Source organism: Plectropomus leopardus, chromosome 7 (assembly GCF_008729295.1).
Source record: "Plectropomus leopardus isolate mb chromosome 7, YSFRI_Pleo_2.0, whole genome shotgun sequence".
NCBI lineage: Eukaryota > Metazoa > Chordata > Actinopteri > Perciformes > Serranidae > Plectropomus > Plectropomus leopardus.
The window spans coordinates 35,073,925-35,143,938 of NC_056469.1; the positions used below are offsets into that span (position 1 = coordinate 35,073,925).

General features: G+C 40.7%; 6 protein-coding genes and 2 long non-coding RNA genes across 11 annotated transcripts in view; 6 read left to right on the forward strand and 2 right to left on the reverse strand.

Moving 5' to 3' along the window:
• Positions 1-305: 305 nt before the first annotated feature.
• dcst2 (DC-STAMP domain containing 2) lies at positions 306-13,821 on the forward strand. Its single transcript, XM_042489989.1, has 17 exons — positions 306-406; positions 1,191-1,447; positions 2,206-2,376; positions 2,466-2,567; positions 3,088-3,282; positions 3,542-3,607; positions 3,684-3,897; positions 4,135-4,292; positions 4,541-4,705; positions 4,778-4,945; positions 5,269-5,369; positions 7,994-8,097; positions 8,321-8,329; positions 9,011-9,135; positions 12,196-12,289; positions 13,369-13,506; positions 13,623-13,821. The coding sequence occupies exons 1-17, from the start codon at positions 306-308 to the stop codon at positions 13,819-13,821; spliced, it is 2,367 nt and encodes a 788-aa protein (XP_042345923.1).
• Positions 13,822-15,879: 2,058 nt separating this feature from the next.
• Positions 15,880-23,793, forward strand: LOC121945145 (protein S100-A10-like). Its single transcript, XM_042489170.1, has 3 exons — positions 15,880-15,963; positions 22,210-22,338; positions 23,540-23,793. The coding sequence occupies exons 1-3, from the start codon at positions 15,952-15,954 to the stop codon at positions 23,708-23,710; spliced, it is 312 nt and encodes a 103-aa protein (XP_042345104.1). The 5' UTR covers positions 15,880-15,951; the 3' UTR covers positions 23,711-23,793.
• Positions 23,794-25,241: 1,448 nt separating this feature from the next.
• On the forward strand, positions 25,242-27,655 carry LOC121946378. The gene is made up of 3 exons (XR_006106006.1): positions 25,242-25,459; positions 26,902-26,945; positions 27,551-27,655. It is a non-coding gene; the product is annotated as an uncharacterized LOC121946378 (long non-coding RNA).
• A 6-nt stretch (positions 27,656-27,661) lies between these two features.
• Positions 27,662-28,852, forward strand: LOC121946379. Its single transcript, XR_006106007.1, has 4 exons — positions 27,662-27,688; positions 27,773-27,899; positions 28,386-28,502; positions 28,792-28,852. It is a non-coding gene; the product is annotated as an uncharacterized LOC121946379 (long non-coding RNA).
• A 476-nt stretch (positions 28,853-29,328) lies between these two features.
• On the forward strand, positions 29,329-37,645 carry trim33l (tripartite motif containing 33, like). The gene is made up of 10 exons (XM_042489991.1): positions 29,329-29,530; positions 30,461-30,572; positions 30,905-31,454; positions 31,572-31,869; positions 31,990-32,529; positions 33,100-33,284; positions 33,676-33,781; positions 33,883-33,939; positions 35,576-35,683; positions 36,824-37,645. Exons 1-10 carry the CDS (start codon positions 29,363-29,365, stop codon positions 37,172-37,174), a joined length of 2,475 nt encoding a protein of 824 aa, XP_042345925.1. The 5' UTR covers positions 29,329-29,362; the 3' UTR covers positions 37,175-37,645.
• Positions 37,646-38,597: 952 nt separating this feature from the next.
• Positions 38,598-41,771, forward strand: zgc:171704 (uncharacterized protein LOC100124619 homolog). The gene is made up of 4 exons (XM_042490329.1): positions 38,598-39,375; positions 39,941-39,994; positions 40,094-40,170; positions 40,684-41,771. The coding sequence occupies exons 1-4, from the start codon at positions 39,273-39,275 to the stop codon at positions 41,092-41,094; spliced, it is 645 nt and encodes a 214-aa protein (XP_042346263.1). The 5' UTR covers positions 38,598-39,272; the 3' UTR covers positions 41,095-41,771.
• A 2,679-nt stretch (positions 41,772-44,450) lies between these two features.
• Positions 44,451-60,288, reverse strand: plin6 (perilipin 6). Of its 4 annotated transcripts, none has more exons than XM_042490008.1 (10): positions 60,211-60,288; positions 57,404-57,536; positions 56,811-56,942; positions 54,176-54,215; positions 53,305-53,503; positions 53,139-53,221; positions 52,107-52,344; positions 50,970-51,154; positions 45,867-46,133; positions 44,451-45,359 (listed from the first exon to the last, which is right to left on the reverse strand). In XM_042490008.1, the coding sequence occupies exons 1-10, from the start codon at positions 60,260-60,262 to the stop codon at positions 44,910-44,912; spliced, it is 1,779 nt and encodes a 592-aa protein (XP_042345942.1). In that variant the 5' UTR covers positions 60,263-60,288; the 3' UTR covers positions 44,451-44,909. The 4 variants fall into 4 exon arrangements, with proteins under 4 accessions (XP_042345942.1, XP_042345941.1, XP_042345943.1 ...); XM_042490007.1 differs by having other exon boundaries at positions 56,811-56,978; XM_042490009.1 differs by lacking the exon at positions 60,211-60,288 and adding an exon at positions 60,100-60,118 and having other exon boundaries at positions 56,811-56,978.
• A 3,792-nt stretch (positions 60,289-64,080) lies between these two features.
• Positions 64,081-70,014, reverse strand: part of syt11b (synaptotagmin XIb) — a 15,609-nt gene continuing 9,675 nt past the window's right edge. Inside the window, exons 3-4 of the mRNA XM_042490011.1 lie at positions 67,875-67,995; positions 64,081-64,526 (exon numbers count right to left, since the gene is read on the reverse strand). Of these exons, the coding sequence (XP_042345945.1) occupies positions 64,216-64,526; positions 67,875-67,995 (432 nt within the window). The 3' untranslated portion in view covers positions 64,081-64,215. The remainder of the gene's footprint in view (positions 64,527-67,874; positions 67,996-70,014) is intronic.

The following is a 70,014-nucleotide window of genomic DNA, read 5'->3' on the forward strand; positions in this document are numbered from 1 at the left end:
ACCGCAGGACACACTGCTGCTGCTGTTTGGGTTGCTCAGGTTGTCAGTTGGTCAGGTTGTCAGTTGCTCAGATTGTCAGTTGGTCAGGTTGTCAGTTGCTCAGGTTGTCAGTTGGTCAGGTTGTCAGTTGCTCAGGTTGTCAGTTGCTCAGGTTGTCAGTTGCTCAGGTTGTCAGTTGCTCAGATTGTCAGTTGCTCAGGTTGTCAGTTGCTCAGGTTGTCAGTTGCTCAGATTTCCAGAAGCCTCTCAGAGTGACATCAGGTCTGTTTGGTTTCCAGGAGACAGAGGTGAGACAGAAACACAAGATGGAGAGTGAAAAGAGGAAAAGACACCTGATGAAACGTGACATCACAGTCCAGGTGGAGAGGGGCGGAGTCAGACGGGTTGTCAGAGGAGTCCTGCACAGGTGAGTTTACACAGGTGAGAAATACTGCAGCTGTCAGCTAGCGGGGAGCTGAAGGCTAACGGGCTCTGTCTCAATCTGCAGTGATTCATTCGTTCATTCTCACATAAAAACAAGTTTACAGGTAGCCATTCACGTTTAAAGGGACAGTTCGCCCAAAAATCATGTATGAAGCCTCGCACAGTAACAACGAGAGCTCGCAGTCTCTGCACGCGAGTGTTTACGTGCTGCCTGGAAGCTTCCCGACACACAGAGAGAGACTTTAGCGGCCAGCAGGAAGCAGCAAGTCCGATTTAAACGTGTGTGTGGAGGCTGCAGGTAACATGTAAACACCGGCGTGCAGATACAGCGAGCTTTTGTTAGATTTTAAACATTTGTGAAAGCATCTGAACATAGTAAAAGAAAACTGATGTCAGTCCAGGTTTTACAGAGTTAGCAAAAGAAATGAGATTAGAATTACTATTAAAAGAAAGTACTTCTTCACAAATCACAGACTTTGGTTAAGTGTTAATGACGGTAACGAAAAAGGTGTTTGTATATTTGAAGTAGACCTACAGTGCTTGAATCTATAGCAAATCATCAGATTTCAGATGCTCTTATGTTTTGTTCGTATAAATCTTAAATAGAAAAAAACTACAGCAGTTACATAAATGAAGTACAGTACAAGTAGAAGGAAATACTGAAGTACCTCAGATTTCTCCTTCAGTGCAGTAAGCTGTAAGTTAGACCTGAGACCAAAGACTGCCTGGTTTCTAGCCTCGGTGATGACGCCATGTTTCCTCCTCAGGTCAGCGAGGCGCTCTGACGCCAGGTGGAGGAAGGTCAAAGGTCATCTGTTGGAGGGTGGGCGGAGCTTGGTGGCGTTCGTTTTGGGGCTGCTGCTGGCGTCTCTGTACGGACTCACAGCTCTCTTCCTGCAGAAACAGCCTCTGTGGTTGTGCGTCTACACCACGCTGACCGTGGCCGTCCTCGCCGCCTTTGGTATGGGACTGTCCGCCGGCGTCCGCGCCGACGTCTCCGTGCTGCTGCCTTCACTGTGCTCAGGTCAGTTCATCACCTGTGAAAAGTTATTCATTATATTTACTCCAGTACTTCAGTGCTGTATAATTGTTTAATTCATCCAAAAAAGGAAATAATAAGGACAAATCTATTGTGTTCAAAGTATTTTAACTTTTAATTACCTGTGTCACACTAAAAAGACACGCTATCCTTTTTTTTTTTTTTTTTTTTTTTTAATTTTTATTAAAAACAAGCTGACTATCTGGAAAATGTAATCTGCTTGAGTTTATAGAATTGTATTTTGGGTATTTACCTGTCTCACACTTTAAAGGAACTTTAACATTTTTTGTATTAATATTAAAAACAAGCTGACTGTCTCTTTAAACAGTAAAAATTCATTCAAACTACCTGACCTCATAGAATTGTATTATAGTTAATTATCATACTTTATCACAACTTTATTTTTTTTGTATAAATTTTAAAAACAAGATGACCGTCTTTTTAAACTGTAAAAATTCAAACTACTTGTATTTTAGGAAATGACCCGTGTCACACTTAAGACATTTTATCCTGTTTTTTTTTATGATTATATTATTTGAATTTACCTCGTTTTATTTTTCTAATTGATGATATTTCTTGCTTGCTTTTTTGTATTGTATTAAAGTTATCTAATCTGCAGATGATTATTTTAACTTTTGTATGCATTAAATTTTATTTGGGGCGGCTCCCAAATTAAGGCGGGGCTTTGGATGGAGGCGTGGCCGTGCTCAGCCTATCACAGTAACGCTCCTCTCGTGTTTCAGCTCACGGCAGGAAGTTCCTCCTCTTCCTGTTCATGTCGGTGCTGCTGACCGGCCCTCTCACCAACACGTTAGAAAACACAGAGCGAGCCGCCGCCAGTCTACTGTGTGGAGCCGAGCTGGCGGCCAATCAAACACAGGAACTGATGCAGAGAGCAGCCACGCCCCTTTTCTGTAAGACCCGCCCACCTCCACCCTCATAACAACGTAGTGAAAATACAGTTAGTAACAGTAGTTTTAAACGTGTCTTTGTGTGTTTGCAGCCGTGTTGGGCAGAATCAGAGAGATCAGCAGTAACGCTCACGCTGTAGCGGGAAGAGTTCAGGACTTCATCGACACTCTGACTGACAGCGTCCGCCATGTTGGTGAGATGTTTATAAAGTGTTTTGTAGTTAAACAAAAATGAGATGAATCACAAAATACATAAAGAGAAATTTTAGAGGTTCCTGAAAAGGATTTGCTGCCCTCGTGGAGGTTTCAGAAGTTTTAAGGGGTTTTTGAAAAGGTTTTTGTTTAAGTTTGATGAGGTTCAAGGAGACTTTAAGGATGTTAGGGAGTCTCTCTCACTAAAAAGATTATTGTCTCTAACCCTCCGAAACCTGAGAGAATCGGCTGATTTATTTCAAAAACACAGGAAGAAGTTATGAGCTCCAAGAAAATTATCTAAAATTTACAAAGAGGAAAAAGTTTTTTTAAAACATACATACATAGATAAAAAAAAAAAGTTAACAATAATTAAAATACTAAAATTATAAAGATAATTTTCTGGAAAGTCTTTTTTTTTTTAAAATTATTTTTAACTTCTAAAATTTTCTTAGTCCCTCCCTCTGTCTCTCTCTCTCTCTGACATAATACAGCCATAACCTCTGACCTCTGACCCTGCAGCGCGCACTCTGAGGAACGTCCTCCACTTCCTGGTGGACATCAGTGACGTGTGCAACGCCAAACTTGGTTCTCCGTACAGGAAGTGCCGGGCGGTGTTCGCTGAAGCTCGAGCCGACTGCTCAGACCTGCTGGGAGAGTTCAACTTCCTGTGTGATATCGTGGACAGCTTCCTGCCACTCTGTGGCCTCGCCCGCGGTGCGTATTATGTCGATGATGTCATTGTGATGTCACCAGAATATAAAGCCTTAAATCTGACTCTCTTCCTGTTGGTTCGAGTGAGGTATCAGATATCAAGTCTGCAGCTGGATCCTGTTCATGGACATTTTTTACTACATTTATAGATCAAAAATCATAAAAATAATCGACTGACTTTTCAATAATTACAACTATTTTTGGTTTCAGTTCAGATATTCATCTCTAAGATTGATTTAGTAAAAGTGCACGTCTGTTTTAGCTGCCGAGCTTTTCTGCGTCATCCCCGCCTACATCGCCAACCATCTGAAGAAACGTCTGGCAGCTCGTAAGTTCGTTTATTAAATTCTGTTTTTAACTTTATTGACTTTGTTAACTTTAATCCCGTCGCTGTCCTCCTTCAGCCACTGTCGCAGCGTTTGAGCGAATGAAGCGGGAGTTTGACTTCAACATCTCGGCCTCGGTGACCTTTGACCTGGACACCAACATCAGCCGCTCTCTGCAGCAGGTGTCTCACGACATCATGGACGAATTTTCATCTGAACTGCAGGTGTTTCAGAAGCTGAGCGAACCTCTGGTCTACGGCGGCCTCGTCCTGCTCGCATGCTCCTTCCTGAGGTCAGGACTCACACTTCAGTGTACTTCATTCACACGCTTCAGTTTACTTCATCCAAATACTTCAGTTTACTTCATCTACTCGCTTCAGTTTACTTCATCCAAATACTTCAGTTTACTTCATCTACTCGCTTCAGTTTGCTTCATGTACACGCATCAGTTTATTTCAGTTTACTTAACTGAACTGAACAATGTATAAAGACTACAGTTGTCATTATATTTGTGTGTGTGTGTGCGCAGGGCAGTGTGGTACAGACGCAGATTTCTCCGTGAGCTCGATTTTGATAACATCTACATCACCGCTCAGTTCGAAGAGCTCGACCAACAGGTGACCTCAGGGGGCGGAGCCTCAGTCCTGCCAATCACACGCAGAGAGGCCAGGACCTACATCACACCACGTCTGTACACCTGTGGGTCTGTGTGTGTGTGTGTGTTTGTGTGTGTGTGTGTTTGTGTTTAAGTAATCATAATAGGAATATGATCGTCTCTGATTAACGTCAGCAGGTGACTGTGTCCTGATTGGCTGATGATGAATGATGTCATCACTTTTGCCTAAATGTGTGTTCAGTTCTGTTGCATGAAAAAAAAAAGTCCTGTGACCTGAAGCTGAACAGAGCTGAAGTAAACTGAAGCATCTGTTGTGCAGTTTCATTTCACCTGACGTCCCGGGAGCGGCGGGCGGTGCTGGTGGGTGTGGCCTCGGTCCTCAGACACCTGGTGATGGGCGGCCTGCTGGTGGCGCTGGACTTCCTTGTGTTCTGGATGCTGGATCAGGTGCACCACCAGGTGAAGGGGGACATCGTGGCCAGAGGTGAGATAATACAAATATGACTGTGAGTGTCAGCCACAGCGTTGGTAACCATGGTGACATGTGCCCTATCAGCTCCGGTCACGGTGGCGGTGCAGGTGAACGGGTCGGGTTACGCCTCAGACATCTACAAAGACCTGGTGGCTTCGTTTGACGTCCTGCAGCGAGGAAACGTCACGGTGATCAGCAGGAAGTGTCTGATTGAGCCGTCCGAGCCGGACTACAACAAATGCTTCGTCCTGGGTGAGAAAACGTGATCGCTGTAATAAACAGACATGACGCCTAAATATGGAAGAAGCACAAAGCAAAACATAAATAAACTGTTATTAAGATTTAGAATAAAGAAAAAGAAAAGATAAAGAAAAATAAGAAAGAAAGAATAAGAAAATAACTGAAAAAAATCAGATGATTCTCAAGACAAAAAGCAAAGTTAAATGGGCAGAAATGAAACAGTCACCTCCTCCTGCTGAGAGGCCTTTCAGCAAGGCATTTAACCTCCAGCAGCAGGTGTCTCCACTGGTTCCACTGGTGTTACTGGTGTTTACTGGTCCGGGTTTGTGTTGCAGGGTTCCTGCTGGGTCTGGCTCTGCTCATCTCTCTGACCGGAGGGTTCGTGCAGCGCTGCAGACGACTCGTCTGTGCCTCCTATCATCCAGAGAGAGAGCTGGTAAACACACACACACACACACACACACACACACACACACACATGCACACACACATTATTGTACTTCTGTCTTTGTGAGGACTTCAATTAACCCTGTGAAACCTGAGCAAATTGGCTTGATTTCATTTAAAAACATGAAAATAAGGCAATGAGCAATTTATCAAGAAATGATCCAAAATAAGTAAGAAATTGATAAGAAGCTACAAAAAATGACCTAAGATTAGAATAAAAAGAAGGAAAAGAACAAAAACAGGAAATTATCAGAAAAAAAGTCTAAAATGAAAAATATAAATAATAACAATATTTTTTTCTACAGCCTAATTTTAAATATGTAATCATGAATATAGATTTCGGGATATTTTCTGCTACTTATTTGATAGTTTTTGAGGTCATTTGTTTGTCACCTTTCAATGACTGATTGCAGGATATTTCATACCACACTACTGATAACCTCTTTTTCCTGTTTCTGAAAGAAATCAAACTACTTTGCTCAGAGTTAAGGGTTAAATATGTGGAAGGCAGCTCGAGACAGCTGATGGTGATCCAGGTTTCAGAGGGGTGAAATAATGCATTACAAAATGCCCCTTATCCTATACCATCACAATGAAATGCCTAACCCCAACCCCCCGATTGTCCCACCAACATTACAACCAAGTGTTAACTCTCAAACAGGCATTTGAAGAAGTGAGAACCACCCACACTGTCCTCACTGTCCAACAATGTCCTCACTCTCCAACAATGTCCTCACTCTCCAACAATGTCCTCACTCTGGTCCTAAAATACATGTTTCAGTCCCCACAATGTGGAATGTGCAAGAACACACACACACACACACAAGTTTTCTGGAGGGATTTTGGATGAAAGTCAAAAAGACGGTGTAATCTGATCCTTCAACTCTGACCTCATCACCCTGAAGATCAGGTGACATGCAGCAGGAGGAGAAGAAGCCCCCTGTAAGCCCCGCCCCCTCCTGTTCTCACTGTACAGGTGTGTTTTTTAGACAGACAGACAGACAGGCTGTTATCAGACCCTCGGAGAAGGAGCAGCGGTTTTGGGTGAAAGGTCACAGCGCAGAGAGGCATGGGAAGAATCTGCAGAATGAAGCAGGAGGCAGGTCTGAACGAGTCCCCCTGAGACCTGCAGAGTCTCAAAGACCCCGAAAACACACTAAGAAACAGGCAGCACACGACACAGCAGAGACCACCGCTCTGCAGTCTCGGCAGCTCCCCAGAGACGCCTCACAGAGTCCTCAGAAACCACTTTCAAACATCAGGTCGCTCTATTAAAAAAATCAGAAATGTCTCAGCTCTTAAAGACTTTAGTGGTGTTTCAATCTGTTGCTAGGAAACATCTGTAGCATTGCCCAATCAGGAGCAATCAGGATATGTACGCCAAATATGAGCGGAAACGACATTAGAGACGTCTCATGGTGGAGTAATGAATGCTGAGTTCTGGGGCCAGATCCAAAGATATTAAATATTTGGCTATGCAGGTATTTGTTAACTGGGTAGGTATTCAGTGTTCAACTTTATTTTTTTTTTTTTTTTGCAGAGGACGAATGTCATTTCAGTGTTTGTGAACTTACGGCTGCACCTGTCACACACACAGTGACAGAAATGATCATCTTACCCAGCAGTTATTAACATTTCGTTAACATTTCGTTGTCGGTTTGAGCAGCACTGGAACAAAAACACGTGAGCTCCCCTCAGCTCGGCCCGAGAGAATTTCAATATCCTCCATAAAATGAGGACATTTATCTTTTCAGACGCACAACAAAATTTAGCAGACTAATTTAAAACAGATTAACTGTCAGAGCTTTGTGTAACTTTTCAAACTATAAAGTGTTACAATGTTCGTACATCGACTTAGTAAAAACTCCCCAAATAAAACCTATAATGGGAAAAAAAGGTAGAAACCTCAGGAAGAGCGACTGAGGAGGGATCCCTCTTCCAGGGCGCACAGATGTCGTAAATAATTAAATTACAGTAGATGACAAAATAACATGAGTGTAGTCTTTCACTGAAGCAGAGCTTTTAAATAAAGTTTTAACGTGAACCGATGGGTTTGAGTCGCTGATTTTTGACCTTTACGTCCGTAACAGTAGCAGCAGGAGCAGTGATGGATCATAACTAAGTACATTAATTCAAATACTGTAGTTTATAAAATTTATGACAGGATAGTTAAGTATTTCTATTTTCTGCTACTTTATACTTCTACTTCACCACATCTAAACACTTTTTGCAATCTACATTTACCTGATTTGTTGTCCTTTAAAAACACAGAAACCTGCAGCGCAGCTGCATCACGAAGACGTTCAGTTAAAAAGCGCCGCGGGCTCAACACACAAAGCTGCTCTGTTCAGGCTTCAGCGTCAGTCCATCAGTCAGCAGTCGGTCTGCTGTTACGACATGTCAGTTTATCTCTGCATCATTCCTCACGCTCCATGTTAACACACACACACACGCACACACACACACACGCACACACACAGAGTCTGTGCTGCTCAGAGGCTCCTCGGCAGCATTCAGAGTCTGTAAGACGAGGAGATAAAAACCTGAATGTGTTGAGGAGAGAAAGTGAAATGTAAAACTGAAGAGGTGTGTTGTTGTTTGTGTGTTTGTCAGGAGAGGATCCGGTTCCTCCGGCAGCAGATCCTGGATCAGAGGAGGGAGGAGGGACGAGCCCTGAGGAGGTCTACAGCCAGGAGCCGAGCTGACCGAGGAGGAGGAGGAGGAGGAGGAGGAGGAGGAGGGAGTCGTCTTCAGACTCTCCTGCTGCGGTACAAACACGTTTTCTGATTTAATCTCAGAGTCACTCTGCAGTTTACCATCAACATACCAGCAGAGGAATCGAACCAGCAAACCGTGACGTTTTGATCTGTGATTTGTTACGTTAACCCTTTGAAACCTGGTTTGACATCACTTGAGTTGTGCAACATTATTTAACCCTTTGAACCCTTGGCAAACTGGTGAAAAAAGGCAGGGAGGGAATTTGGGGAAGTTGGGGAGGATTTTTCCAGAGATATATATTTGAAATTGTTTCTAAAGGATTATTAGGGTCATTATTTTTGGGTCATTTCCTTATCTTTTTGTATGTGCGTGTGTCCATATGTGCGCTTATGCGCACATATGGGCACATGTTCATACACGCTAACACACACACACACACACAGAAACATTAAAAAGCAAACAAACATGCAGTTGCACAAAGTGAAGAAATAAAGGCCCGTTGTGATTGGCTACCAAAAGAAACAAGAAGATAGAAAAATATGACTTCGTTCATTTGGAGAAGGACCAGTTTCCGTGCTGATAAAGTTATAAATTTTGTTATTTTTGAGTTCCTGACAAATTCTTAATTTTCTTTCCTGCTACGACAAAAATAGCTGTCAGTGGATCTGTGTGAATCATCATTTTAAAAAATGACAGTGTTTTGATATTTAAATTTTCTTGTACCTTCTATTGTTTTTTTCTGTCATTTCCCTTTAAGTTGCTCATTGCATTCGTCCCATGTCTTTGCGCAGGTTTCAAAGGGTTAATGAAACACTTGACCCACAGTCTGATGTCAGAGCTTCGGTCCTCTCCGTCACTGACTGTGAAGTTTTTCTGGCACCTCAAGTTTAATGAAATCTGTGTGTGTCTCAGGTTACCTGGAGGTGTCCACCTGTCTCAGCTGCTGGGTCTGTCCTCAGTCAGCTGTCTGTCCTGTGGAGAGGTGGTGAGACAGGACGAGGACAACATGGTCTCCTGTGATCTCCCACAGTGTCCAGGTAGAGATCGTGCATCCGCAGAGGAAGAATACGTGTTTCTGAAAAAAAAGAAAAGATGTCACTGTCAAACATTTAAAATAGTATTTCAGATGTTTGACATTTAAAATAATATTTCAGATGTTTGACATTTAAAATAATATTTCAGATGTTTGACATTTAAAATAGTATTTCAGATGTTTGACAGTGACACTCGGCCGCTGTGCGTCTCCGGTGTGTGAGCCTCATGGAAGCAGAGGTTTGGAGGTTTCTGTTACTTCACTAACTTCCGAGGTGCATGAGAATGAAGAAAGTCTTGAAGAGATCGAAGAGCTGCAGCAACAGTTTGTTTAAAGAACGACTTTATTAGAGCGACGCGTTTCGGCTGATCAGGGTCATGTGATCTGATGGAGACCAAAGCTGTGGAGCTGTGGAGTAGACCCCCATTTTAACACGGGGGTCAGTGGGACCTGACTCTGTTTCGGAGTCGGTCTCAAGTGGACGTTAGAGGAACTGCAGTTTTTGGCTCTCAGGGTGCTGCCCCACCGTACGCCACTTCACGCGACCAGAAATCCGCTCCCGTTCACTGTGTTTTGGGAAGCGACTGATTTCCCGCACAAAGCACGGTGGGATGTCGGCGACGTGAGCTGAGCTGGCGGCACGACCAGACGCCGGGACAATTTCAAAAAATTAAACGTATCTCGCACAAAAACAGCCACTCAAACTGCAGCACCAGTGACTTTCTGAAGAGCTCTGCATAAATCCAGGAAATAACTTCAGAGAAACTCTCTGTGTTAGAGAGCGGGCGGGACTGTGGATGGATACAAGCGACCAGCGGAGTAACGCGGAGTAACGCGGCGTCACAATAATGTTTCATCATAAGAGGCTTCATCAATGTAGAAGCTGCTCGCTAACTTAAATTTGCAAAGACGACGTAAAACGGTCTGAACGATCGGATGAGGAATAAAAGTTCAGTGAGTCATTTAAAGTCACTGAGGATCAGAGTCAGAGAGACTTTAACCCTTATTTAACACACAGGAATTCTTCTATTGTTGAAGAGTGTGTGTGTGTGTGTGTGTGTGTGTGTGTGTGTGTGTGCTGAGGGAGTGTCGCTGTTGACTCAGCTGAAGTCAGACAGATAACAGACTGTAACTGTAGCTGAGTGCTGACCTGAGGCCAGTTAACCCTTCAGTGTCCACAGCTGCGGTTACAGACAGACTGAGGGTGCGACAGAGAGACATCAAGTACTTCAGCACGATTTTGAGCTACCTGAACTCGATTATTTCGAGGTTCAAGGTTCGTTTTATTGTCATTCAGTCGATGTTGACGCATGAAAAGAACTGATCTAGTGACTCGGGTCCAGCAGCGTACGATAACGTGACAGTGTACTAAATAACTTTATAAATAAATCAAGAAAACTAGAAATGACTTCTGCTACGATCGGAGGCCGGCTGGAGGATCTCGTCTCCAGGAGAGAACCACAAACATTTTTTAAAGCCCTCCAGGACCCTCAAGGACCCTCCAGGACCCTGACTCAGCCCGTTCTCATTCCAAAGTCGTCAAATACTGCAAACGCAGAAGGATACGTAGAACGAAATATGTAGACGTGGAAGTCCACTGCAAAGCATCAAAATGAGACGACTTGGAATGAGAACGTGTTGGTTTATTCGCAGTCGTAGGTCTTCCGGTTTCCCCTTTTTGAATGACGAATATTGTCGAGCGCTCGGCAGGTTTCCATTTACTCTCAAACTGTGCAAACTGAAATTGTGAATTGACGGGAAATAATGACGGCTAGTGCGGTGGCTGCAATAGAAATGAAGCTGCTGATGTTTTGAACATCCATCGCCATGGTTACTGGGATGTTATCACCAGAGGAGAAGTCACATGACATCATTCAGTGGAAACACAGTCATATCGTAATTGTGTTTTATCAACATTTTGAAAATATCACTTAAGCAGCAGTCTGGCTTTGTTGTTTTTAGTTCTTTGACGTCATTTTGGTGTTTGGGCCTCTGATGACGGACAGAAAGTTCAACATTTTTATGGTTTAATTTCTAAAATCTGTTTTTCCTTTAAGATTAATAATTACGTTTTGATCTGGAGCTTCTGTTTGTTCCAACTCACATTGTTTCCTCCCCCAAAAATGTCTAAACAGGCCGAAGAGACTGAAGATAAGACGCAAGTTATTGAAATTCAAAATCACACACTGTGACTTCACACATCTGTACAGATGTGTAAAATGAGTTTGATAATTCCTGTTTATCGTGGCAATGCTTCTGTTGATGACTCTGTGACCGGACTTCAGATATCTGCTCTCACTGTTTGTAAACTGCTTTTTCTAAACACATTTAACCCTTTGAAACCGGACATATTGGCTTAATTTCTCTCAAAAGCATTGCAAGGTGACAGAGAGCAACTCCAGAGGAAATTATTCAAAAATTAGCAAAAAATTAGTCAAAAGTATACAAAAATTACCCTCAAAAAATTCCCCAAAACAAAACGAACTAACAAAAAAATGGCACAAAATGTAAAATAACAGTAATGAAGTAGCAAAATAAATATTTTTTTAAACAAGAAATCAAACAAGTAAATGACCCCAAAACTGCTTAAAATCAAGAAATAAATAAGAATTCTGGAAAATAAAATGATTTCAAATATCTAATCATGATATGAATAAAGTTCTCTGGACCATTTTCCATAACTTTTTAAAATGTATTTTTATAAATTCACTGATTATGTGTAATGTGCGTTTGTTGATGATACTTATTAAATATACGTTGCCTTTTTTTACCAGGATTTTTGAAATAAATCAAACCAATGTGCTCAGCATCCAAAGGTTATAGTGCTCCTGAATGCAGCACCAGAAAAGTGATGATTTCAAAGGGTTAACTGGTACTTCTGTTGTTTCTTACCTTTGATTTCCTGTTGACTCACTTTAAATGTCCAAATTATCACGTGAGTCTGAAGTGAAGCTGCAGTTCATTTTCCACTTCCTGTCCTCGGCGTGTTGTCCCAGCTCGCAGCTCTCTGAGTGTCTCAGTGTCTTTTTTTTCTTTTTTACGAGCTGCTGTTTTGTTTTTGCAGGCGTGTACTGTCGGCCATGTTTCCACAGTTTGGGAAACACGTGTGTCGTCTGCCCGCGACCTCTGACCTGCCAGGAAGACAGCGAGGACGAGCTGTGAGTGTAACAGTCCTCTGAGTGATTTTAAAGAAACAATGAAATAATTCTTTAACCCTTTGACATCTGAACCTTGATTTTTTTGAAAAATATGGGAAGAAGGCTGTAAGCAACTCAAGGAGAAAAGACCCCAAAATGAGTAAGAAATTAATGAAAAGTGAAAGAAAATTACCTGAAAATTAGTTTGAAAAAAAGAAATAAAGAAAGAAACAAAGAAAGAAAGAAAGAAAGAAAGAAAGAAAGGAAGAAACAAAAACAAAAAAGTTTTAAAAAAACAAACAAAGCAATCATGACTCAGAAAAATGCACAAATAATTATAATAATTCTATAACATAACTTTAAATATGTAATTATGATCATACTTTTTCCTAGTTTTTTCCTTTTTTTTAAAGTAATTAATACTTAATTTTCTAAATGTAGCGGGTTGTAGTAAAGAAACCTGCGTACACTTGCGAATTTTGGTGGCAGAGGGGTTTTATCAGACAGCAGATATAGTGAAACTTTACTTTTCAATAATGCTGTGGTTACGTGTGGTTAGTCAGGAAAAGATCATGTTTGGGCTGAAAGGACTCAGGTTTGGTGACAGAATCACATAAGGACAAACAGTGAGGGGTCGCTGAAAAACGCCCACTTTTGATACCTAAAAATCTGCTGGAAAAAAGCTGCACTGAAGCACTAAATCGCGACTGGTTTTGCTGTATGTCGGTTTTTAACTTAGTCTGCAACTTGGCAGGTTTCTCACTGAGACGACACGAAATCCAACATCCCCTCCAGCTCCTGATGACGGAGTCAGCTCAGATTCTACGTTACTTTAGAAATGTTGATGACACGCATTAAATATAGAAATGTGATATATCGTGGTTTGCAGAAACGTATGCCAACATTTTCTTCTGGCGACTGGACTGTCACCTGACTTTTCTCCGTCAGAATTTTTCCGGCTGCTAGAAGTCGCCGCCTATCAATAAATATAAATACGGGTCGCAATTAGCAGCTTTTAGGTCGTGTTTTCGGGGAGGACGGTCTCATAAACACATAATTCATAAAACTGCTGCCTCAGACTTTGTGCTTGTTTCTCTCAGCGGCTCCAGTGACGACGAAGAGCAGAGGACGATCTCCATGGCAACACGTCGAACTGAGCGCTCAAACAGCCGAGTGAGAACTGTGAAGGACGACGGAGAGCGTGACGCCATCAGTGATCGCCGTGACTCTGAGCTCGGGTAGGACTCACTGCAGGTTATTGATCATCTGATCACTCGATTATTGGTGTGTTTGTTTGGAGGTTTTACCTCCAAATCTTCTGCATTTTCTGTTTTCCCGCCCTGGCTGCTGTCAGTGAAGCAGACATGACGAACCAGGAACGACCCGACGACTCCTTCTGCTCCTTCAGCCTCCAGGACCGGGGCCTCCAAACCGTCGTCACACACAGACTGGACTGTCTCCAACACCTCCAGGACCCCCCAGGACCCTCCAGGACCCTCCAGGACCCTGACTCAGAACTGCCTGTTGGTTTGAGCAGAGGGTTCACTTTGTAATAAAAGTAATTAAAGCATGAAAAAAAATATGAAATATGAATTCATGTCTTTTAATATTTTATTAAGGGTCTTCATCAGCATCACCAACTAGCTGATGGTGGTCCAGGACCGGACCAAAGCCTCGTCCTATCCGGACCCGTGGCCAAGATGTTATAAAATGTAAGAATGAGAACAATATTTTTTAAGGAGTAGTGCTTAATTGAAAAATAATCGAAAGCACTTCCCCACCGGGGCTGCCAACTCCCACGCATCTGCCGTGTGTCTCACGCTCTCATGACGGCGACGAAAATCTCACACCAAAACGCAGCGAGGGCAGAAGGGTTGAACAATCATGTAAAAAAGCAAACAACTTTGACCGTAGAACAGCTGAGTGTTTGACAGCCACAGCATTTCATCATCGCGGATCAAACAGCTGATGGTCCGACAGCCCGCTCCAGCACGCAGAGAGAAAAGGACAAAAAAGATATAAAACTGTGGCCACTACAATAACTGTTGGAAAAATGTAACTGTTTAAAAATGGCGGGCATGGGTTTGCGCTGTTCAGGGTTTTCCGTGCTTTCTGCACATTGATGATGCAATGACGCAGTGACGATTCTCTCTGACCAATCAGTGGTCTGCAGTGTTTCATGTCACCTTTTAGTACCTCTTAGTACACGGTCGGCTTTTTTTGGAGTAGAGTAGAGTAGAGTAGAGTAGAGTAGAGCTGGAGAGTTGGAGACGAGTGAAGGTGTGAACGAGTTGAGGAGAAAAACAACAACACTGATGGAAACTGTAAAGTCTCAGCTGCCGAGGACAGCTGATCATAAGCAGAGAAGATGATTGGCTGCAGTCTGCTGCAGGACCCTCCGGATGAGAAAGATTGTGACAATAAATTTAAAAATAAAATAAATAAACAATAAACCTGATTCTGACTTCTTACTTAAATAAAAGTAAGAGTAAATGGATACTTTATTGTAGAGTACTCTGTTGCTGCACAGACTACAAAACAGTTATTCTATTAATAATAAATATGTATAATTATAAGAACAAACTTTATCATAAAGCACCAAGTTTAAAATGCTCAACAACAGTTAAATAATGTCAGCTGTGATTGGTCACTTTCAGGTCTCAGTTCATTTATTTGAATCTTACCTGTTGAACTTCCTGCACCCCTTTCACCGCCACTCTCCCATCATGCTTCAGTGCTGCACTCAGCGTTGAGCTCTGAAACACACAGATAACATTCAGAGGAAAACTGCCTCAGGTGTGTTTGACTTCCTGCTCCTATCAGCTGCTATCTTCAGGAGAAAAATACTCCTGCAAGTAAAAGTACTCAGGATATCAGTGAAGTAAAAGTACAAACGTATTACCAGCAGAATATATCTATAGTATCAAAAGTACTAAATATGTAGAATATTATATTATTGGATTGTGATTATTGATGCATTAATGTGTTCATCACATTAAAGTTGCAGCTGGTGAAGGTGGAGCTCAAATGAGTTTAATTCATAATAATATATAATCATTTATTAAATTGATTATGTTTTGTATTAATAAACTGAATTTCCAAAGTAACTTTAAATTATCAAAAACAAGTTTAGCACAGTATATGCATAAAGTAGCAGAAATAATTAAAGTACAAGTACCTCAAAGTTGTATTTGGGTACTTGGACTTTTTTTTCACAGTTTTCATCTCATTTTAACAGTAACTGTAAATACTGTGATGTCCAGCAGCTGTGTGTGTGTGTGTGTGTGTGTGTGTGTGTGTGTGTGTGTGTGTGTGTGTGTGCGTGTGCGTGTGTGTGTGTGTGTGTGTGTGTGCGTGTGTGTGTGTGTGTGTGTGTGTGTGTGTGTGTGTGTGTGTGTGTGTGTGTGTTGGGTGTGGCTGATAACAACCTCGAGCTAAGACACAAAGAAACTTTAAAGACAAACAGAAACAGAAAAAAAGCATGTCAACAAAAAGTTTTACAAACACTCAGATACACGAGTGTGTGTGTGCATGTGTGCGTGCGCGCGTGTGCGTGCGCGCGCGCAGTGGGAGGACTCTCAGCAGGAAACGGTGCGCAGCTCTCAGTCGCTCTCTGCTCGGTGTCTCTGTCGGTCTGTCGGTGAGCTTTCGGAGTTTTTTTTCTGACCACCAAACCTGCACAGATGGCGACTAAGGTAAGCTCAGCTGCGGGCTGATCGATCACATATCGATTAGAGCGATCAGATCAGAGTAGAAGGAAAAGAGGAGTGATATTTGCAGGGAAGCTGGACTTTTTATTTGTGCAAAATCAAAATGATTTTCTATAGAATAAAAGTTTAGAGGAATTTCTTCATGCTTCATGCGCGTGATGACAAAAAAAGTGTACACTGATTATTAATAACATGCAAATATTACACTGAACTCGTGTTTTTCTTTCTTTTTCATTGCTTTGCTTTTGATAACACACATTTTGCAAATACAGCTCATTAACATGGAAATTAATCGAGTGGCAGAAACTCTCGAGCGTCTTTTTCTCCCGCTGAGGCTGAACTGAAGTCAGCAGCTGCAACTTTCCAACGTCTCTGTGCATGTGAAGTTTTTACGAGATTATTTATTTGTGGTGAAAAGTTTCTGTTTTTTCCTTTTAACTAACGTGTTTTCAGAGTAACCCTTAAATGAATTACACTACAATAAAATATTTGTGCACACTGTTTTTATAAATGCAAGAAGCATTCAGATCTGTTTCTTCAGTGCTACAGGCTGAAAAAGACTGTTCAAGTTAAAGTCCTAAATCAAAATTAAATTAAAGCAAAAATCACTCTTACATAAAAGTCCAAGCATCAAAATATACTTAAAGTACCAAAGTAACTAAAGATGTAAGATTACTGATCACTGCAGAGGTGCTGCATATGTTTTGTCAAGTTTTCCACTTCAGTTCACACCTTCAGCAAACAAACAAGAGATAAACTCACTCAGGATACAACTTCTAAAACTAAAACTAAAGACACTGCTCTTATTCTGAAATGTGATTATTGGCAAGATGACTTTATCAAAATAAAATGTTTATTATGTGTCAACAACTTGTGTTTATTTAAAACCTGCTCATTTTTTTAGCAATGATCGACTCAAAACTGACATAATCAGTCTCTATTTGACTTTCAGCCGCGCCCACGCCGCTGATTAAAATGACAGGAAGTGCTGTGGCGTGATTTTATTTTGAAATGTGATAAGATAAAGCCTAACTATTTGAATAAAATGTTTTAAGAAATCTAAAACTCTTATATTTACCCTCTTACAACCTGTTTGTTTTTAGCATGCACTTGAACACGAGCCAACAAGTCTCTGTTTGACTTTCAGCCACGCCCACAGCGATGATGTCACACAGATTAAAATGACAGGAAGTGTCGTGGCGAGATTTTACGATTTAAAATAGTTTTTAATGATGCCAAAAGTTATAGCAACAAAACAATGCAATGCTTAATGTCCCACTTCAAACAAACTCTGGACTTTCACCTCAGAGGCCGCCGTTTGTGTCTTGTGTGAAACTAAAAGTCAGCGTTATTTTAGTTATTTTAAAAAGAATATATTGTGCAAGTATGTTTATTATACTACATACTCATTTTAAACCAAACCATGATGTTTTTCAGGAAAACTAACGACATGCTAAACTTGAGCAAAAAAAGTGTTAAAACAAAGTTGTTGTTTTTTAAATCTACATTCTTAGTTCATTTTGAAAAACATTATACATTTAATGAGCAAAAACTGATCATTTATAATGTTTTGCATAATAAATCAGACAGATGGAGATCGACGGCAGATATTGTTGCAAAGTTATTGCAAAAGGCAAAATATGTTCATTTCATAGTGTATTTTCAGAAATGGAGTAACTTTTGAAAACAAACAAACAGAAAGTGTAAAATAAATAAAAAGATAAAATGATGAAACAATGATGTAGCCCCCCCCCCCCGCCGTCACGGATGGGATAATGTTCTGAACAAAGACCGAGTGTCGGTATTTGACAGGATGTGAGTGAGAGTTTGTTGCTGAAAAAATGTCAAAATCTGCAAAGCAACGCTGATAGCTGTCAAACATATGTGGCCATAAGTATGTGGACACAGGGCGTGGCTGAGATTTTAGAAATGCTCGCCATGAGCTGATATTTTCTGCGTGTCTCATTTCTTCTAAAGTTCTTTCAAATAAAAATTACTAGAAGTAGTACTACTGATACTATGATTTTCTTTTTCAATGATTTATCGTCATTTGTCATGATTTGACGACATGCCATACTCTGACTTCTTTTCTTAATTTTTATCAACCTGCTATACCATGACAATTTTTAATGACTTGATTTTTGATGACATAATAATAATAATAATTCATTGGATTTCTATAGCGCCTTTCTTGAACTCAAGCCGACATGCTATAAAATGATTTTTTTCATGATTGTGCTCACATATTACATAATGATGTACTACTACCTACTACTACTAATAAAACTTACATTTATGTAATAATTCAGGCCATTCGTTTTAAAGCATAACATCACAAAGACGACATTTTGAATCTTTGGAAAATGTTGTTATTTTATGTATTTTTGCAAAATATTGAAGCTGTTTATAATTATAAACATAATTAACTTGGACATTTTTGTGAAAGATTAATTTGATGTGATACTAATTATCATCCAGGTAAAATAAAAACTGCATTTGATTGGTTCGTTTGCCGTTTATGATCAGTGATCAGGTACCTTTGACATCGTCCGGCTGAATCTCACAGATGTGAGTGAAACAACAGTGTGTGTTTCAACATCAGTAGTGAGTTTCTCTATTTTATTTTCATTTTGCTTTTAGGATTTACATCAATTCGTATAAAACACAACATTTTTGCTTCTGCAGGATCATATTTCTGAACTTCCTAAAGCTAAACTCCTCCTGTGAACTTTACTGTGCCGAAGCTTAGAGGGTCAGAAACCTTCACTGTTGGAATCAGTAAACTGTCTGAATCCGGTTTTGTGGACTGGTTCTGTGAGCTGGTTTTCGACGGGAACATTATAGCGGCTGGTTTGGGATCAGGCAGATTTCGGTTGAATATTGTCGGAGCAGCTCTGCGGCCGCCGCCCTCTTTCACAACAACAGAGAAGAGTCCTCTGAGAGCAGCTCGCTCTGATCTCATTCAGCTGTTTAACTGTTCAAACTCTCCGTCTAACAGCCCGAGGCTCCACAAACAGCTGCTGAGGGCCCCTCACACACACCGGGGGCCGCATTCTTCTGTCATAATTTCAGTGTTTAAGGAGGAACTCCCTGATTCTGTCAGACTTCTCTCCAATTTCAGCTGTTGTGAGCTGGAGGACATTAGAGACGCTTCAGGAGACGTTCGGTTTGAGGACGCTGTAAAAGTTGAGCTCTGAAAACTACGTTCTGGGGACCAAAATGTGTGATTTGGGGCCCCGTAACAAAATGTGGCATAATAGCAACACAGTTCTTAGTGATGATGAATCAGTTTAGTTGGTGTTGACAGAGTTTGTATTTTAAAGGTAGCCGTTGTTCTGTTTTTTTTCTTGTTTTGACCGAAAAATGACACCAGGTGGGTTTCCAACAACCCTTAAATTGAGCAAAATGAAATTGCAAATATTAAAAAATGCCTAATAGAAAGACGTCCACTTGGGAAAAAAAATTGCATTTATTGCAAAAAAGTTTTTATGCTCGCATGAGGCGGTACTTCAGGCGATTCGTAAAAGCTATATTTTACAAAACTGCAGTGGAAACACTTTTTTAGTAATTTCTAGATCACATGATGCTGTGAGGTCACATGATGCTGTGAGGTCACATGACGCTGTGAGGTCACATGATGCTGTGAGGTCACATGATGCTGTGAGGTCACATGATGCTGTGTCTATGTGCTTGTCAGTAGGAACTGGCTCCCTCATGATGCAGCAGGAGCTACAAGAGCTGTTATTGCATCACATAACTCTGAGAAAGTTTTTAACCCACAATTCCTCTGTGAAATCGTGGACTACATCTCCCAGAAATCCCTCATACGTGGCCGCTCCCACATATGAGGAGCTCGCCTTTCCATCATGGCTCCGTAACACGCCTACGTGGCCTTGGATTGGAAATAATGACGGCTAGTTTGGTGGCTGCAATAGAAATAAAGCTGCTGATGTTTTGAACATCCATCGCCATGGTTACTGGGATGTTATCACCAGAGGAGATGTCACTTTTTTTTCCTTTAATTGACAGGACCGTTACAGCATTAAAGGGAGAGAGGGGTTGACATGCAGCAAAGGGCCGAGGTTGGAATCGAACCTGCAGCTGCTGCAGCGAGGACATAGCTTTTGTACATGGGGCGCCCGCTCTACCAGGTGCTCCTGAAACGTGGGTGTAATCAACGGCTTTTACACCTGCAGCTATTTAACCCCCCAAAGTGGTGTTTTTTAGTAATCCATTGCTGTGGTTCCTGCAGCATTTTAGTGTCCTGTTGCTGTTTTCGGCTGCAGCTTTTCGGCCCTCAAACGTGTTTTTTTTTTTCTTTTCTTTTTAGTGAACCGTCGCCATTTTCCCAGCTGGGATTGCACCCCAAAAAACTGGTATTTTAAGCAAAAACATGATTTTTCCTGAGACACACTCACATTTTTTTTGTTAACCACATGTTGACCACAGTGTCGTCAAAATGGTGAAAAGTTTCATCGTATTCACAACAGACAAATCTAACGTGGTTTGCAGAAATGTAAACATTTTTGCCGACGATGGGGTTGAAATAATTTACCTTCTCTTGTTTTTTTGCCAAACTACAGTGTGAACAGATTATTTTATCTTTTTGTAGAAAGAGGTCTATAGTTGCAGCGCTGCTGGCTGTTTGATGCTGATTTCCCTCCTACAAAGTCAACACTGACGGGCAGATTACTGAACGCAGCTCAGGAACGTTTCACATACTGACGGTTACTCTGCAACACCAGGAACTCTGTTACTCCTCTGACAGAACCAGTGTTTCATGTTTCTGCAATTCACACGTTACATTTATATGTTATTATGTTGTAGACATGTTAAAACAATGTTTCAGCAATGACGTGGTTAACTTGTGGTGAGGTTTAAGCACAAAAAACACTTGGTTACTGTATGTTTTGGCTTAAAATACATTCTGGTGGTTAAAGAGCTGCTGGAGACGCAGAAACATCTCAGTAAACAACCTCACGATGACAAAAACAGCTCATACGCTGCATCATTTCACAAACATTGATATGATACATAAACATGCAAATGGAGCGTTTCCATGGTTGCAGAAACAAACAATGCCAAAATTTTTCTTCTGCACTGAAACATTTTGTTTATCCATAAACACTGCATGCATATATTTATGCTGTTTCATGTGCATACTGCCATCAAATTATTCATTCTGTTTTCACTGCATAGTAAGTAACTTAACCCTTAAACAGCTGCGTCGACATTAGTTTTCTTGTGCTGAATTAAGATGCTTTTTACAAGCGTTTATACCTCTGAAACCAAGAAATTTGGTTTGATTTCTTTCAGAAACACTTTCATTTCAGAGGTATAAATGCTCATAAAAGGCATCTAAATGCAGCACAATTAAACTGATGTTAATCCAGGTGTTTAAGGGTTAAAATCACATCACCGTGCCCTCTATAATTTCTGCACGTAGTAACTAAAAATGTAAATGATTAACTCCATTTTAACTGTAACAGTCAGCTCATGTTGACAGAATGAGTCACTCTGTGTTAAAAGCCTCAACTCAAATCGAATAAACTCGTATTAAATCTTAGTTAACAGCTTTGTCGGGGTCTTATCCAGGCAGGAAGTAACTAAGTACTTTTACTTCAGTACTGTACCTAATAAGTGCAAGGTAAATATTTTCTTGAGTATTTTTTATTTTATGCTACTGCTCTACATCTCAAATGTAATTAGCTTTTTTTCACAGCACTTTTTATTCATAAGTTTAGTTACTTAAGAGATTTAGATTATTATTTACCATTATTCTTATTTTATTTTATTTTACTCTTTAAAAACCAGAGAAAATTGGTTTGATTTCTTTCAGAAATACAGGGAGAAGGCAATGAGCATCTTAAGGAGACAACACCCAAAGATTACCAAAAATTAGTAAAATAAAGTTAAAAAAAGATACCTAAAATAACTATGTAAGTAACTAAACTTATGAATATTTTTTTTTTTTTTTTTTTTTTTTTTTTTTTTGAGATGTAGAGCAGGAGGATACAAAAAAAAATACTCAAGCACATTGTTACCAGGCACTTATTAGATCGAATACACTAGTATAAAATCTTAGTTACTTCCTGCCTGGATAAGACCCCGACAAAGCTGTTAACTAAGATTTAATACGAGTTTATTCGATTTGAGTTGAGGCTTTTAACACAGAGTGACTCATTCTGTCAACATGAGCTGACTGTTACAGTTAAAATGGAGTTAATCATTTACACAGATTTGGAGCTGGCCATCAACTCGTTGGTCACAGAGTTTCATAAAGCTGCAGACGACAAACCGACCATGAACACCACCCAGTTCCAGACCATGATCTCCAAAGAGCTGCCTGGATTCGCTAAGGTACGGACGGCGACACGGCAGCTCGACCTCAGGGCGATCAATCACTCTCTAAATCTCACAGATAACACACGCACGTCTCTGTGTTAGTGTCTTTTTATTTACTTTTTTAGTGTCCTGGTAAACCTAAAAAAAACCAAAAACCTAGAAATCCTTAAAGCTTCAGACCTGATCTACACATATTCAGATATTTTTGAAAACTGATATTTCTCTCCACATTTTGAGTTTTCACTAAAGTTAAGATTTTCAAATCACCATCTGAGCTGCAGGTGAAATCTAACCGCCGTTGTATCGTTGTATGAAACGATGATGTCACCCCCTCAACGTGCGCATGCCCATTGTTGTTCTGTCAGCACTGCTTGGTCAAAAGACGAGTTTATGTCTTAACTTTGTACTGATGCACCACATCATAGATGGATGGAGGCATATATAAGTATATATATATATATATATATATATAAATATAAAACTACAAAAAAGTACAACTAATGTGATGCAGCATGTGAGCCGGCATCATGGTGAGGCGCTTTGGTCAGCCCCGCCTACACACGTTTCTCCTCAATGACAACTACATGACCCCAAAAAAACAAAACTACGAGGCCAAACCACACTGACCGGCTGCAGCCCCGCTCGCCCATACAGGTTTTTTTAACAGCAGGGGACATTGTGAATGTCCAGAGATGCATTCGTTGCCTAGTTTATGTTTTGCATTTACACCTCAGAAATAAAAAGGGATTCTGTAATTTGATGTAGAAAAGAAGAGAAAATGCAGTATTTTTTGTATATTTTTTGTTAAAAATCATTAATAGAATATATTTCAGTCATAATTTTACTGTTATCTAATGTTGTATTTAAAACAATAATCTGGAGAAAATCGTATCGTGAACCCAGCATCATAAAAGCTGCAGATCTGTAATACGTTTGTGGTTTATTTCGTTGGCGGGTGTTACATATCTGTTCTGAAAAATATGTGTATACACGCAGAAAGGGCCTTAATTTTTCAGAGTTTTTGGTGTGACTCTAATATGAAATAAAGGAGTCCCAGATGTCCTCCCACCGATAATGACCTCCATATTTCCTGATATTTTGGCTGTCAGTGTTTGTTGGAGTGCTTCGCGGCTGACATCACCGCCCCGAGAGTTTTATCCTGTTAACCGTCTCCATGTGTTGCTGCGCTCACTCACCTCCTGTTAACTGTTTGCAGTCCGTGGAGACTGAGGAGGGTCTGGGTCAGGTCCTGGAGCAGATGGGGATCCAGAAAGGCCAGAGCATCTCCTTCGAGAACTTCTGGACTCTGATCAACAAACAGGCCATCCAGCTGTTCAACTCCACGTACAAAGAGAAGAGTGCCAAGTGCGGCTGCCTGCTGCAGTGAGACCTGCGACGCCCGAGACCACCTGAGACAACAGACACACCTGAGCCTGGATCCACCACACCTGTCTGGTCTCTCTGTGCACACAGGGGGCGCTGCAGGACAGAGTCAGAGGGAAGGTGCACAGAAACAAGAGAAGAAGAGTTTTTTACTGATGATATTCAAAGATTGTTTGTGTTACAGATGAGTTACTGGAGTTGGTCTGATTGTACGGAGGAACAAAGAAGACTTATTAGAAAATAAAAAATATATATTATAAATTAATGAATTAATCAATGACTGGAATCATTTAATACACTGAGAAATGAGCCAATCACATAATAATTTAAACATGAAATTGATAAAGATACCAGGAATTAAAATTCCAAAATGAAATGTATAAAATCAATCAAGAAATTGTGGAATAAATGTAAAACATACAAACAAGAGAGAAATAAATGAATGAAATGAAAACAGTGTAAAAGAAATGGAAATTTATAAAAATTAATAAACAAATTGTGAAATGCAAATACAAAAATTTAGAAATGAATCAGTAGAATTTAAACCATGTAGGAAATAAATTTTTACTCAAAAAGAAATAAACCCACAAAAGACAAATAAATAAATAAATAAAATACCAAGTAAAATACATTTGTTAATTAATAAAAAGCCAAAGTAATTCACATGGACCTGTTTGACCAAACCTGACTAATTGGAAAATTAAAAATATATATATATATATTAAAAAAGGCCAGAATCCTCAAATGTATTTGAAAATAAAAAGAATTAAATGTGTAATAATAAAAACATTTTCTAGACAAACATAGGAAAAAAGGACAATTTTCTTTCTTCAAAATTGTGAAATAAGTCAATGATAGCCTCCTACAAAAGATAAAGAAAGACAGAAAGAACATTGAAGAAAGATTTTGGAAAATACATCAAAAAGGTGCATAAAAACTTGGCAGAAATCTACAAAAATCAAGATATGCATTTATTGCAAAAAGAACAACCTAATTATTGTATGAAAATTATAAAGAAATTCATAAAGGAAATAACCTAATAAATTGTGAGGAATTTATTTGAGGCCAAATCATTTTATGCAAATTATTTCTCAGTTTATTAAACCAATTTGTTATTCTTCATTTATTCATCAGTTTTCCAATAAGTCAGGTTTGTTCCTCCACACACAAACTCTGACAGGTTCAATTCAGATTTACAGAAAAACTGTGATGTGTTTTTGAATTCAAGATGAAATAAATCAATGATTACTGCATATGTGAGTCAAAACATGATCAACAGGTTTATTTTTGTTTTTTACTAATAGGATGCAGTTCTTTGGTCTCTGCACCAAATACAATCCTCCTCAGTCTCTTTACGTTTGTTCGCCTCGTTAATAAATCTTTGCTGTTCTGATAAGAGCCCCTGACTCATGTCTTCAGTCTGAAACGGTTTAAATATCTCAAAGATATCTATATCTTAAATATATCTATGAGCTTTGTTTTATTGTGAAAATCCCGCAGGATGTTCGACTGGCCTCGCGCCGGGTTGGCGCCGCTGACGTCACTGGTTAGCGGGTCGTCTGTTGATCCTGATCAGGGTCCGCGTGAGCTGAACCCGATTTCAGTACTGTACCGGGTCCAGGGAAGACCTCTAAACCGCCGACTGAACCGAAAAAACGGAAAATGAAACTTTAACGGAGATTTTTCACGTTTGTTTTCTGCGGCTTTTATTTTGTGGGCGGAGAGGATCAGCAGGAAGCGACTTCACATAACGGTGAGCCAGGTTACATTAAAAGTTACGTTAAAAGTTACGTTTAAGGGTTAAAAGAAACTTTAAGTCGTTTTTAAAACAGTAAACTTTGTCAAAACACTATGTACTCGTATTGTTTACTCTCATCGCCAGAAACGAGCGCAGACTCAACTTCCGGCGAGATAGTGAAAGTAGCAGGAGGCTAATTCATGTTTTCTAACGTTATTCGCCTTAAATGTGGCTAATATTAACGCCGCCACCTATAAATGTAACGTTTGTGTCTGTAACGACAAAAACGTTACATTTGTAACGACACAAACAGCCAGAAGAAGCGAAACTTTAGTTTGAGCAACAACGAGGCGCTGAAGTTCGCTTCAGATTCACCGGATACACGCAGAGGAGCGAAGTTTTAGTCTGTTTACCTGTTGTTTTAACCGGTTTACCTGTTGTTTTAATCTGTTTACCTGTTGTTTTTACCGGTTTACTGTTGTTTTAATCTGTTTACCTGTTGTTTTTACGGTTTACCTGTTGTTTTAACCGGTTTACCTGTTGTTTTAATCTGTTTACCTGTTGTTTTAACCGGTTTACCTGTTGTTTTAATCTGTTTACCTGTTGTTTTAACCGGTTTACCTGTTGTTTTAATCTGTTTACCTGTTGTTTTAACCGGTTTACCTGTTGTTTTAACCGGTTTACCTGTTGTTTTAATCTGTTTACCTGTTGTTTTAACCGGTTTACCTGTTGTTACCTGTTGTTTTGTTTAAAACCGGTTTACTTGTTGTTTTAACTGTTTACTTGTTGTTTTTTAATCTGTTTACCTGTTTTTTTAATCTGTTTACTTGTTTTTTAAAATCTGTTTACTTGTTTTAATCTGTTTATTTGTTGTTTTAATCTGTTTACTTGTTTTAATCTGTTTATTTGTTTTTAATCTGTTTACTTGTTTTAATCTGTTTACTTGTTTTAATCTGTTTATTTGTTTTTTAATGTTTACTTGTTTTAATGTTTACTTGTTGTTTTAACCTGTTTACTTGTTGTTTTCGTGTGTTTTGAGGTCGTAAAGAGGGAAAAAAAAAAAGAAGATGAGCTGTATTTAATACTGAGAGTTTGAAATAAGACGCAGACAGACAATCAGACATATTCAACCTCGTTTTTGTGACTCCTGAAAGTAACACAGTGAACTTTCACACAAAGTTAAGATTGTATTTATTTACACGCGTGTTGAACACTATATATGATGTATACTCATGTACACTCTAATATATTTTAACTTCCAGGGATCCTTAGAAAGCCTTAAAAGGCATTAAATTCACGTTCTGTGGACGAGAAACGAGGTGCAGACAAAGTGACGACAGGAGGAGCGCTTCACAGGAACATACTGTGCGTCGTGTTTTTCATGGTCTTTTTGTTGATTGTTGTTGCATTAAAGGTATCTTGTATTCATCTGATTTAAAACCCTCTCTGTCTTTTAGGGTTTCTTTCCAACATGGAGACGACAGCAGATCTCAGTCAGCAGGTAACTTGACGTTTCACATTCACAACGTTAACACACGTGGAGATACAAAGTCTTCACTGGACAGAATTAAAAACTGTAATTTGAAAAGTAACTGAAACTGTCAGACAAATGTAGTGCAGGAAAAAAAATACATCTGAGTGAATGCACTCAAGGATTGTCCCAAATCTGAAAATCCGATGATGGTTTCTGTTCTTACAGATTCTGGTCGGGAGAAATTGTGTCAATTTAGGTGATTTCTTTTAAAGAAAACAAATGTAAATAATAAAAATCAGCATAATTTTTTAAAGAGAAAATAAACCCCCAAAAATTTGAAAGAAAAAACAATCTGAAATTTAAAACTTGACAGAAAAATTTAATGGAAAAAATTAAATAAATGCCCACATTAAAAAAAAAAAAAGAAAAAAAATCTGCCTTCAGAGGTTATGTCTTCTTTGAAAACAGCCTCACAGTTACACCCGAAAATTCAGCTCTGATCCTGTCTGAATTTGAAAAATCTGTCTGTATATGAACCGTGAAAATGAAAATACTCGTGTGAAGTACAGGTACCTTTAAATGAGTGCTGCAGTGGAGTCCTTGTTATTAACCCCTTCCTGTCTCGTCTTTAGTGCAGCAGCTGCGACGCCTCCTCCGCCAGATGTTGGTGCGTGGACTGTAACGAAGCTCTGTGTGACGTCTGCGTGTCGGCTCATCGCAGAGTCACGGTCACCAGGTCTCACACCGGATCCTCAACCAGCCGCCAGCAGGTCGCGTCTCTGAGGGTCGATAAAGTTTAGTCAGATCTGCTGTCTGATGCAGGATGTTTCAAAATGTCCGTTTTCTGTCCGCAGGAGGCGTCTCAACTCCTCCCGTCAAGTTCTGCAGACTGCACCCGGCCGAGCCGCTCAAACTCTACTGCTTCACCTGCAGGGAGCTCACCTGCAGAGACTGTCAGCTCACGGCTCACATGAGCCACAGGTACGCAGATCCTCGCTAAAGACGGCAGAAATACTTCATTCAGGCTCGTGTTTGAACAGCGCGTCTGCAGGACTTTGAAAAGTCTTAAATTCCATTTTTATAAACATTACACCTTCGAGGTCATTAAATGGTCTTAAATTTGAATTTGTGAGTTCTAAATTGCCGGAAAAAAATTCAGATTTAATTTAAACGTCTTTTATTTTCTTTCTGTCAAAAGGAGTCATGCTCTTCAAACCAACCACCGATTTAATACTGAAATTTACTACTTAAAAAAAATTTTTTTTTACCCTTTTTTGATTCTGTAGAAAGATAAACGTCCTTATAAAGATCCACTTTTCTCTGTCTCTGCCGCTCCTCCTCCTGCTCCTCCTCCTCCTCCTCCTCCTCCTCCTCCTCCTCCTCCTCCTCCTCCTCCTCCTCCTCCTCCTGCTCCTCCTCCTCCCTCCTGCCCCCTCCTCCTCCTCCTGCTCCTCCTCCTCCTCTCAGGTATCAGTTTGTCAGTGAAGCGTTGGTCAGCCTGAGGAAGCAGCTGGACGTCTTGGTTCTGCCGATCAGAGCGCGGAGAGACAAACTGAAACAGAATCTGCTGGACATGGAGACCAGGTGCAGTCTGCAGAGGATAACAGTCTGAATCTAACTATTTAGTTTCCACAGTGTATTTTAGACTTACTGTAGGAGCTGAGCTGCAAATTCACTGATTACACTCAAATACACAATCTGGACTACATTTAGGACACATGCATCAACACACACACAGTTATCACAACAGGAAGAAGAAAAGTGCGTAAAAAGTGTCAAACAGTTCCTGTGACAGTTAAAAGAGCACCTCACCTGTAAAGGGTCACCTGTACATCTCTAAATGAAATCTGTGCTGTGTTGTGGTGTTTTTCAGGCTGCAGAACATCACCTGGGGTAAAAATAATCTGAGGACTGAGCTGCAGCGGTCGTACAAAAACTTATAACTCATCTTGTCGGGGAGAGGATGAAAGAAATCATGAGGAAGTCAAGGTAACAGTTGGTCCTGCCTCCACGCCGGCGACAGGACTTTCTTCAGATTTGGCACAAACGCAGCATGTGTGAACACCACAAGCAGGAAACACGCTGCAGCTCGGCGAGGCTGCTGACACATGCTGTGTAAAAATGGGCCTTAGTTAGTCTTAGTTGCAGCATCCTGTTCCTCCTCAGAAATAACAAACAGTCCCTAAGTCTAGCGAGCGAGGGAGGCACGCCAGAACAGCAGAGTCCAGTTAAAGTCCGACTGAGGCGCCCACTTCAGTCACATTATCTGGGTGTGTTTGTCTGATTTTGAAAAATTCGATTTAGTCTAATTTCGGTAGGTCTAACATGTTCCCGTGTTTTAAAAGTCCAGTTTTAGTCGAACTGACGCAATAATTCAACCTTTTCTAACATCGTGTAGACGTGCCGGTGATTGACGGGTTACAGCTTCTGGACACTAAATGTAAATGTTTGTGTTTGTCGAGCAGACGGTGTCCGACTCGGAGTGCAGCGTGATCCAGTCGAGGATCGCAATGATGAAGCGGCTGCTGGAGAATCAGCAGTTAGTGACTGAAATTACAGAACAAGCCAGAAAAACCAACGACCTGTCGACCCTGCAGACCTTCAAAGCTCAGGTACATTTTTGATCTCAAAGTTGCAGCTGGATGAAGATCCCAGATGTTTGTGTCAAGAAGAACTGGATGACAGCGGATAAAATCCCACGATGCATTGCAGGAACAGTGTATTTCTGAAAAAAAAATAAAGTCAGATTAAATCTCTTACAATGACATCAAGCAAGCAGCAAGCTCCAAAGATGCTTGTTATTTTATTTTGAAGGGCCCGTTTACGCCTTTCTTTGTTCTGAAATCACAGATGTGAAACCTTCACCGACCAGAGGAGGCGCTCTGTGTGCGAATCAGCCGCAAACGCCGCTCCTTTTCTTTCTGGTGTAGATTTGTTTTGTTTGGATGGTTTGGATTTGGGATGTAATCTGTTAACATCGACCAGACGCTTTTTACAAGTTATTAAACCTTTGAACGCCGAGCACATCGATATATTTCCAGAACGTTGGAAAAATGCAGTGAGCAAGAAATGTCACACAAACTGCAAGAAACTAGAAGATTTAGAAATTATTTTTGAAAAAGGTAGGGTAAAATTTCCAGAGAACTGTAATTCTAATTATTTTATCTAATTAAAATTATAAGTTCTATTTTAGAAAATTATTATTTTTTTAAGTAAACGAGAAATGTCCAGAAAACTATATTCATAATTGTCATATTGATATATTCAAAATTATTGAAATCATTTTGTTTGTTTTTCTTACTTTGTTGGGTTTTTGTGCATTTATATATGATTTTTATTTTTCTAATTTTCATGTAATTTTCTTGTACTTTTGACATATTTCTTGCTAATTCTGGTCATTTCTTCTGAAGGTTGCTCTTCGCCTTCTTCCCATGTTTTTGACAGAAGTCAGGCGGATTCACCCGGATTTAAAAGGGTTAACCGCAGAGAATAGTTTTGATTGGTTACAGGTGTCTGAAGGTTAATGTGTTTCCTGTCTGCAGATTGAGTCTCATCTGAAGGACTTCCCTGATCAGGACGTGTCCCCTCCTGAGACCATGTCTGTGCTCAGCGTCGTCACTGACAAACCGTCTATGGAGGCCGTTTTGAACTTCGGTAGGTTGCGATTTTGTGGCGGTTCGTCTCCGTGTTTCTGCACTTTACTTTTTTACAGTTCAGTTTTGAGGGAAATCTTTTTAGTCCTTGTGTTCATCGGCGGCTCGACTGGAGGAATGACTTCCTCTTGTTGTTCTGTAAAAGTAGCGTTTTTTTATGCGCGCCATTTTGGCTCGGTAACGCGGAAGATCTCGGTACTTCAAACAGCATTTTTTTTGCGTCATGCGCTACTGAGCAGCTCTCATAGGAGAGGATAAAGCCCTGCGCCTGTGCTGTATCCAGATCTTCTGAATACGTCCGTGCTGTTTCTGACGTGACGTTTCTGTTTCCAGGTAAACTTGAAGTGAAGTGGGTCCCTTTCTCCGTCTCACAAACCTCCAATCAGAGCGCTCCAGCTGCCGCCTCCTCCTCCTCTCAGACCTCCACCTGTCCTGCTCCCCCCTCCAGACCCCTCCTCCAGACCAGGACCAGTCTAGATCTACCGGCCTCACTTTGCTCCCCAGTTTTGGTCCAGTGTTCCTCTACTTCGTCCAAGCCCTCGTCCAATCAGCTTGGTCTTCTGTCCTCCTCCAGCCAGAGAGTTAACCAACCCAACGCTCCCGCGATGACGACCGATGCAGCTAACGGTCCAACCGTCCAGCATCCGTGCTCGCTGTCTCGCCTGCAGGGCCAAACTCAGGTGTTTGTGCCTGTTTCCAAAACGGTGAAATTGAACCCCGTCAGCATCCTCATGCCGCCCACCGCAGGTCAGTCCCTCAACGTTTCGAACGCACTGTCCGCCCCCTCAGAAACGGCCCGCCACCACCGCCCTGCTGAACAAGAATCAGACTTTGTACCAGGTGTCCTTCTCCCTGCCGTCCGTCGTGCCTCAGCTGCTGCTCAGTCAGGCCTCCGCTGGCAAAACGCAGCCTAAACAGCAGAACAGCCTGCTGGGAAAAATCATCCAGCTCAGCGCGGCCCCGGTCAACAGTCATCAGATACTTCCCGCTGCCACCACAGGAAACAACGGACCGAGTCACGCGGCGCCGCCGAGCCAACAACAACCTCTGAGGGATCGAACAAGTCAACCATTCAGCTGTGCGCCGTCCTCCGACCAGCCTCTCACCGCCGGTTCTACCAACGGTTCTACCGCCGGTTCTACCGACGTGCCGAGTCATTTACAGCACAAACAACCTTTAGAGCCGGTGGGATGTTTACGGTCCTCACACACCCAGAAATCAGCCCTGTTCCTTCTTCTCTGAAACTCCAGCAGCAGAACCCCGTGGTGCGGGCGGTGGCGGACTCTCCTGTGATCGCAGTGTGCAGCAGGTCGCTGTGAAGCGGCAGGAACCTGCAGAGAACGAGCCGACATCCACCGTGTCTGAAGAACCCACAGGGGAACCCGCCTGGCCTGTAATATTAGACATTAAAACTTTAGAACCTGAAGGACTGGACAAAGAAACTGAAAAATCTGCACCTGTATCCGGGAGTGAAGCTGAAGAGAGACGCTGAGGAACCTGAACTATCCGACAGAGACGCTGAGGAACCTGAACTATCCGACAGAGACGCTGAGGAACCTGAACTATCCGACAGAGACGCTGAGGAACCTGAACTATCCGACAGAGACGCTGAGGAACCTGAACTATCCGACAGAGACGCTGAGGAACCTGAACTATCCGACAGAGACGCTGAGGAACCTGAACTATCCGACAGAGACGCTGAGGAACCTGAACTATCCGACAGAGACGCTGAGGAACCTGAACTATCCGACAGAGACGCTGAGGAACCTGAACTGTCCGACACAGAGTCTGAAGCAGCTTACTTCGGCTGCAGTCCAGGTCCTCTGCAGCCCCGCGTGTCTCTGTTCAGGCTGCCGGTGTCTCCGCCTCGCCCCGGCAGCACTCACCCTGGTTTTCGGCTGGTCCCCGGTGACGCAGAGGATGAGATTTACCTGGAAGAGATGAGCGAGGACTCTCAGGTAGGAAGTCACCTGTAAATAATTAAACAAAGTTGAATATTTGATATTTTACAGAGCAGGAAATCGACGTGTTCTCCTAACGTATTCAGACTGACGCGCTGTTGTCAGCTTTAAATAATCCTGTTAATTCTCGAACAGATAATCTGGTTCTTTGAACGCACTTTGAGGTTTATTGTCTTAAATAATAGTGCGCTTTTATTTTGAAATGAGGCAACACAGGTAGAGTTGAAACGGTGAATCAGGATCATGTGATTTTCACCTGCAAAATGACGGTTTGTGTATCAATTATTCACCGTGTGTTAATTTGAATCCTAAAGAAACGTTTTTGTGGCGTGCCTCCGCGGTGAATTCGGGGATGACAGCAACTTTTTATTGTGATTATTTAATTGCTCGTGTGTCCCTTCGTATCATTCTGTGTCCCCTCTGTAAATTGGAGCGGATGTTTTTCAGCAGCGCTCCGACTGAATGATTCAAATCGTTGCAGGCCGCCACAAACTCATGAATGTGTGGGATGCCTTACTGTATCCAGATCTCTTTATACATCCGTGGTTCCTCTTTATTGTGTTACAGTCCAACGCCGATGATGTCACAGACGACAACGCCGAGATGCCGCCGTCGTCGCCGGAGTCTCCTGTGGTTCTGACGATGGTCACCTGCTCCGCCTGTCGATCAGCCTGCGGCTCCATCGTGTGTACGGCCTGCGGTCGAGGATACCACCGAGACTGTCACGTTCCTCCGATCAGACCTGAAATATGGTAACAATCAATCAGTGGATCAATCGATCAGTGGATCAATGGCTTTTGTAAAGGTTACGAAACAAAGAAAAAGTGATGGTGATGAGGTCTGTCCTCAGACCTTCAGACATATAAACACACAAATACTAAACAAAACTTTATTTAACCTCAGCTGTCAAGTTTGTTTCTCAAAATAAAAAAGACTTTTTTTAAAAAGTGAAAGTTGACTCTGAAAAATCTGCAGAATAATTTCAGTCTTTGATCTTTGAAATTTTCACCTTTAACCAACAACTGCAGAACCAAAACAGGAAGAGGACGGCATTTTTGTTTTCCACTTTAAAGCCCACAAAAAACTGTTTACGTCTTTTCAAGCCTTAGTGGTGTCACTGTGTCCCTCCTCTTTGTCTCGCAGGTCAGAGTGGATCTGCTCTCTGTGTCAGGACCTGACGGACCCCTCGGACCCCTTCAGCTCCGACAGACCGCAGAGGCCTCGGAGCCTCAGCCTACCGGACCAGAGGGTCAGGGTCCACGCTTGGATCTCGGCGTCTCCTGCCGTGTGAGCTGACAGAAGCCGTGCGGATGCTGAAGGTTTTAATGTTTGTGTGTTTGTGTCTCACAGAGGTGCGAGAGTCTCCTGCTGCAGCTGAAGGTCGAAGGCTGCGCTCGACTGTCTCAGGTCAGTTTGTCCACCTGTAACAACACAATAACATGTTTTTTTTGTCTTTTATCTCTTTGTTTATAACAGTTTTACACTAAAACAGCAGATAACTCATATTTAAACCAGGAAGAAAATATCCAAATAAGTTAAAAAATAGCTAGAAAAGATAAAAAACAATATTCATATTTATAATATAAATTATAATAAAAAAAAGAAAGTAAAAGAAAATAAAAGAAAAAGCAAAAAGTAGTTCTGTCTTTGTTTCCTTGTTTTTTGATAACGTGTTGACCACAGATGCACTGATCTTTATACTTTTTATATATATTTTTTTTACCTTTCCCTAAAGCTACGTATATTTTCCTCGAGCCTCCTCGTGTGAAAAATGGTGGAAAATGTGTTGTTTTTCTTTTTTTATCTCTTGTCGTGCATCCTGGTTAGTTCATGCAAACGGTTTATTTTTGGCCAAATGTCACATTTTAAGCTCAGTTTCGGTTATTGTATTTTATTTTTTCTTCTGATGGAAGCAGTTGTCACACTTGATGTGTCCGAGGACAGTCGGGAATCTGAAAATTCAGCATTAATGTCTGTTTTTACCGTTTCCGGCTGTGATACATGGTGTAATTGTGGAGATTTTTCTCAAGAAAACACACCTCAGGCAGTGTTTCCTTTCAGGAGGTGTAACGACACGCTGACCTCGGACGCAGAGGTCCACGACTGTGAATCGACTTCCTGTTTTGGCTCATGTGAATGTTAATACAACTAAAACAGTAAAATCCTGCTTTTACATCAATGCTCGACTCGTGATCATCTAATGACATCATTTATCGTAGTATACCATTCACAGGTGACATTTTATACTTTAACTACATTTTACTCACACATACCCTTCCTGAGAGAACTTCTACTGCAACAACAACAGAGCATTTTTAGTTGTTAGTATTTAAACTGCAGTAAAGGATCTGAATACTTCATTACTGTGTAAGACAGTATATTTACCAGCAGGTGGAGCTCTAACTGAAGCTGATGCAGCCTCTTCAGGGCAGATGATGGTGATGGTGATGATGATGAAGATGATGATGATGAAAATGATGGTGGTGGTGATGATGGTGGTGATGAAGATGATGATTATGGGGATGATGATGGTGATGATGATGATGGTGATGATGATGATAATGAAGATGATGGTGGTGGTGATGATGGTGGTGATGGTGATGATGATGATGATGATGATGAAGATGATGGTGGTGATGAAGATGATGATGATTATGGGGATGATGATGGTGGTGATAATGGTGATGATGATGATGATGATGATGATGATGGTGATGATGATAATGGTGGTGATGATGGTGATGGTGATGATGATGATGATGTGATGATGGTGATGGTGATGATGATGATGATGATGATGGTGATGATGATGATGATGATGATAATGATGATGATGATGATGATGTGATGATGATGGTGGTGATGATGATGATGATGTGATGATGATAATGGTGATGATGATAATGATGATGATAATGGTGATGATGATGATGATAATGATGGTGGTGATGATGATGATGATGTGATGATGATAATGGTGATGATGATGATGATGATGATGATGGTGATGATGATGATGATGGTGATGTTTCGTTGTCTTCAGTCTCAGGTGATGTTGATGTCGGAGCGTCTGATTGGCGTTTCTCCTTCGTATCAAACGGCTGAAGACTTTATCTCCGACGTCTGGAATCTGTTCAAAGACGCCTCACAGGTACAAATATGTATTAACTGTTGGTCATTAGTAGCATTTTTTACATAGAGATGGCGCTATAGAGCTGCTCCCTTCTTTACTAGGGACAATAACAATTAACCAATGATCGATAATCGGTCGTTAAGAATTTAATCCAACATTTGAAAGTTAATCGAGTAATCGATAGGCAATGAAATGCTGCTTGCTTTTTATGTTTTTCTCAACTAACGATTAAATGATTAATCGATCGTTAATTTTAACAATTTGCAACCCTAGTCTTTACGCAACCTATGCATTTTTTACACGGAGCCAAACGACAGCAGCATCACGCTGCTCCATGCTGTGATGTTAAACAGCATGCCGGCACCCCAGAAGCGAGCGTGATGTTTAACACAACAGCCTCTGCCTCTCGTTCGAAATATAACAAACATAATACATAACAGAAGACACGTGTAGCAGCGCGTCCGAAACAACGACAGAACATGTCATAACAATCATGTAGTGTCCCTGTAACACACGGAGCCTGGGAGGAGACCGTTTTTCCCGAGTTTTTGATCTTTTTCAAATAATCTTACCCCTTTTTTAAATTAAGTTTTGGGTACTTTCTCGACACCTTTTACTAATTTCTTGTAATTTGTGGGACGCTTCTTGCCGGATAGTATTCACCTTTCTTCCTCATGTTTTAAAGAGGTTTTAAAGAGTTAAATAGCTAATGAAAGCCGTCCGAACGCAGCACAAGATAAAAGACGTCAGACCAGGTTTTGGGTTACAGCTCCTGGACCTCATCCTTTTTCACTATTTTCGGACATTTTCGGCTGCTGCTGTTGTCTGAGTTAGCTGCTAACAGCTGCTTTTTAAATCTCCCGCGTGCGCTTCATGCGTTACACGTTGCCAAAACTCTCGCCGCTCATGATTCAGTCAGCTGCTCTTCGACATAGACGCTGTTTTGGCGGCTCAAAGGCGGGACCACTCTGTCCTCCTATTCCTCGAACTACCTTTTAAACCGAAAGGCGAGACGCATAACGGCGAGATATTCCTGCACTGAACCGGCAGCGTAAAAGGTGCTACAGTACACTGCTCTGATTGGCTGTCGGAGCCGTCACTCAGCCGTCACTCAGCCGTCACTCAGCCGTCACTCAGCCGTCACTCTCGTGTTTCCAGGACGACGTCGATCTGAACAAACTGCAGCAGAGTCTTTGGAGCCGGTGGACGAAAAGTTTAGAGCTTCTCCCATCAGGCAGCAGAGACACTGATGACGTCAGACGTTTGTCCAGCTCCAACGCGTCCGACACACGAGGGACCGCGAAGGGGTCAGAGGTCAAATCAAAGGAGCCGAAGGTGACCAGCAGAGAGTCCAAACTGAAGGAGACGAAAAAGAGGCTGAAAGACTTTCTGGACCAGAGGGACACGCCCCAGTCAAAGAGGACGAAGACGGACGACTGCTCCTGCGAGGGGACGACCACAAGCGTGACATCATCGAAGAGAGAATTCTGGGAGTTCAAACAGAGTTGAAAGTGTTTCCTGTCACATGGTGCTGCAGAGTCTGACGTCGTTTATGTACGTCTCTATTTTTCGTCGATACTCAGAGTTTTGTTGTAAACTTCATTTTTTTTGAAGGAGTTGTTGTCCGTAAGGATTTCTGATCATATTTATGATTTAACACATATTTCTGTTTCAGGGACTGTTCTTTATTTATCGGAGGAGAGGGGTGACTTTTTTCAACATTTTAATTCGACCCTTCCTTAAAGCTGCAAATGTTTTCCTCGAGCCTCCCCGTGACTGCTGGAAAACGCTTGTTTTTGTTTGTGCAGACGGATTATATTTGGCCAAATTTAAAATTTTAAGCTCAGTTTTGCTTGTTTTTTTTTCTGATGGAAGAAATTGTGGCACTTGATGTTTCCAAGGACCACTGAAAATCTAAAAAATCCAACAATAATTTCTGTTTTTACTAGTGCTGGGCCGTTAACGCGCGATAAGGAAATTATCGCGCGATAAACTATTCACTAAGTTGGGTCTATACAGTGAGCAAGGCACCAATTTCACTTTGTTGTTTAAGCGCGGATGTATACCTGGTCGAATTACGCGGAGGGGGCGCGAACAAGGCGGAAGCTGGTCTGCCTGAGTGACCGGAGTGATTGGCTCAAGCCGTGTCACAGAGCTGCTGACCGTTAATGGTCTTCTTCATGACCTCTAATGTAGGCCCACAGTTCAGTTAGGGTCATGTTATCAGAGGCTGCGCCCTCTGCTGTTCATTCCAGTTAGCAGGAAAAAGCTTTTTCCACATGGAGACAGAACCTGTGTTCCTAAATGTCTGTGTTTAACAAAATAAGTAAATCTTATGGAACATTATTTTTCTTTACCAAATATTATAGTAGAACAGCTTTCTCAAGCATTTTGTGATGCATTTTCATCATTTAGATAGATAGATATTATTTTGAATGTCTTTGGCAAAATTCAAATCTATAATTTTAATCTAGATTAATCTAGATTAACTACAGGATTGCAGTGAGATTAATCTAGATTAAAAAAATTAATCTATGCCCAGCACTAGTTTTTACACTTCCTGGCTCTGAGAAATGGTGTCATTTTTAAAGAAAATGTGCCTTCGAGTTTGAAGGTATGTTTTCTTTAAATTGTCTGTGAAATAAATACAAAATACAGCCACATAAAGTTGTAGACCCTCCTCAGAGCTTAAAAAGAGTCGACACGCCTCCCCTTTTTTGCACCCCCCCCCCCTCATAAATAACAAACGGTCCCTAAGCTCAGGCAGCGTTTGCTTTTCAGGAGGCGAAACATAATGTGAATGTTTACATTGGACGGTTTGATTTGTGACTTCAGTTTATTTTAATGTTTCTGTTTGGAAACAGACGCTTAAAAACCTGAACTATATTTTTTTTATATTTTCACAGAAATAAAACTTTTGTAACTTTATATTAAGGCTCAGCTTTTGTGGATGCTTCACCTTTTTATGGCTCGGAGCTGTATTAATGGGTAATTATGCTCATTTTTAAAATACATACATGTTTTCTCTATATCCAAAAACTCGAGTGCTTGTGATGTCATAGGGGATACAATGAAGGGAATATAAAAGTCAGCAACAATATTTGCAATATTTTACAATAATTCCCTTTAAGAGTTATTAGAAGCACTGAATCTGTTTTACAATGTGTGTGTTTTTAATCTACATTCATAAGAATGAATTTTCTCTGATGAGCAACAGAAAAAAGGTCCACACTTAAAGCGACGCTGGTCCACCACACTCCAGCATGAGTCAGTAAAAAAGAAATAAGAAAGGTGCATTTTGTTAAGAGATACCAACTAATATAACTAACACACACACACACACACACACACACACACACACACACACACACACACACACACATATCTCAGTCCAGCCTCTCTTTAACAATAATGACCCAGCATCAACCAATCACGGCCGGCAGTCTGCTCTGAGGCCCCGCCCACATGGTTTATATAAAGACCTGAACCACGAGACCTGAAGTTGAATCTGAACAGAGACCTGAAGCTGAATCTGAACAGAGATCTGAATCTGAACCAGAAGACCTGAAGCTGTCAGTACCTGTAGTCCGGATCGCGTTGGGCCGTGATGGTGGTGGAGCTTAAACCTCGGGTGGAGGCGATGGAGGGAAACCAGCAGAGACTGGAGGCAAACATCCTGCTGCTGGGAGCTCACAGCGTCGGGAAGTCTGGTGAGAACACATAAACGTTATTTATTATTATTATTGTTGTTATTATTATTGTTGTTATTATTATTATTGTTATTATTATTTATTATTATTATTATTGTTATTATTTGTTGTTTATTATTATTATTATTATTATTGTTGTTGTTGTTGTTATTATTAATAAAATAGAAACTGCTTTGCAATGAACAACTGTCAGAAAAACATGCCATCATGTGTTAAAAAACACGGAGACGTTTTTGAAGCATCTGATTCTGGACTCTGGACCTCTAAAAGACAAGATTCAGATCAAATCCAGCTCTGACACTGTGACGGACAGTTAACACGATTATTTATTCGTTTTCTCTTATGAAAAAAATCCGTCACAATAACACACATCTTATCATCTTATCATCTTATCATCTGTTCTCTTTGCATGTTTGTTCACGTTTGTGTCTCCTGCTTTTTTTATTGTACATTTTTCCGGTAAATTTCTTCTATATTTAAGTCAGTGAATCTGAGACTGACTGTTTCTCCTGCTGTATATCAATGACCCGTCTGTCCGTCTGTCCGTCTGTCTGTCTGTCTGCAGCTCTCACCGTCAGATTTCTGACCAGGAGGTTTATTGGAGAGTACGGAGACATCGGTGAGAAAACACATTCATCCTCGTTATTATTATTAGTAATATTGTTATTATTATCATAAACATAATAATAACCTGATCTGATGTTTGGATCTGTTTCAGAGTCGGTTTACAGTCGGATCGAGCGGCTCGATGGTCAGGAGGTCTGCTTCAACATCTGGGACTCTGTACAAACACAGGTACACACACACACACACACACACACACACACACACACACACACACACACAAGGTTACATAAATAATAACAAATGCAGATATAACGCACTTTTTCAAAACAGATGTTATAATGTGTTTTCCAAAAAAACAAATATAGTAAAAAAATAAGATTACTGTAAAATAATAAACATGCATATATATATATATATATATATATATATATATGAGATCATATATATACTTTACACATACGCTTTATTTACATAAACACACACACACGTAACATCCTAAAAAATATTGTTTTTTAATGAGCTTTAAATTCTTGTTCATAAACATTTATTTTGAAAGTCTGCGCTCGTGTGTAAAAACCGACGAAGTTTAAAGTTTCATTATTCATTTCGGTAGTTTGACAACAGCGGCGTCTGGTGGATGTCGGAGGAACTGCAGCGTTAATATTATTTCGTATTTTCAGACTTTAAAGTAGAACGAATGTTTGATTCGTTAGTAAACGGTGAATGTTTTTGTTTCGTTAGGACGGTGAGACGTGTCCGTCCATCACTGACAAACAGCTGCAGTGGGCCGACGGGATCGTCCTGGTCTACAGCATCTGCGACCGCCGCAGCTTCGACGTGGTCCGCCAGCAGCTGCAGCAGATCCGCCGCAGCAGGAAGCCGGCGTCCGTCCCCGTCGTCATCGTGGGGAACAAACGAGACCTCCGGCGTCATCGCAGCGTCTCCGGCGAGGAAGGACAGCTGCTCGCTCTGTCCCAACACTGCGCCTTCTTCGAGGTGTCGGCGGCGGAGACGTACCACGGCGTCCTGCTGGTGTTCCACCGGCTGGTCGACCTCGTCAGAGAGAGCCGAGCGCTGAGGAAGAACACGGCCGGCGTGCGAGGGATCGTCCGGAGCGTGTCGGCCGTGTTCGCGAAGAAACGAGCCGAGTAGACGAGAACTCGCAGTGACATCACCTACTGTCTTCGTGAGGTCAAAGGTCAGAGGCGTGATGGACAGCGGCAGGTTGAGAGAACGCGTCGACGTGAAGTTTGTGAAAGAAAAGTCGTGAAAGTGTTTCAGAGCGACGAGAGACGGCTCGAGCTGATCGGACGGAAAAACGTGTGCCGAGGTAGCGCCATGGCAACGGCTGAAACATCTCAAGAACTATTATTGGATGGTTTGTGAAAATGTGTTAATGATGAACTGTAATAACCTTTTTGATCATCTGATCTTTCAGCATCGTTTATGAGAAAAAACCCTCGGAACGAAAAACTTTCAACCTCGACTGGACCGTGTTTAATGTCAGCACGCTAACATGCTAAACTGACACGGTGAAAACGGTGAACACGGTAAACACGGTAAAGACGGTGAACATCGTAGCTGCTAAACATCAACGTGTAAAAAACAACGTCATCAGTCTGGAGCGGATGGAAACGTCCCGCTCCTCAGAGGATGAACCCCTCACGTAATAGAGACGCCGCGGTTGTGCTGAACTCTGCGGCCTCTAACTGGACGTGAGTCTCCAGTGTCACTGACTGGTGTCTCTGTTGACACAAACTGGTTTAGAAGTTTATTGACTGATTCTTGTTTATCGGAGCTTGGTACGCATTGACGTGGGTATTTTTGTAATTTTTGTCCACACAGAAACTGTGTTTTAGGTCAGAAAACTTCACGCATGTATTTCCAAACAGGCGTGTAGCAGCGGAGCGCAAACTTTTTAACCCGAGTTCCAGTGTCATTTTTTAATTTTTTTTTTTTTTCTTACAATAAAAATATTTATTTAACCTTTTGAGTCCTGGGCAAATTGTCTTTTTTAAAATTTCCAAAGAGAAGCCATATAAACGGATAATGCACGGATCCTGTGAGAACAGTGACTAACTGACCAGATCCGTGTACACGAGGATTGTTTTTACGTTATCATATGAACGCAGATTTTTTTTTTTTTTTTAAGTAGGTCTACAGAGGAAAGACTTTTCCATTTCTAGTAGGACCGTTCTCGTCCAAATGTGTCCCGAGAGAAAAACTCCGGCACACGGTCTAATTTTAATGAAATGTTTCAGTATTCGACCTTCAGATCATCAGGCAAAAAAAGGTTTAGTCCCAAAACTAAAATAATCATTTAACTGAAAACAAAACTCCACGCAGCGTGAAAGGTTTTGTAAACTGTTTCTAGTGTCGTGTAGACAGTTCGGGTTCATAATGTCGGCGTGTCTCCTGTGAGACGTCACAAATGAGACGATATTTCGTCGAATGGTGGACGCGACTTGTCAGGGTTCAGACCTTTAAATCCGTCCACTCTGAGTTTGAATTGACCGATTCATCTGGCGTCGTGACATGAAACGTGGATTTAAAATAAAAGCCAACCGGTCAGCATCACGGGCAGGTCGTCAATCTATCAAACCACTAAGGGTTAATAACAAGCTGTAGGCAAGACATCACTGCCATCACTCGACATCATCCCGGCTGGCACAGGACGCCATGAAGACGTCACAAAGACGGTGGACTCTCACATCAGCCAGATGTTAAATTTTAGTTTAAATGAAAATCGAGTAATTTGAAATGTTTTATGACAGAACTCCACGCTGTGTGGAGGCTGAAATTAGGACTAAATTTCATTTTTCTACGTCAAGATGTCGTTGGCATGAGGCGTTTAGAAGATGTACAACACAACGTAAAACCAACAACACATCATCCGTCTGTCGTATTCTTGACATTGAATTTTTTTCCTGACATTGAATTTTGGTCCCCTGACGTCACAACCTTAATTCAACCAAATATCAGCGCTGATGTTCAGCTGGAATAGTTTTTATGTCGAGTGCAGCGAGTTGGCGATTGTGTCTGATATCAGACAAAGACGAGAAATAAATGTCTCTTTTTCGAACTCGCTGAAGGACTTTTTTCATGTTTACACAGAAATGTGCAGCTAATCTTCAGATTTTTAGACAAACAGCCGTCAGATCGCAAACATCAGCTCCGTCTTTGCGTTAACGTTCTGATAAACTGCCCGTTTTACTCCCGATGGATTTGAACTGTTTTCATTCGGACTTGGAGTTTTTATTTCCGAACAGTGTGTCGGGACAGAATTGTTTTTTACTTTTAGACGTTTACAAAAACACCCGTGTGGAAAACATGTCTGCTTCACGTTTCAGACGTCAGAGGTGAACCGATCATAGTTTCGGTGTGAGTGCTGTGATCTTCAGTGAGACCGTTTATGTGTTATTACGTATTTATACGCGTTTGTAGGTCACGTGTGACACATCAGACGTTAAAATGACTTGTGATTTTTTTTTTTTATGTGGTTGTTTTCTGTTTCTGCACCTTTTTTTTTTAAATAAAAGTTGAAAAAAACAAACTGAATCTTTCTCGATTTCGATAAGAAGTGGAGTGAAGCTGCAGAGCCCAAAGCTTTATTTAAAGACGTCAGAGGACGCGTGACACAGACACACTTCGTTTATATGGAGGGTTTGGAAACACAGTTGCACAACAGTTATGTCTTAGATAATAAATTCATTACAATATATTGAATTTATATTTGTTAAAAGTCTGAGAATAACAGAGTTTTCTGACTTCGACTAAAAGTCGGCCACATCGTTTGATGTAAATCTTTTGTTCAAATTAAGTGCAGATATTCAAATTCAGTCCTAAAAACACATTTAAAACTGTTTTTTAACTCCAGAGTTACATTTCCAATCAAATCAAATGTAATCTGTTACGTTTGAAAGTTTTAGACCAACATCAGACCTGCTTCTAAAACCTTCATCTCTGAACAACAACCATCATCATCATCATCATCATCGCAGTGAGCCGAGCCGCTGCTGCTCTCCCTCAGTACGGAGGCCCTGAGGGGACAAAATAACATTTCATAACACAAAATCACATCACATGCTCAGCTTGAGGAATCAAACCGCAGTTTATTTCCGGAGCTTTCAGTCACATCTCATGGACTTCAGGATGTTTGGAGTTTACGTGTCAGATGAAGGTCATGAGATGTGACTGAAAGCTCCCAAAAAAACAATCAAGTGCACCTCTGAGTTTTTCTCCTCGAGGCGAAAGTTTGAAAGTAAATATGTGGAATAAACATCGTTTATACGTACGTTTAAAATGTATTTGCATTATCACGTAGACTGAAATATATTTATATATATTTTCTTGATGAAAGTAAAACTGCAGGTGTGAACAGATGACGCAGCCAATCGACTTTTTTTTGCTAAATTTTTTTTTAACCCTTTGAAACCTCAGCAAATTTGCTTGACTTCTTTCAAAAACATGGAACGATGATAGAAAACAAACATTAGCAAAATATTTTTTAGCAAAAACATACAAGAAAATTACATAACAAGGAAATGAAAGAAAAGAAACAATTTTAAATATGAAGTTCCAATAATTAAAATTAGAGTTCTCTGGACATCTTTGCCTATTTAAAAAAAATTTTTTTCAAAATAATTTTCAAATAATCCCCCCCCCCTTTTTGTAAAGCAAATTTTAAAGCCAGTTTCTTGACACCTTTTGCTAATTTCTTTCAGTTTTTGGAGAATTTATTGCCAAGTTCCTCATTTTAACGCTAACGAAAGCTGCCTGAGCGTCTGTCGTGGTTTCAAAGGGTTAAACTAATTTTCCGATCGCTCTGTTGATGAACGTGTACGAACAAACCAACACCAGCTGAGGCAGAGACGTGTCGTCATCGGAGACGGGACGCTGCGATTGTTCGGGCGGCGGGACCGGCGGCGGTGCTAATCGGTCGCGGATCGGAGACCTCGGCGTGGTGTTTAAGAGTCGTCCGTTCCCGTGCCGTTGGTGCCGTTGGTGGCGTTTTCGGGGGAGTTGGGACTCAGGTACTCGAAGGCCTTCTGGCTCTGAGAGACGAATTGTTTGAGCGGCGCGAGCAGCAGGTCGGTGGCGGACGGACGACGGTGCGCAAAGCCCTCGGAAGGGATCTGCAGGCCCTCCACCTCCAGGGCCGGGACGTCCTTCAGGCTGGAGCGGCGGCGGGGGCCGTTGGAGGGGTCGGGACTCTGAGGGCCAGGGGGGCTCTGGGGGCCCGCAGAGCCCGAGGAGCCCCTGGCGGCACGGGAGTACAGACTGCGGCGGCGGCGAGGGCGTCCGTCCATGGCCTTCAGGAAGAGACTGTTGGCGGAGCTGCGGCGAGACGAAGTCTCTGCGGTGAAGTCCTCCTGGTTCAGGAAGTCCTCGACCTCCTGAGCAGACGGCTGCTGCAGCTGGAAACACAGTTCAGATTATTTATAACAGCGATCACGAAGGTCGGCGAACGTGTCGTTCACAAAAAGACTTCTTCACGCATCAACGATAAATGATTTTACAAAATTAATGACGATTTTACACAAGCTGGAATTTATTTTGACTCCTTATAGACGCAAAGACTGATTTGATCAGGTTCATGCAGGGCTGTAAAATTACGTGTAATGAAGTACTTTTATATTGAAATTTAAAAAGTATTGCTATAAATTAATTCAATCAGAGAGGGAGCCATGGTGCTTTTATTGTGAAGGGCCTGGCTTGTCTAAAACAGGAAGTGTCGATGTTTTTTCTGCAAACTTAAAGTCTCCGGCTAACATTGTTAGCGTTAGCAGCTCAGTCAAAGAGAGTCCGGCTCTGTTGAACTGGTTCCAGGGTGCAGCCCTCTGATGGCAGGTGTGTCGCAGGTGTGTGTGTGTGTGTGTGTGTGTGTGTGAGTGTGTCTCAGGTGTGTCTCAGGTGAGACTCACCATGTTATAGAGCGGCGTGGCGTTGATCACCAGCTGCAGGAGGAGCTTGGTGAGTTCCTGCAGGTCTCCGAGCAGCTGCTGGATCTGAACCGGCAGCTCTCTGACCTGACGGATGGGACGCAGCTCGGCCAGCATGACGGCCTGGTTTCTGACTCCGCCCACCGTCAGCTCTTTGAGATTCTCTGCGCGGTACACCAGCGCCACCAGGAGGCGCTGCAGGTAGTCCAGCAGCTCACCGACCAGGTCCAGGACGCCACTCAGGCCCACCTGCAGGGAACAGAGGAGGTCAGCAGCCGCCACACACCAACCAGGGCCAGAGAGAGGCCCCTGTGGCCCCCTGTGGCCCCCTGTGGCCCCCTGTGGCCCCTCTGAACCAAACCCTCAGCACATGTAAAACACAGGGAACTGTCAGTTTATTGTCAGTGTTGGTGCTTATTGTTATTATCTTCACAGTTTAAACAAAACTTTTCTGTTTTCTGAACATTTAGTTAAAAACACTTTTTTGGCGGGAACTCTCCCACCGCGGATTACGCTGCTGCTCAGGTTTGGCTCTCAATGACATCACCATCAGCCGTATGTCAGATATTTTAACCTCACTTCAGCGTAGCGGACAGTCTATGACAACTACTGAAAAAAGACGCCGGCGCCACAGTGGACACAGGCCACAAATATTCAGCTTCACACAGAGCTTTTATTGTGAAGCAGCTACAGGAAACAAAGTATCTGCAGGAGCCTGATGGGAACACGACAGGAACACGAAACTACACAAGATCATGAAGGGAACATGGTGGAAAAAACAATGGGAACAAGACTGTAACTGAGGAGAACATCAGAGGAACCTCTCACGAAGAGAAGCGTCTCTTCTGCTGTGACCTCAGACAGGGTCAGAGGTCAGAGGTCAGCCCCGTCTGTCTGAACAGACCGTTTGCTCGACGTCAGCAGTAAACATTTTGTTGTTGTGCGTCTGATCCAAACGGGATCTGAGAGCGTGTCAGAGTCCAGCTGGCAGCTTCTACAGTTTCCCAGCAGAACCAGAGGTCAGGACGGTGACACGTGAGGACGAGCGGCACGTCACGCCATGAGGACGGACACACTGCAGGACGGGGGCTGGGTCAGGAACACTGAGCCCTCCTTTTAGATCCTACTTTTAGGAACAGCAATAAAAATATTTGTTAAAATAACTGCTGTTTGAAGATTTATGTGAAACCAATAATCAATAAAAAAATCAATAAATCAAACTGATGGAAACGCCTCAGCGACAGAAAAACAGGCTCAACACATCCAGGATTATGACAGAATTATGACTCGATGTTTTCGGTTTTAATCTCATTTTCTAACCTCTCAGGTTACTTAAGTGTTCTGATACAAAGCGACGACCTCCGAGGCTGAAAAGTGAAGCCGACCCGAAAGTGACAAAAACTGCAGTTCCTCTAACGGCCACCTGAGGTCCCTAAAACGTTAAACTGCAGATGTCTGAGAACGATAACGGTTTTTATAAACTTCCTCCTGCTGAGAGTCAATAACTTTCACAGGACTGAGGTAAGACCACAGATTTGTATTTATATTAAGACCATTACGGAGAGTCCTCTTTGGTGGAAAGACGAGGCGACGACACGTTTTTAACAGACCTGGTTTTGCTTTTATGGTTTAAAAAGTGACTTTTGTTTCTTTTATATTGCTGGAAAAACAGCTGAATTATTCTTTTTCTCACCAAAAAGCAAATTTTCTTTTTCATTACATTTGAACACATCACGATGACGTTTATTTACATTTGCCTAATAGTCATTTTACTGAGTTAAACTGGGAGCACTGGTTTTAGTTCTTGGCAAATATGAGGACATTTTAAGAACGCCTGACGGGTAGTTTCTCCGATTTTAACCACCGGCAGATAATTTAATAATGATGATGATGAAGGTGATGATGATGATGATGATGATGATGATGATGATGATGATGATGATGAATGTTCGGAGCAGATTTGATCTAAATGTTTTCGGACAGAAGAAACAACATTAATCAGCCAAACACAGAAACATTACGAGGAGAATGAAACCAGCGGCGAGATCAGTCTGGCTGTTTCCTGCTGGCTGGTTCCAGAGAACAGAAACTCTGCGGGGTCTCATCGGGTTTTTGGGTCAGACGGAGACGAAGGGTCGTGACCTCAGAACAAACGTGCAGAACAACACGTGAGGGCGTTACCAGGGCAACACATGCAGAGACACGCAGCGACAGGCCTAATGAGGCGGCTGATCGGCTCTGATGACGCCACCACGATCTCTGTGTAACTATAATATCAAATATTATTAAATATAATTCAGAAATGTGATTATTTAAAGATGATTGAGTCTTTTAACCCTTTGAAACCTGGATTGACATGACTTTTATTGTGCTGCGTTCAGACGTCTGTCAAGAGTATTTAAACCTAAACCATGTTGAAAAAGACGAATGAGTAACTTTGCAAGAAATGTCCCGCAATTTGGAATAAAAAAATTTAAAAAGTAGCGAAAAATCTCTCAACTAAAATATATATTTCTAATTAACATAATTATACATTTAAAATTATTATTAAATTAAATCTATACTTAAAATTCTCTCATTGAATCATAATTTTTAAAGTATTTTTCCCTGTTATTTCCTTTTTGGTTTTATTGTCTTTTGCTTATTTTCAGGTGATTTTTTAAAATGATTTTTTTTGCTAATTTCTGGCTCAGGGCAAAAGGGTTAAAGGAGACGAAAATAAATGAACCTTAAACTAGAATTTCACGAGTATCTGAAACTTTGAAAAATCAGCAAATCGGGTTTGAATTCTTTCACAATCACGGGAAAAAGGCAAAGGAAAGAGGAAATTTATAATGATTAAAAATAAAAACTGAAATCGTTGTCCAGAATTATTACAACTTTTAAGCAGTTTTTCAGGTCATTTCCTGTTTTTTTCCTGATTTCAGGTATTTTACATTTACATTTTTCTACCTTCTTGCTAATTTCTGAGTCATTTCATCTCAGGATGCTCATCACCTTCTTCCCATTTTTTTAAATAAAAAAGCCAGTTTGCCAACATTAATACAGGAGGGATTTTAATCCAAAAACATCATCTATAATAGGAAAACATCAGGGAACATTTTACTCCACAATGTCTACTTTTACTTCACCTACTTTCAGTACATTTTGCTGATCTTACATAATTTACTTCAGTCAGGTTTTGAATGCAGGACTTTTACCTGTAGTGGATTATTTTCACAGTGCAGAATAAGTACTTTTACTGCAGTAAAGGATCTGAATACTTCCTCCACCACAGACGAACACAGAAGCCGAGTCTTCATGAAGACAGAAAGTAAATAAAAACAGTTTTCAGACGCATCATGCAGCACGTACACAGAGTCAGATCTCTGCAGAGGAAACGCTTATCTGTAATGGAGCTTCTTATCGCCCTGAGTGTGTGTGTGTGTGTGTGTGTGTGTGTGTGTGTGTGTGTGTGTGTGTTAGCTCTGCTGTTTATCAAACACACACATCATTTAATATGAAAATAAACAGAATATTAACATCTGTGTAAATTTGAAGTTTGTGTCTGACAGCAGTGACGTCGTACAAACAGACTTTTTAAGCTGCTGTTTGCGTTTAATATTTCATATATTCAAATGTTTTCAAGCATTTTTTGTGATTTCCTCAGAATCTTGTTGTAAAGACAAACTCTGCTGCTTATTAATTTCATTACGAGTGTAATCAATCAAAGATTTCTGTGTGTGTTCACGACGACGAGACGCTCATGCGCCTGGTCACGTAGCCGCCGCCATGAACACACACAGTTGTTTGTTCTCAGATGTTTATCACGATTGAAATGGCAGAAACGTTGGGTTTGTTGTATAAACAGCTGCGTCACACTGACACTGATGATAATCTCGGACCTAAAACTGAACGTCGAGCTGAGCCGAGGACAAAAAGGACTCCGAAATTATTAATAAACGGGGAAATTAAATGTTAATCTTCTGCTCTGAAAACGTTCATCTGCATCTTTGAAGCCCAACAGAAAAGACACAAAGACAAAAAGTTTCAGTTTTTATCTCATATCTACAAAGACGATGCTGGGATCATGGATGGATTACAGAATGGGCCTACTGGGCACACACCCAGGGGCCCAGAGTGTCAGGGGCCCCCAGGGCCTTCACCTGCATCACGTCACTGAAATTAACTCCTCGACCAGGAAGAGACACAACATGACCACAAGGAGATGCAAAAGAACTGCTAAAACACACAAAGTAACTACAAAAATGACCTTATAAAGACCTAAAATGACAAAAAAGACACACAATGACTTAAAAAAACACCAAACCACCATTAAGTGTGTGCGTCTTGCTCTTACGCATAAGAGGTGGTGGGGCCCTTTGCATATCTGTGTCTCATAATGGGCCCCTGACTGGGATCATTCATGTTTGGCAGCAGCTCTGATCATCATTATTTAAGAACTCATTTTACGCTGAAACTGTTTGTAATAAGGAAACCTTCATGGATGAATCCTGAGCTCCATCACACCTGTTTCATTTCAGAATCCAAAAAAGCTCACGACCCATTTGATTCCCCCTCTGACTGTAGGTTAGGCCCAAAACATCACTCAATATCAATTCAGTATCATTCAAAGATGACGAACTTTGAAGGAGAAACTGTGCCTTTTTTAACAAACGAGTCTTAGAGGTGTTAAATAACTGCTTGTGGCAATTAGTGCTGATCTCTGTGGATTAGACTTTATTTGCAAGGGGGCTTATTCTCATAGAAGGGGGCTATTTTTGAATTTTTAATATTTCCGTATTTACATGCATGCAAATGACACAGATTGCACGCCATCTTTTTCTCTCATTTGCAGAGGTTTAGTTGCCGCAAAGGCAGTGGAATATTTTGGTGGATCAGTTTGCACAAAAACATGCATATGCACATTTCCCTGCAAGAATCACCAGGAAAAAAAATCTGCCTGAAACTCAGAGACTTTTAGTTTTTCATCTGTCTGTAAATGCACGTTGTCACTGAACAAAAAAAAAAAAAAAACAAATAAATACATATCTATGTGTCTGAACCTGTGACAGTAGAAGAACTAAAGCAGTATTTGACTGTCACCTTGTCTGCAGCGTCTCCCATCGTCCTGACGGCTCTCTGCAGCTGCTCTCTGATCTTGTTCATGCGGTGATAAAGCTGCAGGTACAGACTCAGCAGGAGGCTGCGGACCCTCGTCCACAGACTGGGCTCATCCGCGTCCTCGTCTTCATCCTCGTACTCCTGCACCCTCATCTCCCACTCCCGACCTGACAGACAGCAGGCACGTCAGAGTCAATTTGGACCCAATACGCTGCGTAACCTTCATTATAAGTTAGGCTTCACCAACACGTTCATAATCAGACATCATCATCATCAGATGTTCCCACCCAGCTCCTGAATGAGCTCACTGCTGCTGCGGGTCAGGTCATTAAATGTGTCAGTGCGACAGATAACGCAGTCATCAATATATTTAAAGATCACAGACGTGCTGCAGTTAATCAGTCAGTCGGTAAATGTCCTGAAACAGGCAGCAGTCTGCTCTGCTGCTCCGTGAACAGAAAACAGACTCTGAGCTCCCTCTGCTGCTTCTCTGCACTTCATGACACTCAAGACTCACTGAAACAAGCTGATGGAAGAGAAACGTCACGAAAGACGTCTCCGAGCTCAGTCTGCAGTCTGAAACTGGACTCAAAGACATCAGAAAGGGTTCCCAAACCTTTTTATGGACAAAATTTCAGAACTGTCCTGTGACTTTTCAAGAACTGAACCGGAAAAAAACAAATCCTGCCCCATGCTTTCTAACAAATATGTGATTCAAATTCTATTTAAATGTAATTTCGGCTAACTGGCAGACATGAAGAGAGACAGAACGCGGGCGAAAATGAAGAAACACACGATGGTAAAAACGTTTTCACACAAGGACACAAATTAGAGCTACGCTCGGCCAACAGAAACGATATTTGCTCTTAAGTCACATTACGGTAATTATTCCCGAAGATTATCGTTACAATTTAATCATACAAAAGAAAATTAAATTACTTTTCCAAAACTTTCAAGAATTGTGACTATGTCCAACATCCAGGCCTGGAAAATGTGATTGTGAAATTCCATGACTTTTCCCAGTTTTCCATGACTGTGGGACCCCTGATCAGACAAACATTTCAGACTTATTCTAAAAAAAACCTAACCCACAGTTACCCAGGATGCCCCTGTACTCACGCAGCGTGGGCGGGAGGGGCAGGTAGTAGGCGGTGGCGTCCTCCAGACGGCTCAGCACGTCGTCCAGCCCAGACGTGGCGGCTCGGCCCACCTGAGTGTCCTGCAGCAGGCGCATGGCCGCCACAGCGGAGTCGGACAGCCGCTCCAGCTGATCCAGAGCGCCGTCCATCCCGTCCACCACCCACAGCTGCACGTCGTCCAGCGTCAGGAAGAAGGCGTCCTTCAGGTGTCCCATGACCTGAGGACGAGGGGACAACACCTGATTAACGAGGACGCTCCACACACCCTCAACGCACAATCCAGTCAATAAGGCACCATGTTTTCAGGTTCAGTGATATTAACTCTCTGCTTTCATTATTGATTAATCTGTCAATTCATCAATCTGGATCCAAAAATCATTAAAGAAGAAGGAAAATGTGTTTTGTTCAATCAACCTTTGACCTTTTGGATGTAAAATGTCTTCATTTTATCTTATTATTATATCACTGTGTAAAATGTTGTTATAATTAACGAGTGAATTATTAAGTAATAGTTGAATTACGTGTTATGAGGTCTCAGTGACCTTGACCTTTAAATACTCAGTTCAGATCAGGTCGACTCTGAGTCCTCGTGGACGTTTGGAGAAGTTGAGTCAACTCCCTCAAGGACTTGTTGTGATATTGTTTCAGGAGAGTGCGATGGTCACATGGTCACGGTAAACTTTGACCTTTTGACCACCAGACTAGAATCACTGTGTTCATGAGACATCGTGTTCACAAAAATGACAGACGAGGTCACGGTGACCTTTGACCCCCAAAATCTAATTTTTTCACTGTTAAATCCAAGTGAACGTGGAGGACTGTCTCAAGGCGTTTACGAGAGTGAGACAGGTACACATTCAGACCGACGTAAAACGTCCAGCCTTGACTGTCTCCAGTACAGAGGGGTAAAAGAAACAAAGAGACAAAGATTCAAAGAGACAAAGATTCAAAGAAACAAAGAAACTGATGTTTGTTGACTTGCTGTTGAGTGATAAAAGTTTGCGGCTCAGACCTCGTCTGTGGACTGGTTCAGGATGGGGAAGTTTTTCTCCAGACGGTCGAGACCAACGAGAGCAAAACTGTTGGCGACTTCAACTGCAGACAGACAGTGAAGTATTAGTGGTACTATTACACTGACAGTAGTAGTATTAGTATTACTCGCAGTATTTTACACGTACTCTGCGGCTCCAGACTCTGCAGAAGCGGCGTGGCTTGCGTCATGGCGACTTGGGAGACGCTGCGTACTCCGACCTCGGCGACTCCTCCCATCAGACGCAGCAGAGGGTAACGACCTTTGACCTCCAAGTACGCCGAGGTCATCTGCTGCAGCGCAGAGCGAACCAGAGGAAGACTGGAGGCTCGGAGGACGGCACTCATCTGAAAAAAACAGGGACATCACTACGTGAGGGTGAGGAGGAGGAGGAGGAAGAGGAGGAAGATGATGGAGAACATAAAGGATAAGAAGAGGAGGAAGGAGAAGAAGAAAATGAAGATGAAGAAGTTGTAGGAGGACAGCAAGAAGAAGTACAAGGAGAAGGACAGGACAGGAGAGGAGGAGGAGGAGGAGGAGGAGGAGAGGAGGAGGAAGGAGAAAAGGGTGAAGGAGGACAGGAAAAAGAAGTAGAAAAAGACAAAGAAGGAGGAGAAGAAGTAGAAAAGGTTAAGAACAAACAGAAGAGGAGGAAGAAGAGGAAGAGGAGAAGTCACTTTGTTATGTTTACGCTGACATTTCCCTTTACTGAAGAAGGAGAAGAGGAACGAGGAGGAGGAGGAGCAGAAGGAGAAGAAAAGGGAGAAGAGGAAGAAGTAGGAGGAAGAAAGGATAAAAAGAGACAAGAGGAAGAAGAGAAGGAGAGGAAAATGGAGATGAGGAAGGAGGAGACGTCACCTCATAATGACGCTGACGTTCCTCCTTCACCGAGGAAGAAGAAAGTAGTAAAGTGCGTCCTAAAAGAGTGACGTATGTTGAAAAAAGTCAGAAGAGGAGGAGGAGAATGAGAAAAAGGATGAGGAGGAGGAGGAGGAGGAGGTGATGGGATTAGAAGTCACCTCATGATGCTGATGCTGTGACATTTCTCCTTCACCGAGTCTGAGAGGAACAAACAGAGCAGACTTCAGCATGAGGCAGTCAGCTGCTGAACCTCCACAAAGATCTCGACTGTTCGCATCAAACCAGCATGAAAATCACTTCATCGCCGACACAGAACGCTCATTCAGCGCCCGACATCGTGACGGCGGCACGCACTGACAATTATCTGCTCTCATCACTTTAAATTAGCCGCTACGAAGGCCTCTTCAAATAAATACATAAATCACATCACAAACATGTGCCGTTATATCACGGTCACCTCCCACTTTGTTTACACTGTGAGAAGAAAGATCTGATCAGTGATCAGTTTCTCAGTCATGAGATGATGAGCGGGAAAACAAGTTTTTATTTGAACTGTAGCCATAAAGCACCAAAACAGGTTCCCTTCTGAGTCCAAGAAGCACCTGTGATTAATGTCTTTTGCATTCTGGGTAAAATGCATCACCCTCCCTCCACCATAAATAACTTCTTAATACAGATGATAACTAACAGACAATTGATCAATTAGTCATCAAGAATTTAATCAAACGTGAAATTTAGTCGATAGGCTGCGTAATGCTGTCTGCGATATGTCGCTGTGAGCTTTGATTGAGGAAAAAACACATCTGGTATTGTTTGAAATTAGCAAAGTTTTTAATTTTTTTCAAATAAAAATTAATTGTTAATTTTATCAATAATCAACAGAGGAAAGTGCTTTCAATTTGCAACTCTAGTTTCAGATTTTAAAAACTCTGATGTTTGAAATATAAAAGTAAAGACAAAATCCTGGAGTTGAAAAAAAAAGATTTTTCTCACTTGTGCAGAAAAATCAATATTTTAGATTTGGTCTTTGTTTTCTAATAAAAAGCACAGGATGTTTTCAAGGACTGTCAAAAAATTGAAAATCCAGTTTTAGTTTCGTTTTTTTTAAATTAATTTTATTTTTTTTTATTAATAAAATATATATATATATATATATATATATATATATATATATATATATATATATATAAAATAAAAAAAAAAACATATAAAATATAAAAATATATCTAAATAATAATATATAAATATAATAATATAATAAAAATTATCCCAATATTTTCTTGGAAAAATAATAAATAATAATGAAGTGACCAAATTTTAAGAAAACATGCCAGCGGGTTTGGAAGGCAGGTTTTCTTCAAAAAACTGGCATGAAAACAAATGCAGCTATTTAAAGTTGTATCTCCCTCCCCTGAGCCAAAATACAAACTTAAGTCCCTCCCATGCTTTTTAAAACATAATTTGACATGCCTCCCCCTTTGTGCACCACCCCTCCCCTCCATGTATATCAACAGTCCCTCATCACCATTTTGTTTAGTGTTGAATATGTAAATTAAATAATAAAAATGTATATAAATAATAAGCTGAACCACCTACATGTGACATCAGCTGATCTACAGGACTCATTTTAGTCTGAAACTGTGAATCTAATCTGCAACAAACAAAAGAGAAACTTTTGGCACAATAAATGTAATTTTGTGTATACGTTTTGTGTGAATGGTCTCGTAACCTCTGAAGGGGTCCCCGCCCTCATGTTGGGCTCCAGTGTTGCCATGTTTATCAGTTTTATTCAAAGCATCAAAAAAACCTTAATAATTCTGATTTCATCTGTTTTAACATTTGAGACTTTCACATTGATGCAAACAAACGTGCAGACTCCAGATGAAGAAGACTTCTGTGTAAAAGGTTCAGTTTAATCCCATTCTGCTGTTTTACTGACAGTCAAAGGAAATATTTCAAATATTAGGGTCCAAAACTGAGAGGAATTATTTGAAATTCATCTAAAATTAAGGGAAACATGCAAAACCTGAAACGTTTTAATAACTGAAACACTAAAAACTGATATCATCATGTTTTAAAGTGACAAAATCTGTTAAAATCCACTCAGATATTAAACTCTGTAAATTGTTAATCTGCGTGTTTGTTAATTTACACAACCGATAAAACGGTAAAAAGCAGAGAGAGTTCCAGAGTGAGATTATCAAAGCCACACCCTAAAGCCTGAACGGAAAACACCTCGCAGTCTCACTGCTAAACTAAAACTAAGACTAAAAACTATTCAAAAAAAACAAACGCACACTCATATTAAAATATGACAGTCTAATCCAAAAATACTAAAATCTCAAAATAATTGAAAGCAAAAATTATTATTCATAATTTTTCTGGATATTCATGAATTTTAACACTTATTGAAATGAGAAAAGTTTGCAGATTAATTTGCTTTTTTTTAAAAAAAAAACAATATTTTACATTTTAAAACTGTCTTTCAGAAGTCCTTTAAAGTTGAAATAACCTTTTTTTTCAGATTTATTACTTATTATTATTTATTTACTTCTTTGAAAAACATTTTTGTATGACTACACAGTTATAAACAATCATCAGATTGTCATATTTGATTATTATGTTTCTAAATAAAAATCAGAAAAAAAACACTATTTCCTAAATGTCTCGTTTAGTCTAAAAGAGTTTAAAAGTTTTTTCTTAGTTTCTGTTAACTAAACTGACTTAATTATCAAAATCATTCTGTGATGAATAAATATGAGTAAATAGTTTCAGAGTGAAATCGGGTCTTACCCCATTAGACAGGCTGAGTGATGATGATGATGATGATGAAGACTCTGACTGAGTGACCTGCTCGTACAGAGTCCAGACACTTTTTGAGGATGAAATAAGCGACCTGATTGGACGGAGCGCGCTGTGACATCACTGACAGGAAAATGATCAGACGTCTGCTGTTTGATTCTGTGAGCGACCAATCAATTAACAGATACTCAATGAAGTCATTCAGCGCGCACACAAACACACACTCACTCACACACTCACACACACACTCACACACACACTCACACTCACTCAGACACTCACACACACTCACTCACTCTCACACGACACTCACACACACACACACACACTCACTCACACACTCTCACACGCACACACACACACACACACAGGCTGAGCATTATGAAAAAATAACATAAAAAAATAAATAACACTTCCTGTGACATCCATGTCTAAAATAAAGGGCTGTACCAAATGTCATTTTCAAAATGTGTAAATGTAATACAGCTCTGTACACGTGTGTGTGTGTGTGTGTGTGTGTGTGTGTCTCTTTGTTGTGATGAGCTGCAGTAAAAGTGCTGTTTTTTTTAAAGGTGAACCTTCACCTGACTCTCCGTCGGGATGAGGGGGAGTAGATAACGTCTACACTTTTATTTTGCGGTGAACTTCCCGTTAAATCTGGCGACTGGGCGGCATGTGATGAATTCATCCACACGTGGTTTTGACTGCAGAGTTGATCTGAGTGAGGATTAAAATACTGATAATTAAACATCTCCTCACATTAAACTGCAACTTGGCTGTGTGAGGAACATCCATGTTTACTGCTTTGCATTTCACACATGCGCACTGCTGCACATCTTTAAAATGTTGTATTTTCCTTAATTTTATGCATTTTATAACAATTTTTAGCTTTATTTTATCAACATAATCTCAATGGGTTTTATTTTCCATCTAAATTAATGCATTATTTTATTTTTATCTTACTTTTACTGCTATTATCAAGTGTTTTTATGCGTGTGAAAATGAATCTGTTTATTTTATCCTGATCTCATTTTAACATGCAGGATTGATTATGTCTTTTCATGTGAAGCACTTGGTGCATGTCATTTCTTTTTGTAAAGCACTTCAGCCTGCATTTCTTGTATGAAAGGTGCTATACAAATACAGTTTATGATTATTATTTGTCTATATATTTCAGGGAACTGTAATTATAACTTGATGTTGATGTCAGAGACTAAAAATTCCCATAACTCTGATGTGACATGATTGCAGGAAACTAATCCAGAGATGGTGAACAGAGTGGTTATTGTAAAGTCCCGTTAATGAGAGATTCACAGAAATCTGTGCTGTCTGATGATCAATAATTTAAATAATGACTGTAGATTCCTGGAATCGCATTTCAGGAAATCCTAATAAAGTTATTTTCACAGGAACACAGACGCTCCCTCTCAGAACTCAGATCATGCAGAGATGATTCCTGAATTTCTCTGATCGATTTTTCGGTTTGACTGTAATGCCAGAGAAAGAGCAAAATATTTAAAAAGACACCTCATTTCAAAACAAAGTTTTTGGGATCTGCTGTGAGTCAGTTTTTGCATGATGTCAACACTTAAACACACAACATGTCGCTTGTTGAGGTTTGTTTCGCTCATTAGGAGCGAATCAGTTAAAATCGATCTTTTCTCAGAGGTTTCCTGTGACATCACCGGCGTGGAGCTTTTCCTCTCGGAGCCGGAGGACGGAGTCAACCGTAACACCACAGAGTCCTGATCATGAAGGGATCAGTGTCTGAGAGTTTGTGAGAAACCTTCATGTGACTCACATTTTAACATGCTGGATTTTGGTTTTTACACAACAGAGAAGAGAAGTTAAACCTCTGCAGCCTCACTGACATGGAAACTCATTCAATTCTTATTATTATTTAACTAAAAATCTTATTCAGGCTCAAAACAACAGCAAATGTATCTACTGACGAGTACAGACTGTCGTATGGACTTAAAGACTCCTTGGTCCTGATTTGGGGCTTGACTTTCAAAGTAAAAGCTGGTGCAGATAACTTGAGGGTTTTAGTCTCAGATCAAAGAAATGTGTGACACCAAAATCCTCATGTACTTATACGGTGATTCTTCAACTATACTATCTCTTTTGTGTGTTATTGCTTTTGGACATTCAACCCTGCTTAATTTTGAACTCAATATTGACTAAATAATAACCTTAACACAAATGACACACCATTTAAATGAAATGTATCATGTGTTATTGGTTGGCATTTTGTGTTTTTAATAAAAAGAACTCCTGTCCCTTGGGGTTACTGTCATTGCCACCACACTAAACAAGTCTGTTTACTTTGTGACTGCAGCAAAAGCTGATTAGTGAAAGTGATTAGACTAGTACACAAATAATAAGAAAATATTTTATTTTGTGCATTTTATTTATATTTGCTTAAACTGATATTAGTGAGTTAAAATTATTTAGTTAGACTACCTAATATATAGTCATTTGTGGCTTTATATAGCTCTTAAATGCACATATTAACAGTTTGGTATTGTAGTTTCAACAGCTTGGTTATTAGTTTTTAACTTTCTAGCATTTAGCTGAAAACGATGGCTGCATTACCACTTTTTTATTTTAACCCAACAGTGTGTTGGTTTATGTATCAATATACTACACATGCTGAAATCATATCAAATTTTAACTTTTACAGTAAACTGACTTTATATCTAAGGGGGGCATCTTACTCTTCCACTGCTAGATACAGTTTTCTGTCACCTGTCCATCGTGATTAACCCTTTGAAAACAAAGCAAATTAGTGTGATTTCTCTCACAAATATGGAGAGAGGCAATGAGAAACTCAACACATGGCCTAAAAAGTAGCTCAATATTAGGAAAAAGGTTACAAGAAAATTACCTGAAGATAAAAAAAAAGGGAAACAATATGAAAAATTGCAGATTAAAATGCAAATTAAAAAAAGTTTTTTATGACTTAATTTTAATTCTATAATTTTAACGATTATAAATAAAGTTTCCTAAATATTCTTTCCTAGTTTTTGCTGATTTTCTAATAATTCTCACCCCTTAAAAAAAATTACGGTTCATTTTCTTTATTTCCTTTTTACTAATTTCTTGCAGTTTGTGGAAAATGTCATGGCTGGTTGCGCTTTGCCTGCTTTCTGAGGGTTAAACTGCTTGTGGAAAAAACACAAGAAAACTGATGACGAACCGGATTTTAAAGGGTTAAGATGGGTTATTTATGTGTAGAGACAATCTTTAATGTCGCTCTCACAGAAAAAACCAAACTCACCTGAAACACGTGCAGCTGCCGACCGAACAACCGACGTTTATTTAGCTAACTATTCCGGTGGTTGTTCGTCGGCCGTTTAAGCTAATTTAACCGTTAATTAGACGGACTCACCTGCTGGTCTCCGTGTTTGAGGAATAAAAACGGCTCCGCAGACTTCCTCCATCTTCGACAAACTGACGTTAAATCCACAAAGAAAGCAAAACATGTCCCCGTTCGTTATTTTACTTTTTATTTTCTTGGTGAAAAATACAACAAACTAGCTAGCTAGAGCAGGACGGCTGTACGTGCGTCTGACGTCACTCCCAGGTGCGCGTGCGCTTACGTACAGTCGGAGGCGGGAAAAATGAATTCCTGGGCGGGGCTACAGAGGAATCAAAATAAGATAATTCAAAAACACAAAATTTAAAAAATTAGAAAACTAAACATAAGCAGTTATTTAATGTTTGACAGTTTCATCTTCACAATGTGACAAAAAATAAATACATAAAAAAATAAAATAAAAGAATAAAAATACTGTTTTTCTAACTTGTGATGGAAACAAAAATAAAAACAATAGTGACAAATTATCAGCTTATGAAAGGCACCATCACTTATTTTATAATTATTAATTTTTACTTTATTATTATTTATTTCCGAATTTCATCAGTTAGACGTTTCTCAGGCTTTTTAAATTTCAGACAAAAACAAAAAAAAATAAGACCATATTTAACCAAAATTGTACAAAGAAAAATCTGTGATAACGGCCTATTTCCCATTAAAGACTTTTGAAAGATTAATTAGCCATTTATGAAGGAAACTAGCAATCATTTTTATATTAATAATTTAATAATAATTTATATATATATATATAATATATAATATATATATATATATATATATATATATATATATATATATATATATATATATATATATATATATATATATACATATTATTTTATTTTATTTATTTATTTATTTTTTAAATAATAATTACTCTCATTGTTACATTTAGGACTCTTAGATGTTTTAAATGCCATGGGAAAATGGGATTTAAGGCCAATTTGAGCCAAAATTGTAAAAAAAAAACAAACAAAACAGCTGCGACCCATTATTTGAAGTTTTAACTATACAATGTCAGAAAATCAATTAATAAAAGCCTACTTCCCGTGTTTTAACTTTTTAAAGACTTCTGAAAGATAGCTTTAAGACATATTAATACCAATTAAAGCCTTATTTTTAGATGAATCAAGTCAATTACTTTTAAGACTTTTTAAGGATCTGCAGGAACTCATAAAAAAAAAAAACACAAATGTACATGCAATAAATGAAAAGTATTATATATTACTTCTCCAGACAGACAGGGGAGACACAGACAGAAAAAAAAAAATACATTATTATTAAACAAATGAGGCATCAGACGAGGCGTTCATGGCTAACTTGTATTTTTTTTTATTTGCACGTCCAATTAGTGTTAACAAACCTAACACAGAGGTTAGCATCCAGGTCTACAGCAGGGGGGCGCTCAAACACACTAAAGCTCCGAGGACATCAGACAGGAAAGGAAACCAGCAAACATCTTCATATCTGTACAAATCTACAGTCAGTCAGTCTGTCAGCCCACAGCAGCGTCAGAGAGGACTTTTCATAACTTCCTCTGATGATAATAAAAGCTGTTTTTTATGAGCTGTCTGCGGCTTCTTCACACGGTTCAAAGTTTAGTTTTACACGAGTTATTAAAGCGAGCTGTCGGCCTGATGAGCTGATTTAAGGTGGATTAACTTAAAAAATGTGCTTCAGGAGAGAAGTGACTCAGTGGAGGACAAGTTTACAAACCAAAGTCAACCTCACTTTGACAAATAATCCACTTTATATAAAACACACTCAGGTGAACTGAAAACAGCTGTAACAGCGCCACCAGCTGGCCCATCAAATCATCTCTGCAGGGGAATGTTCACAGGGAGAAAATCTTTCACAAACCAGCGCGAGTTATTTAGAGGACAGGGGACAAAGAAAAGGAGACAGAGACAGAAAGACAGGAAGCAAAGAGAAGCTGTGGCTGCTGACGGTGTTTTACACCTGTTAGGATCAACAGAGGCGCTGCAGCGTCAAATCAAAGTTAAGTTTGGAAACTGTGAATAATTTTACACAATTTCAATATAAAAATCAAACATTGTAAGAGTGAACTTATTTAGGAAATACACATAAAAAGCAACACTAGCTCTTATTTTTTTGTTTCAAAGTATGATTTTGAATTAAGCTGTAACCTGAACTGTATTCACTCATCCATCACGTGTACAGATCATCAGCCAGAAACCAGTGTTGGCATGGCAACCAGCTGAAAAAACTGGTGGACATCCATGAAAAAACACTCTGCAGGGTTAATGTTGTGTCTGACACTTTTGATGTCACCCAGAATGAAATCAAAACAAATTTGACAATCTATGAAATTGCAGGGAAAAAAATCATGATGATGGAGGTCTCTTATTTTGGAGGGGAGGGGGGGGGGGGGGGGGTGTCAAAGAGAATAAGTGTGATTTTTTGTGTAATTCGTTTTTACATATCTGTTAGAAACAGTTTCAGTTATGTCTGCTTACAGCAGTAATGACGTGGTGAACGCAGCCTGAGAAAATGATGCCAATATTTACACCCAGTTAGGACTTCTTTATATTGTGAAAACACAAAGTACCCATATTTGATTTAATCAGGCTGTTCTCGTGCACTGACTGTATGAAAACATGAAGTGCATGACTATTTCCTACAAAAATGCTCCAAAATTCATAAATGTCCCACGTAATGATGAAGCCACTGATTTGTGCATAACCCACGTGTTTGGAGAGGATGCAGTAAAGAAGGTCCTGAGCGGCTGAGTTCGGACACAGGTGTCCTCCCCCCGGAGACAGGTGTCCTCCCCCCGGAGACAGGTGTCCTCCCCCCGGAGACAGGTGTTTGCAGCTCTGCTTACATCACCTGAAGGACACTAATGCGTATGATATCATACAAACAGCTGTATGAGGACACCTCGCACCATTAGAGCAAAATCTGGAGATGACGACTTGATTTGATCGTGACAACAAATGAATAAGTGAAATATGAGGATTTTACCCGCTCATTATCTCGAGATAACGAACGTGGCGTTGGATTTCTGTATCAATGAGGAGGTTGAGAAGTCATGAGAACAGGTCAAAATCAGCCGCCACAGCTGCTTCCTGCTTCCTTCAGAGCATCTGGAGGGTTTTTTTTTGTAAATTAAAATATCATTCATGTTACAAACAAGTATTTTACATCGTCTCTCAGTCTGCTTGATTTATCAACATCCTCTTCAGTCGTCTTCGTTGGGGCGATGTCAACCACAGTTTGTAAATCCACATTAAGATGAGGGCGATGCGCGGAGAGTCCTCCTCCTCCTCCAGGATCAGTCTGCAGGAGCGAGGAGTGAAGGTGACCTTCGAGAGGCAGGGAGCATGCTGCCGACTAAAACCAGACCCCGAAAATACGTTGTCATGTGGTCGAGTATCAGGAGCGAGACGTGGGAGGTTTGTAGCAGTTTCTTATTTGGTCCTAATGAGGAGTATTTATACTTGGATATATTAGTTAAATGCAGTGTTAGTGAGTATTTAAATCTTCTTCCTGTCATCAGTCAGCAGCTCTTCATTCGTTTCGTTTCGTTTTTTTTTCTCTTGGGACAGACATGCGATGAACTGCATGACAACAACAGCAAGAGGGGAATCTTTTTTTCTTGTTATTTTTTAATGATATGTGAGCATTCCTTCCCCCCGTCGACACACACGGACAGCCAGGAGACATGAGGACAGTCAGAAATGGACTCATGGTTTCTCTTTTAAAAACAGCTCGTTTTCTTTTCTTTAAAGAACTGCAGGATTTTTATTAGACTTGCGAATGTCGCGGTGGAAGAGAGAAACAGAGAGAGAGAGAGAGAGAGAGAGAGAGTTTAACTATCATCACAACAGTGTGTGTGCGTGTGTGTGTGTGTGTGTGTGTTGTTCGTGTGCGTGTGTGTTTTGTGTGTGTGTTTGTGTGTGTGCGTGCTGTACACTGAGTCTTTATTTCCCAGTGGGGTTCACTGGTGGAGTCCCAGCCGGTCGGTGGTGTCAGCTGGTTTTTGGCGGCGCTCCCTCAGTACTCGCTCAGGTTGTGCCATTTGGAGATCTGCCGGCGGGGGTTTTCGCAGACCTCCCTCCAGTGGGAGGCTCCGGAGGGGGCGGGGCTGTGGAGGCCGAGCAGCAGGCGGCCCAGCACCTCGTTCTTGGTGGTCCGGTCGAAGTCAACCACCAGGAACTCCACGGAGATCTCGGGCAGCAGCTCGGGCGGGATGTCGTAGATGAAGGACTCGTTGAAGACCGGGTTCAGCGTGCACTTCTTCACGTGGGTCTTCTTCTTGGCGATGCGCTTTCGTCCGTAGAAGACGTTCACCTTCACGTACGGATCTGAGGAGGAAAGAAAGCAATACAGTTGATTTGTGACGTCACAAACTTCACTTACATGAATCAATAAATCACAATGACACTAAAATTTAACACACAGAGCTGTGTCTTTAATTTTAAACTGTTTACTGTGTCAATAAAATCTTCATGTCGTCATATGGAGATCCGTCAGATATCGTGATTTTTGTGTCCCATTATCTCATTCAAACAAATCTGTAACCAGCTGGTCAAAGGAACTTCAAAAAGGTTGGTAACCAAAAAGAGAATAAATGTGTATGAATAACTAACCGCAATATGAATATTTTTCCATGATTTCACCTGTGATAACATGACTCACCTGTGAAAACATGACTCACCTGTGATAACATGACTCACCTGTGATAACATGACTCACCTGTGATAACATGACTCACCTGTGATAATATGACTCACCTGTGATAATATGACTCACCTGTGAGTCGTCCAGACAGCTCAGCTGCTACAGAAACAGTTTCATAATCTAATGGTTTTGGGTTCAAATCCCATCGTGACTGTTGATTTTTGTTTTTTTCCAGTTTAGGTTTTTTTTTTTAAAGTAGCTATTTATTTTTTTCTGATTTGTAATTTCAGCAGATTCTCTTTCCTGTTTTTAATGGATGTAGTATGTGTGGATTCAGGCTGACAAATACATTTCTTAAACAAGTTCAGGGCTTCGGCCCAAAGTCGTGTTCATGGATGAAAGTTTAATTCTTGAGTGCAAAACTCAGAAAGTTCCTCACAGTTCAATCAGCTCAGCTAGTAGAGGAAGAGCTTCACAACCTGAAGGTTGTGTGTTCAAATCCCAGCTGAGTCCTTTCTCCTCCTGAGAAAACACTTTTTTTTTTGTTTTAAATAGATTTTATACGTGTAGTTTAAGGGAGTCAGGAGGTTTTGAAAGTGCTAAGTTATCTCAAGGTTATTGTTTCAACTCTGACCTCTGCTACTGGTTTTCGTTTTCTTCTCCTGTTAGGCCTTTAAAAAAGAAATAAATAAAACCTTTAAGAGCGGTTTCTTTTTCTTGAGACAATTCTATCTTTCCTGTTTTTAATGTATTTTATGTGTGTGGTTTGAGAGAGATAAACAATCCCTCAAAGGTACTTTTTCAGTCAAATTCAGGGCTTCACCCCAAAGCTGTATTTATGGGTTAAAATCTAATTCTTCTGTGTGAGACTCAGCTAACATCTCAGAGTCCAGACAGCTCAGCAGGCAGACAGAAACATCTTTGTTCACTACGTATTTAGTTATTTGGCACTAGGTTAGTGTGATCGGCATCATTTTATTTGATCATCGTTGTTCTTTCGTAAACCACCAGGACTGACGGAGGGACCGGAGGATGATTTGCTCTCGTCTGTGATATTCTGTAACGTTTTCACTTTGTAGGACTTAACGTTGAATCAGTAAATAACAGCACCCCCTTATCAGCTTTAAAATCTGAAGGCTGTGCCTTCAAATCGCACTGTTAAACACCATTAACTGTAAATTGATGAAGGTGTTGCTTTCCATCTGTTGGGAGTGTTTCATGAAGGTGCCTTTTACTGTGAAAAGCTTGTTGTAAATGAGCCAAACAAAGTAAACAGTTACTCAGCAGAAATAAAAATAACCACTGCCTGTGGGAGTTGAACACAATCTTCAAATTATAAAACTCCTTTTGTACACTTGAGCTGTCTGAACAGAACAAACTCACTGATCAATGAACACAACTTTGGGTTAAAGTCAGATATACAAAAACACGATGCAGTCTCCTCTAGGCCAAACAATAAAGGAAAAAAGTTTATACACTTTGTTATCTCCTCTAGTTAAGGGTTTTTTTAAACCTCAAAAACGTTACCTTTCCTGGCTTTTAATGTGAGCCAATCCTATCGTTGCTTTTGAGAGGTTTTGAATGAAGTACCTGTTAATCATGACAGCCCCCTCAATTATTGTAGCCAACTAAAATGGTTTCTGACAATAATCTTGTCACATAAAGCAAGCCTTTTTCCATCCGTCTTTCTTTACTTTCATGACACTGGGGAGGAATCGCAGGAGGCCTCCCGCTCAGTGTCAATGCCAACACGTGGTGTGTGTCTCCATCTAATGGTTCAGTTGTGGGAATGAAACATTTAATTTAATTCATATTTTTCTTTGAATGAGAAAATGTATGGAGGCCTGATAAAAAATAACTGGAGAAAAAACAAAGCAGAGCCAAGTGAGAGTTGAACCCACAACCTTTACGCTGTGAGGCACCGCCTCTCTTAACTGCTGTCAGAAAGAGTCTCACACACAAGAATTAAACATCATCCAGGAACTCATCTTTGGGTTGAAGCCCTGAATTTGACTGAAGAATTAAAGCTTTTTGAAGGATTGTTGTCTCCCTTAAACCACACATATAACGTCTTCTACAAACAGGACAGACTGCATTTGTACATCCACAAAAAGATGTTTTTGAAGATCTGATCCCTGTTTCAGCAGCAGCTGAGCTGTCTGGACTCTGAGACCTGGTCTGAGTCTCACACAGAAGAATCAGACTGTGATCCATGAACACGACTTTGGGCTGAAGCCTTAAAGCTGAAGCTTTAACTGGAGGAGAAAACCGAGTGAGGAAAGTTTCAGTCCACATGTGGTTCAGCCAGAGGAGACCACATCATGTTTTCTTCCGTCTGATCTCATGTTGATGAAGGTGAAGTTTCTTCTTCATCTCTCTGGCTCTTTGCCTTCAACTGCTGGAAAAGACGGTCCAGTGGGAAGGACGCCGACCAGCAACCTGGAGCCTTGGGTTCAAAACCCACCTGAGGTACGCCACTCACGTGTGTGTGTGAAGGATGAGTGTGTAACTGCGTTGCGTTCGTCGTTGCGATTTCAACTTGCGAATTTCCAAATTTCAACTTGCGTATTTCTGGATTTCCACCAGCAGTCAACAAGGAAGCATCAAGAAGTTTGTGAGTACATCTCCACCTCGGTGGGTCAAGCTAGCTAGCTATGCTAGCTAGCTAGCTTGATGCTTCTTACATTTCTGGAATTAAGTTGAAGTATTTTGAGAAAAAAAACGTGGTAATATTACAAAAATGTAGGTTTCATTTTGCTATAAAAAGTGTCACACAGTAGGGTGACCAATGAAGAAGGAAACAGGTGAGTCCATGTTATCAAAGGAAATTCCTCTGAAATGTGAAAAAAACAGTAACTGTGTCCTGCCTGAACAAATACACTTTTTTTATGTTTTATGTTGAAGCTTGCTGTCTGAAGTAAAGTAAAGTCTAAGTTAAGAAAAAGAGTCAATCAAGTGTAAATCAAAGAAAAAGCCGAAAGAAACAGTAAAAACTGAGCTTTAAACTAGAGAAACTCGGCTGGGGGACTCACTTGCTGACAGGCCGGTGATGTCCATCTTAGGGAGGTGTCGAGCCTTCAGGACGACCACGCTGAGACGATGAGACACCGGCTGGTAGGACAGAGACGCCAGCAGCTCTCCACGACTCTCACACTGAAAAAACACAAAAACATTCAGTATGTTTCTTCAAAGCGATGCAAAATATCAGAGGCAGAGGAGGTAATCAGATACTTTACTGCAGTAAAATTACAACTTCCACAATAGGCAGGTTTCTGTCGCAGATTTACACAAAACTTAGTGACGTTTTTGAAATGTCGAAAAAACTTAATTGCGAGCTGACTGTGTTTCCACTCAGTGATGTCATGTGACTTCTCCTCTGGTGATAACATCCCAGTAACCATGGCGATGGATGTTCAAAACATCAGCAGCTTTATTTCTACTGCAGCCACCAAACCAGCCGCCATTATTTCCAATCCGAGGCCACGTAGGCGTGTTATGGAGCCATGATGGAAAGACGAGCCCCTTATATGTGGGAGTAGCCACGTATGAGGGATTTCTGGGAGATGTAGTCAACGATTTCACAGAGGAATTGTGGGTTAAAAACTTTCTCAGAGTTATGTGATGCAATAACAGCTCTTGTAGCTCCTGCTGCATCATGAGGGAGCCAGTTCCTGTGACCTCACAGCGTCATGTGACCTCACAGCATCATGTGACCTCACAGCGTCATGTGACCTCACAGCGTCATGTGACTTCACAGCATCATGTGACCTCACAGCGTCATGTGACCTCACAGCATCATGTGACCTCACAGCGTCATGTGACTTCACAGCATCATGTGACCTCACAGCGTCATGTGACCTCACAGCATCATGTGACCTCACAGCATCATGTGACCTCACAGCGTCATGTGACTTCACAGCATCATGTGACCTCACAGCGTCATGTGAAAAACAGCCCTGTTTTCAGCTTCCTGTTTGAAACTGAATCTGAGTTTGTTTCTGTGATTTTTATCAACCTTTCGAACCCTCACAGAAGACGTAAACACAACAGCTGATCGGCACATTTCACATCATCGTGTCAGAGTGAGAGCTCAGCTCGGCTTATTCAGCCGCATGTTCGCAACTTTAACCTGATAAACACAGAACAGCGGGGAGACTGTCACCGAGACAGACCGTCATCGGATTATATCGACTGCTCTGGGGTCAGGCCGGCTCGTTGCCATGGTGACACACAGCTGCTGACAGCACCATCACTTAGTCAGGGTCAGGACAACAACACACACCCACACACACACACACACACACACACACACACACACACACAGAGGAGAGTGTTTTCACATTTAAGTGAAGTCACACTGGAATTAATCACCACTGTTTTTCTCTCTCTCTGTTTTCTCTTTCTGCGAGTTTCAGCTTCCTCTGTGTAATTTACCACTTTTATTTATTTACAGGGTTTTTAGGTGTACACTATGTTACATAATCATCAATATTAATAACAACTGTTGCTTCATATGGAACCTAAATAATCCTTCAGTAACTCCTCCTTTCTCTGTTAAATATTTACGTTTGTCTTTGGTCAGATGCTTTTGTTAAAAGGAACATACAAATGAATAAATTAATGAATTAACAGACTAAAATGTCTTCCAGTAGACAACAACACAACTGCATCACTAAAACTGGACTAAAGTGTAACTCTGGAACACTGATTCCCAACCTGGAAGGCCGTCTTTAATTTAAGGGGTTTAAGAAGACTTAAATAAATAAATAGTGAGTCTATAGTTCAGTATTTAATTCATTTCCTAAATGAATAAATAAAATAAATAAATTTAACTAAATGAAATCAATTTTCAGTTAAGATTAAAATATCAATTAATATTTATTAATATCAGTTTAATTTAACTGATATTCATTAATAATTTAATCAGTTTTTTAAATTGCATTAAAATGTCTGCAGTTAAAACAACCAAACAGTGTCGGGGAGATGAAAACGTGGGATCTGCCCAAAGAAAAGCCTTTTAAATATGTATTATTGTTAAAAACTTTTTAAAAACACATGGCAAAGACAAAGAATAACATAAAAAGTCCCTATAAGTATCTGGAAAGCTCATCTCAGATTCAATATTCACAGGAAATAGATTGCTCTAAATGTATCCAAATTTTAAAGAGAGTT

Coding starts and splice junctions, on each gene's coding strand:
- dcst2 (XM_042489989.1), top strand. CDS start 306: ATGGAGAGTGAAAAGAGGAAAAGACACCTGATGAAACGTGACATCACA. Junction 3,898..4,134: donor CTCGCATGCTCCTTCCTGAG/GTCAGGACTCAC, acceptor GTGTGTGCGCAG/GGCAGTGTGGTACAGACGCA. Junction 12,290..13,368: donor GAAGACAGCGAGGACGAGCT/GTGAGTGTAACA, acceptor TGTTTCTCTCAG/CGGCTCCAGTGACGACGAAG.
- LOC121945145 (XM_042489170.1), top strand. Junction 22,339..23,539: donor AGCTGCCTGGATTCGCTAAG/GTACGGACGGCG, acceptor AACTGTTTGCAG/TCCGTGGAGACTGAGGAGGG.
- trim33l (XM_042489991.1), top strand. CDS start 29,363: ATGTTTGTGTTTGTCGAGCAGACGGTGTCCGACTCGGAGTGCAGCGTG. Junction 33,782..33,882: donor TCAGCCTACCGGACCAGAGG/GTCAGGGTCCAC, acceptor TGTGTCTCACAG/AGGTGCGAGAGTCTCCTGCT. Junction 35,684..36,823: donor TGTTCAAAGACGCCTCACAG/GTACAAATATGT, acceptor TCGTGTTTCCAG/GACGACGTCGATCTGAACAA.
- zgc:171704 (XM_042490329.1), top strand. CDS start 39,273: ATGGTGGTGGAGCTTAAACCTCGGGTGGAGGCGATGGAGGGAAACCAG. Junction 39,376..39,940: donor TCACAGCGTCGGGAAGTCTG/GTGAGAACACAT, acceptor GTCTGTCTGCAG/CTCTCACCGTCAGATTTCTG. Junction 39,995..40,093: donor TGGAGAGTACGGAGACATCG/GTGAGAAAACAC, acceptor GATCTGTTTCAG/AGTCGGTTTACAGTCGGATC.
- plin6 (XM_042490007.1), bottom strand. CDS start 60,262: ATGGAGGAAGTCTGCGGAGCCGTTTTTATTCCTCAAACACGGAGACCA. Junction 52,345..53,138: donor TGAACCAGTCCACAGACGAG/GTCTGAGCCGCA, acceptor CCTCGTCCTCAG/GTCATGGGACACCTGAAGGA. Junction 46,134..50,969: donor TGGGAGACGCTGCAGACAAG/GTGACAGTCAAA, acceptor TGTTCCCTGCAG/GTGGGCCTGAGTGGCGTCCT.